General features: G+C 36.1%; 2 protein-coding genes across 2 annotated transcripts in view; one reads left to right on the top strand and one right to left on the bottom strand.

The window, feature by feature from the left end:
* Nucleotides 1–6,645, top strand: part of LOC148947645 (anillin-like) — a 39,030-nt gene extending 32,385 nt beyond the window's left edge. The window contains exon 7 of the mRNA XM_089095342.1: nt 4,077–6,645. Coding sequence (XP_088951468.1) covers nt 4,077–4,203 — 127 coding nt within the window. The 3' untranslated portion in view covers nt 4,204–6,645. The remainder of the gene's footprint in view (nt 1–4,076) is intronic.
* Nucleotides 6,646–17,377: 10,732 nt separating this feature from the next.
* Nucleotides 17,378–58,270, bottom strand: LOC148947644 (vitelline membrane outer layer protein 1 homolog). Its single transcript, XM_089095341.1, has 4 exons — nt 58,250–58,270; nt 48,696–48,896; nt 29,072–29,231; nt 17,378–17,782 (listed from the first exon to the last, which is right to left on the bottom strand). Exons 2-4 carry the CDS (start codon nt 48,876–48,878, stop codon nt 17,466–17,468), a joined length of 660 nt encoding a protein of 219 aa, XP_088951467.1. The 5' UTR covers nt 48,879–48,896; nt 58,250–58,270; the 3' UTR covers nt 17,378–17,465.
* Between the last annotated feature and the right edge of the window lie 13,819 nt (nt 58,271–72,089).

Genomic DNA, 72,089 nt, shown 5'->3' with positions numbered 1-72,089 from the left:
TGCTCAAATTTATAATTTCCTGAACTTTGAACTGCGTGGAACAAAATGGCTATCTCGACATCTTTATTGGATGTTTTTGGGGAAATGGTGGGCGTGGAAGGGGTGTTAGTTGCTTACCAATCACTTTCGACTATTAAAAAGGGCACTAGCCATTTCAATTTCCAATCGAATGAGCCCTTATTGAAGTTTCTACGACAACGCGTTGTATAAAAACCTTATATGCCCCCTGGGCATAATTGACAGCCCTTTCCCTGAGGGCTGTGGGGGGGGAGGTTGTCATCCTCAAATACCTAATTCCCAGAATTTAAAACTACGTTGAATAAAATGTTTATCTCAAAGTTTTGATTAGATGTGTTTGGGGAAAAGGTGGGCATGAGAGACGGGTTAGTTGCCCTCTAATCACTTTCGACTTTTAAAAAGGGCACTAGCCCTTTGAATTTCCAATCGAATGAGCCTTTTTTGAAGTTTCTACGACATCGCCTTCTATAAAAAAAAACCTTTTATGCCCCCATGGCATAACTTACAACCCTTGCCCTAAGGACTGTGGGGGACTGTCCTCAAAAACATAATTTCTATGTGGAAATCAACTACGCTGAACAAAATGGCTATCTCAAAATTTTGATTTGATGTGTTTCGGGAAATGGTGGGCGTGGAAGTCGCCTTCCAATCTCTTTCGACTATTAAAAACGGCACAAGCCACTCCAATTTCCAATTGAATTAGCCGTTTTCGAAGTTTCTACGACAACTTCTTCGATACGAAGTGCCCTGCTCTAAAGGAAAAAATTAATAAATAATACATTGTTCCAACATCGTTCTTATATTCGCCCAGGGCATAACTTAAAACCCTTTCCCTGGGGGTTTTGAGGGAGTGTCCTCCTCTTTACTTAGTCCCCGTTTCTTGTCTCGTTCTCTAGTGTCCCCGTTCTTTACTTAGGCAGCGCGATCGCGCTGCCTATGAATTATACAACAACTTTCTATATAAACCTTATATGGCATAACTTACAGCCCTTGCAGTGAGGGCGCTGAGTGGGTTATCTTCCTAAAAGACCTAATTTCCAGGACGTTCAACTACGTTGAACAAAATGATTATCTCAAAATTTTGATTGGATGTGTTTGGGAAAATGGTGGGCGTGAGAGGGGTGTTAGTTGCTATCCAATCACTTTGAACTATTAAAAAAGACACTAGCCCTTTCAATTTCCAATTGAATGAGCGCTTTTGAAGTGTTTACGACAACGCGTTCAGGAAAAACTTTAGATGTCCCAAAGGCATAACTAACAAACCTTGTCCCGAGGGATGTGTGGGAGAGGGGTTGTCATCCTTAAAGACCTAATTTCCAAAACTTTCGACTACGTTTAATAAAATGCCTATCTAAAAATTTTGATTTGATGTGTTTAGGGAAAAGATGGACGTGAGATGGGGGTTAGTTGCCCTCAATTCACTTTCGACTATTAAAAAGGGTAATAGCCCATTGAATTTCAAATCGAATGAGCCCTTTTTCCAGTTTCTACGACAAAGATTTCAATAAAAAACCTTATAAGCCCTCAGGGCATAACTTATAATCCTTGCCCTGACGGTTGTGGGGGAGTGTCCTCCTCAAAAATATATTTTCTATCGGGAAATCAACTACGCTGAACAAAATGGCTATCTCAAAATTTTGATTGGATGTGTTTTGGGAAATGATGGGCGTGGGGGGGCTAGTTGCCCTCCAATCACTTTCGACTATGAAAAACGGCACTCGAACTCTCAATTTCCAATCGAATGAGCCCCTTTTGAAGTTTCTTCGACGACCCCTTCCATATGAAGTGCCCTACTCTAAAGGAAAAAAATAATAAGTAGTACATTGTGCCAACATCGTTCTTATATGCCTTCAGGGCATAACTTAAAACCCTTGCCCTGACGGTTGTGGGGGAGTGTCCTCCTCAAGAACATATTTTCTATCTGGAAATCAACTATGCTGAACAAAATGGATATCTCAAAATTTTGATTGGATGTGTTTGGGGGAGGGATGGGCGTGGGTGGTGGGCGGGACGCTAGTTACCTTATAGTCACTTTCGACTATTAAAAAGAGCACGAGCCACTCTAATTTTAACTCAAATGAACTGTTTTCGAACTTTTTACGACAAGTCCTTCGTTACGAAGTACTCTATTGTGCAGAAAAAAAACACATTGTACCCATATCGTTGTTTACTTAGGCAGCACTATTGCGCTGCCTATGATAACTGATTCACCTCTTCAGCGCTATAAGAAAAAAAATTCAAAGTAACATTTTCGTATTTTCTGAGCGAACGAAACAAATCGGATAAAGAAAAAACACCGCGGAAAGCAAAAAGAGATAAAAACCCTATTCGAAGAATTCAATAACCTAACAACGTGGAAAAAAAACGACATCGAAAACCGCGCCTCTTGAAAATTTCCACGACGAACAAAAAAAACAAGAGAAGCGACTGGAAAGGTGAAGAATCTTTCAAAGGAACGTAATCATATGCTTAGGGAGAAAATTTTGTTACATTTGCCTAATCTTAATTAACGCTTCCTTTTGCTCTAGATCTATCGGATCTGAGTGGTTGGGCCCAAATTTAATTTTGTGAATATGAAAGTGACATGGGATTTATCTTAGCGATGGATAAATAGTCAGCTTCTCGATTAAAAAAAAAACAAAATAAGAATCACTGAATTAAAAATCACCCTATCCCTTTTTAGAGCCAAACGCATATTTTGTATTTTTCTATTTCAAAAGTCTCTCTATATCTAGGGAGGATATTAAGTGGGTAATTTCATGTAGAGGTAATTTTATGCAACTTGGGGGAAGAAGAAGATATCTGGGAAGGGTTGGAATGAAGAGTGGTCATTACAGTTTTTGGATATATGGAGAGTGGGAGGAAAATTTATTGCATTTTCCAGGGAAGTATGAAGGGTTGAGGTTCCTGAGAAAGGAAATCTTTGGAGTGGAGGAGGGGGATCAGCCTTGGGTGAAAAACTTGCTTAGAAATGGATATTTTATTAGTATTAAGAATCTGGCACGGTTTATTCGTGTTGGTATAACCCAATGTGAGAGTGTTATGTGGTGTCATTGTTCGTTGTTTGTATTAGTGTTTTTGAATGGTTTTCTGTACTTTAATTGTTTTGATAAAATGTTTAAATTGAATGCTTTAATTGAATTTGTATGTTTTGTGGCCATGGCCCTGCGGGTTTGTCTGTGTCAAATATACTATTACTACTATACTATTATTGCTGGACCACATCCTTGTCATGTCAAATCAAACTGGGCTGGTCAAATAAAATGTTATTGGGCGGGTGATCATAAATTTGTTCTGCAAGGGCTGATTCAAAATTTTCAAGCTTTTTCCTCTTTTCGAGGGCATTATACAACGTTGAAATATTCAATCCGTAAAATGTTGTTCCGTCCTTCTAATGTACAAAATCCTGCAGGAGTAAGGGATTCCGTAGACGCCGGAATTATTGAACTTGAGGATGGGATCTTTACCCTGATAAATTTATGGTCTAATAGTTTTTACCATGTTTATAATAAACAAATATTATTTTCTCCATTCTTATAAATTCCATTCTCGACCTTCATTTATTTTTATTTTTTATTCTTCGTTACTCTATTCTTGGTTGCTACTCCATGCTTAATTACCTTTTCATATTTTACCTGGTGTCATTGCTCTGATTGTACCTGACTTTGTCCTTTTTGCAAAGTATCGGGGAGTGAGAATATTCTTTCTGCGTCTTTGAAAAGGTGGCATTAGCGATTGTGGAAAACGATACTTATATCACTAAAAAATCCAGGGTTTTGATATTAACCTGAAAATAGACGAACTCTTGTTAAGATTCCCAAAGCGTCGAGAACGTATCGTTGATTTTCCTCTGAATTCTACCTTTGTTTAAATAGTATTTAAATGGATATTGTGTTTAAATAGGTACTCAGCAGTAGCGTTTTTTGCTTTCTAATTTCCTAGTTGGAGTTTTGTTTTAATGTTATGTAAATTCATTTTTGCTGCTCCTTAATTCTTATTTTGTATTTCTGGTTGCGCATTTTCTTTCTGCCGTTATTTACTTACTTGTATTTTTTCAGTCACAAACTAAGCGCTGATTCAAAAGAAGAACGCTCTCTTTGGTGTGAAAAAGTCAACGCTGCCCTCAAGGAAATTCGAGCTTGGGACATGGATGCATTGGAGCCGAGTGATAACTGTGAATTCTAGTGTCGTATTTTATTTTTATTTTTTGTCTAACCGATGGTCCATTTTTAACAAGTTTTTCTGTTCGTTTTTTTTTTTTATAAAATGTCCTTAAAAATAGGAGAGAAAACTGAGAGAGAAGACGTTTCCCCGGTTTCGACTGTTTCGGTGGGGGGTTATTCTATAATGGAGGATGTGTCGTAATGTATGTTTGAAGATAGGGCTAGTCAAAGACAATGAAAAAGGGGCACTTTTTCTGGGGAGAGAGGGATATTAATCCTCGTATTTTAAAAAATGTTTTTGTGATGGTACAAAGATTGTGAGTCAGGCAAGCTTTTTGACGCTAAAATCTGGGAAAAAATGAAGCTAAACAATTTTGCCTATAAAGGGCTTCCGGTTAGAATTCGACGCAGAATATGAGTTTAAATAGGGAAACTTTAAATATGACGTCAAAATGGTACTTTTTCCAAGGCCAACATGTTGTATAGCACTTTATTCAAGTTAAATGAACATTTACTGTATAATAATAATTATTAACATAAATGCCAATTTGGGGGGAGGATCAAAGGACTTATGCCCTCTTAGATTTTTTTTTGTCTCCCATCCCGCCCCTCGATTTTGATAAATACTTTTTTTCGGAGTATTTTTCTTGGAAAAACGACAAATTTGGCCCCCTCTAAGATATTGAGAAACATACCCCCCCCCCCCCCGGAAATTTTCTGGAATTGACGTCACTGTTTGCAAAGTGACTTCGAAGTTTGAAATTTGACTTCGGCATACAAATTGTACATAAGTGGATTTTTTTTTCTACTGTCCTTAACTAGTTAGTTTTTCTAGGTATCTCTGAGGAATGTTTTTTCATGTTTCCTTTTTATTTTTGCTTATGATTTTGTGTCTATGGAAACTTGATTTAAATTTATATGCATATCTTCCATAAGTATTTTCAGGTCTAGTAGTTAAGACACTGATTTTAAACGTTTTTTCGTAACATTTGTCTTCAATTATAGGTAATAACCTAACCTCCCTGTTTTCCTGCAAGTTTCCTGATGTGGCAAATTAGTGTCCTGGTGCACAAAGTCAAAGGGGGTGAAACTCATTTAAATAAGTATTTTGTCTATTATAGCACTTTTCCTGGTCTTCATCCAGTCACCACATTAGCATAGGTGTATTCATTTCAAAACATGTAGGGAAATTGGCTTTGATTGAAGAATGAAAATTTTTTTTTACCTATTTAGTAGTGTTCTTCTTTTTTCTACCAGAATATTGCTTGACTGTTGAGCAATCCACTATCATTCTTCCTTTTTTACTCTCAAAACAAAGTTTCCAGCAAAGACACTAGAGTTTTTGATATCTTGTAAATTGTGGAAATGTCAAGCATTTTATAATTAAAGATTAAAGCTGAATTTTTGGCATGGTTGGGACTTTCCATATTTAGTTTTGGCTGATTTATATTTTAGCTGAATTTTTGGCATGGTTGAGACTTTCCATATTTAGTTTTGGCTGATTTATATTTTAGTTGAATTTTTGGCATGGTTGAGACTTTCCATATTTAGTTTTGGCTGATTTATATTTTAGCTGAATTTTTGGCATGGTTGGGACTTTCCATATTTAGTTTTGGCTGATTTATATTTTAGAACCCTTGCTAGTATTTTAAGTTGGGGACTTGAAGCTCTATGGAGCGTTTTGGTGGTGTCTTTTTCCATAGAGCTCCTGCAAAGTTTCGTTTTGCCACAAGGCTCCTCATTCCCTTCCCCTCCCTCGCTAGGATTCTGGAAAGTAATGCCACTAAAAAAAGTATAAATAGCGAACAACACTTTTAGGAGCCAGATTGAATCAATGTAGCTGTCCTTCATCCCCTTCCATTGCCAAGCCCACCTTAAGTTAATATTTGAGGTAAAATATACCTTTTAGTAATTTCCTTCTGCAAAGAAATAGAAATATGGAAGACTATAAATAGTATAATAAAAATGTTTATAAAAACGTAAATATACAAGGGTGACTCAAACATTTGGATCAGCTTTTATTGCACCAAAACTCTCTCGCTAACCCCTCAATATCCCTGTCTCTCTTCCTTCCCTCTTTTTATAGCTAATATTTTAATACTTAATGCTTTGACTAAAAATTTTTCTCTACCAATTTAGTTTTTTAAGTTAAGAAATTCACTACGTTTTTAAATTCTTGTCAGAAAATCCATGTTCTACTACATTCAATTTTTTATATACATTTTTTGGGACGTTGCTAATATCATTGTATATATGCATTATTTCTTCTGGAAGCTTAATGATTGGACTGTATGTGTGTCAAAGTTTTATGATATATTATATAATTTCTATTTAACCAAGGTACATTTGTGATGTCGCTAGTGTGTAGGCCTATGATTATATGTGAGGTATTGTAGTAGCTTTATGTCTTTATTCTGGAATGTTTCAAACTACCAACTTTTCATTAATAGATTATTTAATCGTTTCTTTGTTTCCGTTGTTTAGAATTGAGGTGTAGCGTATTCCTTTTCGAAAAAATTTTAATTTTACAACTTAATTAGTTAATTAATTAATTAAATTAGGACACATGGTGTTAAACCCTGTCTTAATTGGTCTAATGATGGTTATATTATACGCTTTAGGGAACTAAAGAAACTTTAAGAAACGCATCCAAAATTTGTTCATATGCATTTTTATCACGTTTTTAATGGTCGGGCAAAACTTCGGTGGGGGGGGGGTGGTCAAATTCCCCAACCACCCCCTTGATATGAGTTTGTAGATAGGCCATGACTTTGAGAAAATACGTGTAGGTCGTTAGTCAATTTGATAAAAATATTTTTCATATGGATGACGTCACAAAAAAAAAACAAGACGTTAAATGGTTTCATTTTCTACATCACATCAAGTAAAATGAAGTTAAAATTGTTTCTTGAAAGAAATTTTTTATTGTCCTTTTTTCACCAAACGAAGGCACTATACTAGTAATCTTGTATATCTAGTAACTTAGTAACACTAATAACCTAGTAACATTCATAATCTAGTACACTTATAATACTAATAATCTACTCAATGCTAGCAAAACTAATCTATTACCATTATCTAGCAACATACTTAGTAATATACTAATTTCTAGTTCCAGCGATCGGTTAATACAGGTCCAGTAAATGTAAAAAGAGTATCGCAAAAGAAATGTTTCCCCCTCTTGGACCCATAATAGGTTTATTAATACTTCAAAACCCCCTACTTTCTATGGTTTTTCTTTTGGCTGTTTAAAAATAATTAAATTTCTAGGGAAGTTTCACGATTTAGTCAGCGTTGCGACTTCGAACAATGTAAAGAATTAAAAAAATTGATTGGTTAAATTGATAACACTTTTTGTCCATAAAAATACATGCATCAACAATCTATTCTAGATTAAACATTCTCATTTTCAAAGAAAAGCTACAAGTTCTTAAGCTGTTTCGTGCAGAATATTTTTAGCTTATTTTCATCCACATTTTTTATTATTGTTATCCGGCGCTCGCTGCTGCCTAAAACCATCTAACTGCATAATGTATATATATATATATATATATATATATATATATATATATATATATATACATATATGTATATATATAGAACTGGGAGCCGTCCCAGACATTTACAAATCCTAAAGTTTTTTTTTTGGGGGGGGGGGGGATAGACTATACTTGGGCAACAGAGTAAGACAAATTCTAAAAATGAAATTTCGAAATGAATAAACATATTCAAAGGAATTTGGTTTAACGATGATTTCAAATACGGAATATTTTTAAAGTTTTATATCGCGTTGGTGGTACAAGGAAGTGTGAAATTTTTTTTGAAAAGATGCAAGGAGGGATATGTCACTAAAAATGGGTAATTTTATAAATTTTGCCCAGTGTCAGACAAAAGTTTAAAAGCCATTCAAGTTCGAGCAGCAGAAACTCTGAAATTTTTTTTCCTAGTTTTCAAGTAAAGATAATAATACGATTGCCCGTGTTCTTCCCAAAACTATCTTTCAGTTAACATAAAAAGGACAATGTCAATAATTAAAAATTTCCTTTTAATGGCACTGGGCCTGTTTAGGCTGCACTAATGCAAAGGTCCAGTAAATATCTCCCCTGTTCCTCATCCTTATTGTGATGGTGGAGAGTTAAAGTGCTGTCAGTATTCACAAAAGGAATTTCAGGCTGTTCTTCGTTTTTATTGTCTCCCTTGATCACGTCAAAAAAAATTGGATACGTTTTGAGTTTAGTTCTACCGGTGGGTAATTGTGCCGTCTTCAATTAAGAAACAGGAATAGTAAGGCATCGACTTAGTCGTAACAGGCAGTTTCACGCATTCTGGTCTCTCATCTAGAGACCCGAAGCTAAAAGCTCAAGACCATCAGAAGGTTCCTAGTCAGCTTTATAGGTGAAATCAAAGTTTCTTCCTACGATGGTCGAGTACCCGATTAGGAAACCTTTTTTTCGCGTGAAAACTGCTTTTTGGCGACTGGCCTTTTTTTCTCCAATACTTGCGAACCCAAATAATATCCTACGGGACCCAGCTGTGGCAACACTGTAGGGCCAGCGCAAGGACCTCAGTAAAGAAGCGTCGTTAATCCGATTCAATACAAATAATATCCAGGCCAATGAAGGAGCCGTCATTTCTCAGATCGATCTCTGAAGATTCGTTTATTTAAATATTTCTAGCGCAATTCAATTACCGTAATTTTGCTAAATTTATTAACTAAATTATATACAAGATTAATTTCTTTCCATAAAAGAAAAGCAAATTTAAGACTGAACGAGCATAAAATAAACCTATAAGCAAGCAGAACTTTCTTTGAATGAAAAAAAAAAAACAATAGAAATTATAATGATCCAAAATAAAAATTCCACAATTTCTAAATTCTATAATAACTAAGAATTTAATTCATATTCGTGCCAAAATCAAATTGGGAATACCACAATTTCAATGCACCGTGCGCCAGAATGAAGTCATATTTCTAAGCTATACAGTGACTTTTATATGTATAATCGTAAGCCAAATCTTAATAGTAAAAGAAAAACTATTCCTGGAATCAACTAAAAAAAAACTTTTTTCATGCTCCATGAAAAGGATGATAATATCAGAAGCTTCCTTTCGTTCAGGCTCCATTAAAAAGATGCGAATCTCAGATACGCCCATTGAATTTTGGCATACTGAAATACGGAATAGATTGATGTAAGACATCCTTAAAGCTACTACAATTTGTAGCTATAGATTCAACAAAATAAGTAGCTAATAACATAATTAAATAAAAGAAAAAAAATGAATGGAAAGAAACGCTGGAAAAGATAGTAAACTCACGCTTCACAGATGATTTTTTATTTTTTGTTTGTCAAACAAATTGTGCCATTTATGTTGAATTTCCACCTATGTATGGGGACACGAGTCTGATGACCTCCATGAGGAATTTTAGGATATGCTTTTTCAATATCATCCTCGAGGATCTTGTCTTGAACTGCACTAAACGTAATCTTTCAGTGATTAATTCATGCAAAGTTTGACTGTTCGAAACACAAAGCATTAGAAAAAAAAATAATAACCGAAGTTTTAGCCAAACAAGATTCTTGACTAAATAAGGGTTAAAAGGAAAAACAATTCCAAATTTATAGTCTCCGTGCAAGGTAATGTCCAAGAGGGTTGGATCCCCTCCCCTCTGAAGTTTTTGTCTGTCTCGTAAAAACGTAACAAAAATGTATATACACAAAATTTTGAGGCGTTATTTAACTTTTTGTACCCCCTTCCCTTCACGAACAAAAATCCTGGATACAGCCCTGTCTCCGTTTATTTTCCCCTTTCTTCTTGGTTCAATATCGTAACATTAAGTTTGATTGAACTAGACTTGAGAGAGGTGTGTCTTGTAGCGGCTTAAAACTTGAAAAATTTTCTAAAAATCATTTGCCAATTCAGGCTCTTTTTCGATACTTGAAAATTATTTTCGTCAACGCTGAATCAAAATATATATCCTCTATTAGTTTTGGGCTTTCTGGTGGCTCTTCTGAGGGATGAGTGGCCTAAAAAAGAGAAAAATCAATAAGAAACAAACAATGGAGCAAAAGACAAGGAGACACACGGAATTGTAAACGAGACATAGAAATTAGAAAGTTGCAACATGTATTCCCCCGCGGAAAATTCTCACATGCAAAATTGAGCAGCCAAAGAGGAAGTATGACAAAAAAATTATGAAGAAAAGGAAGAAATTTGGAATATTCTACCTCTATTCCAAAATATTGGTAGCATGTGTGGTGTAGAAATTATATAATATTTGCGATATTTGGGTGATACTGCTATTAAATTTACTTTGTTTTTTTTTTGTTTTTTTTTCTTTCTTTACCGGCTGAGACTGATCTTCTTTCATTGATTTTCCTTAAATTGTTTACTTGACCAGCCCCCCCCCCCCATTCGTGACGTTCCTGCTGACAACTGTAGTTCAAGATACCAGTTCACCCCTTGCGATCGATAACGTGTTCAGTGAGACAGTATTCCCGTCTGAAGTACCATTAAGGGCATTTTTTCCTAATTTAATTCAAATAAGTCAGAGCCAAGCAGATTTAAACTTAACAGAGCTCCTTACAAGGGCGGATTCAGGATTTTTTTCGGGGGGGGGGGTACTAATTTTTGACTCAGTTTTCGACTAATTATACTGATTTTTACGTAGGTTTTACTAATTTTCGACTCGGTCAAAAAATTTAGGCGGGGGGATTCAAACCGGGTAATCCCCCCTGGATACGGCCTTGGCTCCTTATTACGAATAAGGAAGTAATAGTTTAAGCAAGGCTAGTTTTCAAAAATTCACCAAGCCCTTTTTACAACAAAATATTGAGTATCGTCTACTAGGCGCTCACCAGATGGTATTCTCGCCTGAAGCATCTTTACCTGTATGGACTATGTGACTTTTCAGGAGCGAATGGGCAGCCGTGCGGCATTTTTTCCTATGCAAATGGAAAACTGTATATGTTACCGTGACTGTCTGAAATTCGTGAATATCGACGTTCACCGGTGAATGGCCGAACTACCTTTTTTCTCCTTGGATTTAGTCAGCGTTGTCAGTCAACCTTTGCAGTCTTATGTAAGGTTTGATGGCGACAGGTAATATTAGGTTTTTAACCCATTTTTGATATTTATGACCAAATTTAACCTATTCTAACGTAAACTAACATAATCTAACCTACCTTTTACCATCATAACTTGCATAAGACTGAAAAAGCTGACTCGCAAAGCTAATTGAATCAAAGCAGAGAAGAAGGAAATTTGGATATTCACCGGAGAAAACGTTTCGGGAGGACGGGTCAGATCCCATTTGCCCCAATGTATATTTGGGAAATATCTTTTGCCCCCCCCCCCTAAATATTTTCGTGAATGACACCACTGGGAATCTTTATGAGTAAAAAAAAATAACCACCTGTCCATCTATGAGAAAATTTTTTTTGTCAGGTCCACTTTGGTGAACAGTAGAAATGTTTCTCATTCTTATCAACTTGACATTTGAAGCTTTTCCCGTTGCATCAGAAAAATTTAATTGCATCAGAAAAGCATAATTCTCTTAGTCTGTGAACATATTCTACTGAAATATAATATACGACCAAAGTCGTTTAACTAGAATAAAGCTTAGATTTTTTTTTTTACAAACCTTAGCAATATCAGGGGCGATAACGGGGATACATCCCCTTCGGGAAATTTGTCCTGTAGGGTCGACATTTTGATTGATCTTGACTAATACGAAAGGATAATGTACGCCACAAATCATACTGTGACGAAGATAAGAAAATGAATGATTTATCTATTTTATATAAAAAAAAATAAGCAAAACTGTCTTAAAATTTAACCCAATTCATTATTGGTTTTAATCTAATTGATATAGAGTAATGTATGCACAACAAGTAGGTAATGTATGATGATCTCCACACGATAATTTTTGTTTTGTGAAACTGCAGATGAAAACAATGCCAGGCTGCCGCCAAGTAAGCCACGTGTTGTTATAATTTCGGGCTCCTAAGATCGTTAAACTTTATTTACATCACGCGTGTGTTTTTTTCAGTGTCTATATAGAAGTCTACGCCCCTATTTGTTAATTAGCTCATCATTTCAAAACTGAAGTCAAAAATTGTAGACTTTTTCAAAAAGAAACAGTTGGTTGATAGCAGACCTTGGTTGGTTGATACAAACCTTAGGTAAAATGGGAATCAATTTGAAATACTTAAGTGGGCAAGGCTATAATGGAGCTTCATCTATGAGCGGCTAGTTTCAAGGTTGTACTGCTATAGTCCGTGAAAGTTTCTCCCATGCAGCCTATGTTCACTGTGCAAGTCATTCCTTAAACTTAGCCCTGTGGCATTCGTACAGCATACCTGTTATTAGAAATTGTCTAGGAACTTTGAAAGAAGTCATTAATTTCTTTAGAATTTCACCTAAACACTCTGGAACTTTCTAACAAATTGTTCAAGAAAGTAATGCCCGTGCCACATTATAGTCACACTTGTCGATAAAATCAAAATTACGCACGACTGCAGCGCCAATTACGTTCGCCGTTCGTAGTTTCTGGAATTGACCATTGTTCAACTTTCTAACATAAATTTCTTGACTGACCAATCAGAGTCAAGGTTTAAGGCATAATTTTTAAAATTAGAATTAATGAAAATTTAGAACAATGGTGTTTCTATCTGGGAGAGGAATCTGACAAAAGTTATGAAGACTTGGTATTAATAGGGAATAGTTGGACACAAATTACTGTTGGTGCAAACTCTTTAAACTAATTTCTTGCAATTTTAATTTTTTGCTTTTTAAATATAAGTGTGACGCTAAAATTAAGAAAATTGCCATGTCATTAATAATATTTGGCTTTCTTTAGCGATAGATGTGACTATGATGTGGCACGGGCATGCTCCTATCACAGGGACAAAAAGAACAAGATTGAACAAATTTTGCGTGAATAGATGGGTGGAGCAGTTAAAAGCAACCATTTTGTTTAAAGAGATGTTCATTATTATCTGTAAGGCTATGAGGATGCAGTTTTGTTTTGTTTCAGCTATAGTTACTGTAAGTAAAGTTTTTAGTCTGTCACACAATTTGTTAACATCTTTGCAATCAGAAACTATAGATCTCGTATACTTTCTCAAGCATGCTGCCAATCTTAAGAGCGAAGTTAGAGGCATGAGAGAAAAGAGTGAAGCTATGTTTCATTCACTTTTTACTGAAGTAAATGAACTGTGTCAAGATGCTTAAATTAGCATTAGAGTCATGGGCGCCCATAGGCTGAAATCCAGGGGGGGGGGGGTAAACCTGGTCTAATTGGCACTTTTAATGCTACATAATATAAATCTCGGAATAAAAATATAAAATTAAAGCAGCATCATTCAGCCAGGGGGGGGGGGGGTTGCGGGAGCCCCCCCCCCGTATGGGCCCCCCTGATTAGTGTGCAGAGGGGGTCCAAAACAATCGTATAGGGTTAATTACACAACAGCGTAAAAGGATCCTGAAGGTATTAACGGCTTTCTGTGTTTATTCTATTGATGGACTACTTCCTGCAGTAACTGCATAAGCAATTCCTTAGTCACAGAAAAGTGCAGGAGTCACTTCACTACCTTCGTCCTCATCACTGTAGGTCCGTCGAATACGAACAAACAAATTAGGTGTCGTAGACTCTGACTTATTTTTGGTATCTCAATGTAGAGGGGAAGGTTGCAAGCTCAGTTAGATCTGTGGAGGAGAATTTGGATAGAGTCGGGAAACGTGGCACCAAAATGACTCATAACGTGCTTAAAAGAAGGTGATAAGAACATTTTCCCCACTCTACATCGATTCTTGATTATTGACGCAACGATTCCCGTCACTACGGCTACATGCAAGCGTTCTGTTTCTACCCTGAGAAGAGTGAAATCTTATACTAGGAGTGCCTCAGGTCAGGAACGGATTAATTGATCCATTCAATGCAGAAGACATTTTGGATAAACTAGCCCACAAACAAAAAAGGCGGCTTGATTTTATTTTATAATCACAGATTTACAATTTTGTCTCAATGAAGAATACACCTTATATTCTAAAAAATTTATTTATCCTTTTTAACCAGTATCAATATCCCTCAGTATTTATTTATCTTTTTTTACCAGCATTAATATCCCTCAATCAATTTATTCCCCCTGCCCCTCGAAATTTATCGCTGGTTTCGCCCCTGAGCAATATACGACATATTTCGTTTAAGAAGACCATATCTTAGAACTTTTTACACCATGAGGGGGGGGAAGTAAAAACATCTTCCATGGACTTACTTTAGACGTAAAATTTTCATCAGTCTATGTCACTGACAGCCAATGGAAAGAAAGCAAACACATTGCATCAAAAACCGGATTATTATCCATAACAAATAGGCTATAATGAGTTTCCTTAGCATTCAAATTTTGAAATGCGGGAAATCAAGAAGTTAAATAGTAAATATCGATTTTAAAACAAATTTGGAATTAAAAAACAGAAATATTTTAAGAGAATCGCAGATTGGTATTTTTTAAAACGAATATAGGGACAGAAGATCAGTTCTTTTCTTTGTCACCTTGTGAAAATGATTCCCCTTTAAAATAATTATGCTCTATTCGTTTAAGCCTACCGCTCAAAAGAAATTTACACAAGAAAGATTTGTAGGTGAATCCCCATTTTAATGCCAATATTTTCTAATGCTAAGGATCTCCCATTAGTGGGTCGAAAACTAATAAGCATCATATATTCAGAATCAGCATGGAACAACGGGATCATTTTACACCAATTAAAACAAATATATATATATATATATATATATATATATATATATATATATATATATATATATATATATATATATATATATATATATATATATATATATATATATATATATATATATAGTTTCTAGCGAAAATTCATAATCTCGAAGTCATAGCAAGAAATTGCAATCCTATATCCTTAGGCACAGGGACTCAAATCTTGATGTCGTCAACGATGTCACTTGTTCCAGGGATCATCGGTGTGACTTTGCAATTGCAGTCACCGTAAGCCTAAGGAGCTAACAGGTTAACAAACCAGGGGCGTCCCAAGGGGGGGGTGGAGGTGGGGAGTGCCCCCCCCCCCAAAGTTTTTGGTATTCGGTAAAATTTTCGCCGAAGGCGATAATTTCGGCAGAAATTTTGCAAAATCGGCCGAAATTTCGCAAAATTCTTGACTTCTGCAGAAAATTCGGCAAAAAAATCAGGTAGCAATTCGGTAGAATAAAAGAAATCACCCCCCCCCCCTCAATGAAATGAGCCTCAGGACACCCCTGAAACAAACTCCCACGTAACATCTGAAAATAAGGCGTCAGGTGAGGCGAGAAAACTGCTTCTAAAAGCAGAAGCAAAATACTTTGCAAGAAAACCTACCTTCACAAGAAAGTCCTGAAAAGAGGATGGATATGGGGGAAAAGTTTTTTGAAGCAGTTTTTTTTTGAAATATTATCAGCAGTCGGAAAATTTTTTCTGTCATTCTATCATGGTGACTTGTTCCTTTTCGTAATTATTTGAAAAAAACTACGTTTTCTAAAGAGTTAAAGAGGCTGAGTTACAAGGTCGAACCTTAAAACGTACAGGGATTAGGATGCACAGTTGGGGGGCTGCCGCCCCCAAACCCGCCGCTTTCGCAGCCTTTAAATAAAAATAAAAAAAAATTAAACTGAAAGTAAGGAGCGACATTAAATTTTAAAACGAACAGAAATTATTCCGTATATGAAAGGGGCTGTGCCCTCCTCAACGCCTCGCTCTTTACGCTAAAGTTTGACTTTCTCACAACTCTTTTTTTAAACAATAAACTCTAAATCAGACAACGTTAAAGGGGGGCTGTGGTGGGAAAAATTAACATGGGCTAATATAGGAAAACGAGGTTTTTCGTAAATGTAAATTCGGGGGATAATTTTTTCGGTCTGAAAATATCAAAAGGCCCTAACAGGTCGAATTCCGCTTCGAATGAGTCCTCATTCAACCGGATCCGTTGCCAACTGTGGCCTGTAGGCGTGGCTAAGAAAAAAAAAGAAATGATGAATTTTAAGTGGCTATATTTGGTTTTTTGAAAACAGGGAAGGAGTGATCGGATTGAGCTGAAATTTCGAGGATAAGCTCCCGGGCCCTAGGAAAGCTCAACTTCTAAATTTCAGACCAATCGGACAACGTTAAAGGGGGGCTGTCGTGGAAGGGTCCAAACTTCCGGCCCAGTTTACCCCATGAAGATAAAGTCGGAGGAGGATGAAATTTTGCAAGTTTCTTAGTTTGAGCTTGGGCTACAAAATGCGATTACCGACGTCTCTCTGCGACCTCTAGGACCTGAAATCGCTTAACATTGTGGTGGGTCGCCTCTTTATAGAGGCACAAGTGTGCCTCCTTGATTCAAGGGTTTATCTTTGCGTCGGTTATATGTTTAGGTGGGAGTGCCCTTATGGCAGCAACAATAGCCAAATCACTGCATAAAATATACCACAGTATATACCACAGTAAGTGCGAGTAAACAATCAATTTTTTTAGGCTGTGGTTCCCGAATTGAACTTTAAAAAATTCTAGGAGTAGGTACAGCGCTTATCACTTATCTGATACTAAATGCCCGATTTTAAGCAGTTTTTCCACACAATTTTCATGCTTCATAAAAATTGGTCTCCATTTTTTTTTTTTTTTCATATTTTAAATGTGATTATGCTATAGAGGCTGCAGTGTTTGACTGGCCTTACGTAACTATAAGACAAGAATAAAGATAGTAATATAACCTCTCCACCATCATTCATCAGCACCATCTCTTATGGTTAAGATATATCTGTCGAGAGCCATCAGGTACCTTTGTCTTCAAAGCACCTTGATTCAAGCCCATCCCTGGATGGAGAAACGTTGTGTCAGATAGATCAACTACCCAAAATTTTAAAAAATTGGAAGCGTAAAATAATGTTTACCAGCTTTTTGGTTTCAATGGCGTAGAATGAAATATCTTCAACACGAAATATCTTCCGGCACGAAGGCAATATTCATAAAAGAAAAAACTAGCCCCTGATCTTCGGTTCTTTAAAAAATATGTTTTTGCTAAAGACTCATCAATGACATAAAAATGCATATTTTGTCAGATCGTTTTGTCCAGCATCTCGTGAAACGAAACATTTTTTTCTGTGAGAATCTAGCTGTGTGAAATCTATTAGTATTGAAATATAGTTTAACTATAGAATAAGTATATTAAAAATGAATTTCCATAAAAATTATAAATATGAACAGCAAACGATGGTTACGAGAAAATGAAATGTAATTAAAACTTGCAGCACGAAAAATCCACATCTGTTAAGCCGGCGTCATCACGGAACGGCCCTCTGAATTTCTCAACTCTGGTCTGAAGTCCACAAATTGCGGATCCGTTTGGACAAGTTGCACTAAAGTCACCATATCTGCCATAGTTGTTGCCTTCTCCTTCTATTTCCTTGGCAGTGCTATTTGACGACTGGCCAGTGATGTCATTCAGATGATGACAGCCAAATTTGATATTGTTTACGCCTGTATCATCCTCAAAAACACCACGTGCTGGCTCAACTCGTAAGATGAAATTTACCAAGAAAGTCTCGACTGGCCCTGAAATAAAACTGAATTGTAGCATGATCTAATGAAAAATCTAAAGTGACTATTAACACCAAATGATATAAGAAACATAGATAAGAACTGGCAAAAAAAACGAGACTGATCAGTGTTGTTTGGATTATTTTGGGAAAAAGCAAGGAATATACTACAATAATAATAATAAAAAAACCGTGGTTTACAATAATTTTCTACTAGAACTAGTCGAAGAAGACATTCTTTATTTGTTCTACTCCTTTATTATTTATTTATTTTGTTTTGCTTAGCCTTTCCCATCATTTTGTCAGTATGATGGGCACTGCAAAAAAAAAAAAAAAAAAAAAAAAAAATAAAAAGGTAAAAATACGCACACAAAAAAGCAAACATACACACATAAATAAAATTACATTCGGCATATACATAATGTATAATCTTAAGCTTGATATAGAAACAAAATTTTCTTATTATATTTGGGTCCATTCATTAAATGGGTTTAAAATCAGCATATAGTCGTATGCTACTAGCACTACTAACTAGCTGCAGCAGCTAGCTGCCTGTGATCAACACAGCTGTGTACGCTCCTCTCCGCCCTGATATATTCAAAGCTTTACTTTTTGCCCCCTCCCATGGAGTCCTTGTTATCTTTAAATTCTTTCTTACAAATTCTTCCCACCCTACTCGGGGGCAATCATATGTGGTTAGCTAAATTCTTTATCAAGTTTATTGAATCTTCGTGATTTGGAAACAAAACAATTACATACAATTAATTTTAGATAAATACGATAAAACTTTTACAATGAATATCATTCATGTTTTATCTTCTTCTTTTTTTAAATAAATGGTGCTGCCCCAGCCCCCCTACAGGCAATTGTGATAGCTAGATGCACACCCATTGACGGCCGCAGAGTATTTTCTGGCTGTGCTCAGGAGCAGTATTGAAACTTTTTTCCCTGGCAAACCCTAACATTTAAGGGAGAATTCTATTCTTGGGACCTTGCAAATCTTTTACTTGAAGTTTGGATTTTTTTTTTTTTTTTAATAAAATTAAATTGATTATTTGGAGGGATGCCATGTCAAGCACCGAAGTACGAATTTTAACTCTGCTATGCTCATTATAATAGAAAAGGAATAGGGCCAGATTCTGTAAATTTCGTAGTTCAATTTTGCTTATAACATGAAGTCGGTTTAAATTCTAGAATGGAATTTTTGCAATGTTTGACCTACTTATAAAATTCTCTCATCGTGATGAAAGAGATGTGCGGCTACGTCTTAATATTTATTACACCGAACTAACCCATGCTCTTCTGTTTGCCGAATCTCAGGGAGTGCCCAAGTCTCGTGTCAAACAAGGAACTCAAGAAAAGGGTGGGTCTTCTAACCCTTTGTTATAATTAGCATGCGACCGAGCTATCTTCTGGCACGGGATATGGAAAGAATGTGGTAGATCACGCTCAGGAGTAGTTAAAGAGATCAGAGTTGCATCTAAGCGTAGGTTTGGGAAGGAACTTGCTCGTCACCGCGCGCAGTTGAAATCTGAGCTTTCTGAAAAAGTAATTAAAAATCCTAATATGTTATGAAAAACTTTTGATAAGAAGGAGTCAGCAGGTCCCGTCAGCAGTCAGATATCCCATCTTTAACATGGATAGACTATTACCTTGATGAGTTTCCAGCCCCAAAACAGGATCTTTACATTTCTGCTCAAGAAAAGCTTTCACCCCTCCTCTCATCAATTCCAGATACAGATTTCCTAGTTACCCAATCACAGGTGGTATCCACGATCCGACGGTTGAAAAGGAAGAAGTCGGCTGGCATTGACCGCGTATCCACCCTTCACCTTAGCCATTGCAGCCCGACTTTCATGGGACACCTAACCCTTCTCTTTCAGATGATCTTCACCACTTGACTCGTACCATCGGCATTCAGTACTGGGTCGCTTAGACCAGTCCCGAAGAAAGGCAAAAGTAATTTGGAATGTCCTTCGTTCAGACCGATCACAGTGGCACCAACGCTTTGCAAAGTCTTCGAACTTTTGGTCATTGATGAAATCCAGGAAAAATGCTGGACTACCTTCCCAAATTGGTTTCCAGAAGGGTTTTGGTTGCGGCCCCGCCATTTCTGTTTTTGCTTCAGTCTTGATTGACGCTGATGAATCGAAGGAGTCCATTGTTATAGGTCTACATGACCTCCGAAATGCCTACGAATCACTTCTCCATGACCAACTCATTCTGGATATGGGAAAGAGAGGTGTACAGAAGGACATCCTACTACCCATTAAAGACATGTACGACCACCTACAGGCTGAACTCCTACTTCCTGACCATGGTCGAGCCCTCACTGAATATACACCAGACATGATGCTGTCCTACCGAGGGAGTCCTGTAGTCCCAGTAACAAAGGGTGCTCGACAAGGATCAGTCCATCTCCTTGTGCCTTTAATAAAAAATCTCCTTGTGTCTTACTGTATTAGTGTATTGTATAACTTTATTATTGAGGCACAGTCTACTATCGAGACAAAATGCATAGCTCGTGGCATAGAAGTTACAATGATAGACAACGCCGATGACATTCTGAGCCCCAGCCGCACAGTCGCAGGTACCACCTTCTCCACACTACAATCAAATTACAGTCGCATTGGCCTTGATTCTTCTGTTCAACTCGCGCCAAGAAGAGGTCTCGTCGGTGAGGCTGGGAGAGTTGTCTGTAGCCTCTTTCCCGAAAAGTATTTACTTTGGTTTACCAATTGGAAAAGATCTAAAACTACCCACTCCCTTCTTATTGATCATCTCCGTAAACGCCTGGCTTTTGCTTACAGTAGAGTAGTTTCATCTGAAATCCGTTTTAACCGTCTATTTCTGGCTCGACTTTATAACGCAGTATCCCTTCCCCATTTCCTGTATCCAAGTCCATTTCGGAGAATTTTTCCCGAGCCAGAGAAAAGAAAGCTCAGATCCACGTTTTTCAAGTATGCGAAGTTCTTGCTGCGGCTCCCGTCGTGGAAAAGAAATTTGCACCTTGTTAAAAATTTTAAAATTGCGGACCCGACAGCAGCTATAATTGAACAAATTATGCGGTACAACGAGAAAGTTTCTTCCCAACCTTGGTACCGTTTGCTACGGCAGTGAATCGCTGTCCATTTAATTTTGTTCGCCCTAGTGCCTCGTCCTTTCTTTTTTCTTTCGTTTATACTCCGTCTGTGTTCCTTTTGTTGTAGACTGGTTACACATAAATAGACTTAAGACTTAATTAAAAATGGGGAAAGCCTTTCCTGCTTCAAATCTAGGAAGTGGGAGTTTATAATCTTATCGGTGGTTGCTTATTTAATTAATTCAGCTGTAATTGCGTTAACATTTTAATTCTTCCAATTTTATATTGAATGATGATATAGTCTCTTTTATCTGAGTTCAAGACCAGCGGACGAAAGTGTCGTTGAATTGCTTTGCAGTTTCTTGTAATATCTAGACCAGTGAATATGATTTTCTATTGTATATTTTTAGTTCCGTGATTATGTGCTTGGTTTCATTTTTTACCAATTTTGGAAAGATGCAACGATACTCACAATGCTAACGTTTGTTTAGTATTTGAGAGTTTAAAAGTAATATATGTCACGTACCTACGGTGCAGTGTATAATTGAGCTTTTGTTTCTTGTCTTTGTAATTTGTTCGATGTGTTTTTTTTTCTTTTTTTTTTGTGTTTTTTCTTTTTTAGTGATACTCCGTCTTTTGTACCTTTTTTTGACGGGTAATAAATAAATAATAACAATAATGGAATAAAGAGATACAAGTTAATATGCAATTTGATATGTTTTACTTTTTTAATCTCTAAAAATAGCCAATATAAAAAATAGTCTGTCGCCAAGTAACTTTCATTCATTACTATATCTTGGTATATCTTTTAAGGCTCACTATAGAGCCAGGAAAACTGCTATTCTAAGCCTCCATCTTCTCATGTTTCATGGAAATCGCCTTAATTATTCATGGATCATCAATGATAGAAAATGCGCTTGAAAGCTGAACATAGCCCGAACATGAAATTAAGGCTAGGATAAATTATTGGGAGGATAGGTAAATGTGATTCTGTTTGAATGGATAAGTGTGACTCCGATTTCAGGAAGAGCTAGCACTTTCAGAAGTACAAATATTGCACTTTCTAAAATGTGACAATTGACTATAAGAGGTCAAAGTTTTTCATAAGCTAATTTTGCAATTTTTTCAGAAACTCGTGCTTTCACGTGTTTTTTTATAATTGCCACTGCTAATTGGCACGTTTAAAAAGTTTCTAGTTTCACGTTTCGAAGTTAGCAAAATAGGCTTGGCTAAGTAAATAGTGATGAATCTCCAATGTGTGATTTTTTTTGGCCTGATAATGTAATATAGATGCTCGTAGAAACTAAGGGTAGGGATTGTTCAATCACAAAAATTATTAATGTCCAGTCAAAGGGCTGAAAAAGATGAGGAGGCAGCCAAACACTGTGAATTTTAGGCAACCCGCAGCTCCACATGGGATCGCATTAAAAGAAACAAAGTAGCTATTTTATTCAAAATGGTCTTTTGGTCCTCAAAGGTCCAAGAATACCTCCAGAGTACACATTACTCATGAGATCTCAAGGGTAGACATAGACATAGACATAGACATTTTTACTTTACCAAAAAAAAACATACAACAAACATCAGAAATAACTAGACAACCACATTAAGATTAAAAAAAAATCCTGTTGGTGGCTGTATCTTATAACCGCCCTTTAATCAAAAATAAATAAAAACAATAATAATATAAATTCTTATTTTTTCAAAAAAAAAGTAAGGAAAAAAAAAATCAAGAAAACAATTTACACTGTCAAACTCTAACCATCCTCCCCCTTCCCCTCTTCCTCCCCCCAATCTCCAAAAATGATCCTACTTTTTCAACAAAAAAATTCTTAAACTTTTTCTTAAATGAAACTAAGTTATCGGCCGCTCTAATACTATCCGGGAGACCATTCTATACCGAAACACCTACGTTCCGTAAAGCAAAGCTTGACCTTGTTGAATGTTGGATCTCACTGACCAAATGGTCAACATTTCGTCTAGAATATCCATGGTAGAGAAAATTGCAGGAAAATACATTCCAAAAGTACTCAGGAGATAACATATTCAGACACTGATAGACAAACACTGATAACTGATAATCACGCTGCTGCCCAACATTCAGAATGCCAAATTTTTTGTAAGATTGAGCAGTGCTTTCACAATAGCACATCTCTCCGAGTACTCTGATTGCTTTATTCTGAACAATTTGTATCGTTTTATAGTTGCCGATGAAATTACTGGCCCATACCGAGCCTCCGTGCCCAATATAAGGGTCTACAATAGCGCTGTAAATGAGCTTGAGGGTTGACAGAGGAAAGGTATGCTTCAGTTTCCTCAGTATCCCGAGTCCTCTGGCAGCTTTAGCTGATACTATCTCACTGTGTTTTTTCCAGCTGAGATTGCAGTCGATATGAAAACCCAAGTAACGGAGGTCATATACTTGTTGAATAACCTCAGAGGCATATATAACTACCGAATCCAGTGGGGAAAGAGTCCCAGTTCTGCTAAAAATCATGTAACTGGTTTTCATTGCATTAGCAGCGAGGCAATTCACACTCACAAATACGCAGAGACACTGAAGTGCATGGTTTACTTTTTCAACAGCTTCTTGAACAGACTTTGCAAAAACAGTTATAGCTGTATCATCAGCAAATGAAGTAACAACACCTTCACTTATATAATACCGCAATGTATCTACGTAAACTAGGAACAGGAGAGGTCCCAGAACGGAACCCTGCGGCAAACCACAAGTAACAGGCATCAATTCACTGACAATATCTTTGTGCACAACACTTATAGACCGACCGAAAAGATAAGATTCAAACCAACTTAGAGCACTATTTTTAATTCCAACACTTTTTAACCGCTTCAAAAGTATATTAAATTAACTGTATCGAATGCTTTCTTCAAATCAATAAATACAGTTAAAGGAATTAAATTTTTTTCATATCCATTATTCAAATTATCTAATAGATCATGTATTGCGTGCAACGTTAAGTGAAGCTTCCTGAAACCGAATTGACTTATCACGAACAAATCCAACAGAATCTAAATAAGAATAAACTTGGGAATACATAACTTTTTCAAAAATCTTAGTAACTAAAGGTAAAATTGACACAGGTCTACAGTTTGACAACTCATTCTTGTCACCTTCTTTGTGAAGTACACTCACTTTAGCTTGTCTTAACGCACGTGGAAAGTCACTTTTTCTCATTGCTAGGTTTACTAGTTATAGGAGAACGGGTAGGAGGTAAGCACTTAAAACTTTAAACGCCTAAAGGTTAAGACCATCCATTCCAGCAGAGTTTGACTTTATCGACTTGACAGCCTTACTTACGTCATTCAGATTACACTCAACAAAACTAAAGGACTGGGATTCGCCTCGGTTGTCAAGAAATTCCTGTTCCGAAAACTGGTCACTATTCTTTCCTGCCTCGCTAGAAATATCACTACCAATTCTAGAGAAATATTTGCAAAATTCATTTGTAATATCCTTCTCATTATCGACACTATGACCGTTAATTTCCACTTTTTCTGGGAAAGCTGAAGATTTGCCAGTAACGAGCACATTCTTTATAGTTTGCCACATACCTTGCATATCACCTTTGTGTTGTTCAAACTTATCAGAATAAAACTGTTTCATTGCAGTTCTGCGAAGGGAATTTACTTTATTACGAACCTTCCGAAATGCTTCCCAACTACTATCAGACTCACAATTCAGGTATGCCTTAAACAGGTCATCCCTCACTTACATTAGGTCAGTAATTTCATCGGTAATCCATGGCTTACGGGGGGTTCTCTTTCTTTTCTGGATCTGAAGAACAGGACAGCTCCTATCATAGATTGGACCAAGAATATTCATAAATTTATCAAATGCTCGAGATGGATCACCATTAATATCCGTCACTTCTTGCCAAGACAGCACACTCACTTCATCCTTGAACTTCTTCAGATTCTCGGCCTTCATCTCCCGTGAGAGATATTTCTCTTTGGCTATTTTAGGCTTCGAGATTGATCTGATCGTACAAACTGATGGGAGATGATCCGAACCTAGAATAACTGACACGTCTGAATGGCATTGCGCAATGAGGTCAGACGAAACAAATATATTATCAATTAAAGTTGCCGAATGTTCTGTAATCCTTGTCAGAATAGTAACAGTTGGGTAGTAGCCATGACAAAGCATCAAGTTCAAAAAATCTAAATTAGGGCCGGTCAGTTTCAGCAGATCGAAGTTGAAATCACCAATAAAAACACACTCGCAATTTCTTCGAAGCTCATTAGTCACAAACTGCTCAAAATCCCCAACAAAATCATCCGGAGTAGCACTAGGCGGCCGATAAACCGAAGATATCAAAATCTTTCTTTTATCAATCTGGGCTTCAATAGATAATATTTCCAGCTTACCTTCATTCCAATAACAAAAATCATTCAGAACTGTGAAATTAATAGCATTCTTCACAAGAAACGCCAAACCTCCTCCCCTCATTACTGTCCTTGATTTGCGAACAATTTGATACCCCGGAAAAAAATGTGACGAGAGAAAATTCTCCTGAGTAAAAAAATATTCACAAATCCCAAGAATATCAATATTACCATTAAACATTTCAAGAAAATTATTAACATCATATTTAGAAGATACATGACAGTTCCACTGAGCCACTTTAAGCCCTGACATACTACGAATATCAAAATCACTAGCAGCTGAATACAGGTATTTACTTTGGCGAAGCGGACCAAAAACATGGCCAGTTAGATCACTGGCTATAGGTACCGAAAGAAGATTCTCAATGCGAAACGGTTTACTCTGTAGAAGTTCCAGTCGGGAGCTGGAATAATTTTTATTCATATTTTTGCATGTCGTGTTACCGTGGAAAACCCCTCCGATCACAGAAAAAAAAAAAAGAAGAACAGAAAAAACAAAGTAATAAACATAAAAAAAATAAATAAAAAGAAATAAAAATATAAAATACAAAAGAACACGCACTATATAAGATCTCCAGTCGACCAGATACGCCGGATCGGGGCAGTATCAGTTTCACGCACAAAAATGCGGCCTTGATCGGACCAGACACTACGATTTCCATACTTATCTCTCGAACCGCTCAGAAGATCACGCTTTCGTTTTGTTAGATTCTCGGCTACAAATAGCCCTGTGCCACTAAGCTTTTTTTTCGCTTTAAAAACATGACGGGCTATCTCTTTAGATTGAAACTGCACAAGAACAGGGGCAACTTTATCTGATCTTTGATCATTATTTGATCAATAATGGTCTGGTCTTTGATTTTTGGACGCAAACGGTCCATACACATGAGTGGCTTCACAAATACACTTAATAGAAAGATGAATATGTTACACCTTCTTGAAATTAGGCCTATACAAGGTATTTTCCCCTACCCCGTGTTAGATAAATCTCCAAGCCTCGTACGCCAATGGCAGGTACACTCCATTTCTAGTCCCTATTAGCAAAGAGGTCAAATGCTCCATATCCAACCCCTTTTGGTCAACTGTGCGTGAACTCTGTCTCCAGGCCCCGTTTGGTCTTGTTCAACAATGCACACCTTCTGTTTTTAATTCCCCTTTGGTGACTGAGCCCAAAATGTGTTCTCCCCCTCATCTCCCTTTGTCCATCTGTGCCTACATATTTTCTTTGAACCTCATTAATCAACGGGTACACATGTTCAAAGTTCTATCTTTGACCCTTTCGGTCGGCAGTGTGTATCTTCCACATCCAACTCCGACCACTATTGCGCATTTTTTTGCGCAAATAATTGAGGCATAGCAGACGTATTTATCCTTGTTCGATCCTGAGGAATCTTTACTGTTTTTTTTATTCTATCCCATGTCTCATATCGGCCATGTATACAGACGTCAACTTTTCCTTCTTTTCTGGGGCCACATTTCAAGTTTATGATAAAGCAAGAAATCTTACTATGGAAACAAAACTACCGGTAATTAAAACACAACTTGATTTTAGAGCACTTTTGGGATGGAGGAGGGGTGTGCGCAGCTGTGTTGGCCTCAGGTGACTCGGTGCTCCAGCGAGTTGTTAGTAGCAGTAATAGTTGTAATGGTTGCCATCCCTAGTGATTTATCAGTATTTATAGTATTTTTTTCTTGCCATGATTTATAAAAATTAGTGATTTTCTGCTTTTTTAGTGATTTTTTTTAGAAGCAGATGGTTACTGTAAGTTCCAATCGAAAAAGAACATAAACGCTGAATTCAGAGTAAAATTAGTGTTGGTATTCTAGTTTTGAGGAGACAGTCTACAAGCAAGAACGCTTACATTGACATAAAAAGAATAATGTACTTCTGTTTTCATTAACTGCGAATATGGTTTCCGTACCTTCCTTCGTTTCCCAGTCTGATGGCAATGCTCTTTTCCCATAATGCCATCATCATCATCATCATCAGCAGCAAACACGTGTTCTGTTAGTCTTTATGCAGAATGCCTCCTATTTCTTAGACTACCACGAACTTTTTCTAAAGGCATAGATAACCGAAAACTTCAACTTGTCTACCACTTTCAAGAAGAAAAAATCAAATTTCAAATTCAGAGTGATTTTATTAGTAATAAATCACCTGGGCTTTGATGAATGTTCTGTTCTTTTTCCTTTATGGTGTTCTGTCTATTTATTGATTAGAGACATTTATTGGCTACAAAGGTCCTGGAATCGGCCATAAGAAGCTAGGTTCAAATCCAATTTTTTTTAAAGCATCAACGAAGCGAAAGTAGATGCTGGACTTGTTCCTCGTTCACTGTTGGGTTACGAGGCCATGGAACCTTGCAGGGATGATAAAGGAGGCCATGGAGCTTTGTTTGGTAATTTTTTCATTTCATTAAATCTGATTCGATTGAACATTGGACAGAGAAAAAAGAAGTTTCAGCTATACTTGGTGCTAGCAGCTTTTAAATGATGGAAACTTTGAATTGGTTCAGTTTGATGTTGAACCTATTAAATAAGTTTTCCATGTAGTCTTCCAACAGCGTCCTTTTATAAGCTTTATGGTCACGTGCCAGTTAAGTGAACTACATGTCTAAAAAGTGACAAGGCTTTTTAAGATTCACAATAACGTCAATAGCTGTAGCCTAGTAAAAAGAAAACCATAGCCTACAGAAACGAACATTAAAAAACTTGCTTTGAAAGAAATTGTTTAATGAAAAGGATCCCTGATTTGATGTTGACGAGGAACGGTCACTATTATCTAGGTTATATTTAGTCTTAAAAATGAATTATTAGACAATTTTTCGGGAGTTTTGGAAATGAACTTGAAACTTGTTAAAAGTGGCATCGGATCAAAATAAACGATATATTCTTAGAATCACTATTGTCAAAAATCCCTAAAGCTTTGGGTCAGTGGCGCGTATGCTCCGTCTCCGGCTCCCATTGCCAAATCTTTGTATGCAAACCTTTGAGATTTAAGACTACTTCGCATGTTTCAATTATTTCAATTAGAACGTTTTTCTTTTTTTTTTACTTAATCTCCGAACATAGTTCATTTGTCAGGAAGCAGTGTGGTCTTTTTCAGAATTTTGTAAAAGTCAATGTGCTCAAACCCTTAATCGGAGATTTTCAGTCCCAAATCTTGAAAACCCAAGAAAATAATAAGCCTGGAATAGCTAAACAAGAAACAAAAGACTAAAAGTGGTAAATATAAAAAAAACACGTCAGTTAGCAGTCAAAAGGTAAGGTTCATTTAATGGTAAACAAACTTAGCCCAACAATCAGATTCTATGTTCAAATTTGTGTATCAGTCTTTTAAAACTAAAATTCTACCATAAGTTAAAAAGTCATCTAGACAAGAAAATCTTCAAGAAAAAAAGATCCACTGTACAATTTCCGTTAATAGAGATGCCGCCTTTTGATACATTACCAGTGGTGCACACAGAAAATAATTATAGGGGGGGTTGACCGGGAGTCCCTGGGCCAAACAACGGAAAACTTTAAAAATTCCTTAGAAAAAACTGTATTTCAAGGCATTAGTTTAAGTTTATTTTAACTCTTTGAATGCAAGTTTTGAATAGGGACTAAGGAATGAATGATAAAACCGAGCAGATTATATAAGAATTAAAAACGTAATGTAATTTTTTCTTGAGGGGGGATTATAGCCCCTTTAGCCTGGGTGCCGGCCTGTAAATTACTGAAGGTATGCAGGAAAAAAGAATACGCACAGATACAAAAAAACACACACAAAAACAGTAAACAAAGAGAAAAAGGTTTATAGAAACAAAACAATACCTTCTGATGAAATGTGACAAGTTTGATAGTTGGTATATTTTCCAAACAGACCTTGTCCGGAGCAAACATGTCCTGTTGAATTACCAGTCAAGGAATCATAGCATAGGAGACATATGGCGTTGACAGATGTGTCATCACCCAAGCCTTGCGGTTTTTCCACCTTTGAAAAACAAAACACAATTTGAATAAATAACTTGAGGACAACAAGAATACTGGGGAGAGGTCAACTTAAAATAGTTTGACTAGGCATACTTAACATAGGTTATTGACGGTAACGCAGGCCATTTCTCAAAGATATTCTATTCAACATGTAGCCTATAGCGTGAAGACTGTCAAACTGAAGAGATCAATACGAATAAGGCCATGGGTCTCCCAAGAGCTTCTTCAACTACTTCAGAACAGAAATGAGTTGCGCAGGATTTATTTGAAATCAGAGTCAGAAAAAGTCTTCACTGAATTTCAAAAAGCTTGGAATGAAAGTTATCACCTTCGAAGAGGTTGCATTCAAGAATATTATTGTAAGACATATAAAGACTAGCCTGAAAGTCAATGATTGTGTAGTCGTTGGAAGTGAGAATATTCCAGATTTTTATGAAAGTAATAAAATTGCTCAGATCTGTAAGCCTAAATGTGGTTTAGAAGCGACGATGAACGTTAATGAAACTAATCTAGAGGAGACAAAACATATAATAAGATTGATTATGTTGAATTCATTTGAGATTGATGGTCTTAATCTGCAATCATTTAAATAAGTGATGGTGTATTTATTCCCTTGTCTTGTTTATTTGATAAACTTATCATTAAAAAAGGGTATGTTCCCTTAACGATTTAAAGAAGACAAGGTACCCTTTACATAAAGGAGGTTTGGAAACTGAGTCTTTAAACTGCAGACCGACCTTTATGTTTTCCAACCTTTATTTTAAAAATTATTTGAAAAGATTATCCGTGGAAGAATCACCTGAACCTAAATGGATTTCACGCAGAACCACATTCGGATTCAAGAAATACCATTCTGCTACACGCGCTGTCCATCATATCATAGATTGTATTAACTCAGCACCTAAGCGTGGTAAATTAGCGCTATCAGGTTTTAATTTGATTTTAGTAGTCTTTGACAAAAATGTTTTTAAGATTTTATTGAATGGGCTAAGTTGCTAATACTGATAAAGCTGTCCCCACCAGGCCACTCCATCAAACAATCATTAATTTCTTTAAATGATTGTTTATAAAGCATAAGTTAATTAGAAGTGTGGCTAAGTGAAAGGTTAGTGGCATATTAGGCCTTTTATCTGAGCTCGGGGATCCAATTATATTATGTAAAAGGAAGACAAACAAAACCAGGATTCCCCAACCAGGATTCGCTTGATCCTTGTCTATGAGCTGTATAATTGTATAAATTGTCGTATAAAATTGCCTGCCTTTTGCTGTTTTGACGAATCTCTCCAACGGCCAACCTAGCCCAGCTTTTTAACTATTAATTAATAGCCATCGACAATAACATGTAATAAAGCATGTATCTGATATATTTGTATGGGCCTCTAAAGTACATGGGCCTCTAGAAAATTATTTAAGGGAAGATATTTCGGGGGTGACCAGCATTGAAAACCACCGAAATAGGATATTTGTTCGGGAAAAAAAGGGCTCGAAAAGTAGTGGAAATCTTGAGATTTTAGTGGGGTACTCTGCTACAATGTACCGAGACCAATTAAAAAGTGACATATAGCCTATATACCATATTTCAATATATACAATATAATATTTGGTATATATTTTAATGTTACATCAAGATAGGATTTCTTAAAGGCATTCGAAAGAGTAGAAATTTGAAGACATACAAGAACTACTGAGATTATTCTATATTTACATAAATATAAATAAATTTGATTTAATATTGTAAAATGACTTTAAAATTTTGTCGTGCATCTGATAATCTGATAAAAAACAACATTTTTTTTTTTTTTTTTTTTTTTTTTTTTTTTTTTTTTTTTTTAGCCATATCAAATACCGTTTCGGGCAGTAGTCTTCAATTTTGTTTGTCAGATTCAAGAATTTGGCAGCATTATTGTAGCTGCAGCTGAAAATGTGCTGTCGTCATTTCGTGAGTTTTTCGAGGAATAATTTTTTCGTATTAAAATTTCTTAAAGAAAGTATTTTGGAAAACATGTGGTGCTCACATTTCTTTAATTTTTTTTAGACCTTGAATTGTTATTATTGTTCCACTGGTACTTATTAATTATTCAGAACACACTAAAGAATTTTAATCTGAATGTAAGATCTGAGAAATCCAGTTTCGTAGCACAAAGACAAGTGACGGATAACAGAATGTATTGTACTTACATAATTTGGGCTATATATTTGCACATTAGGGGGGGGGGAAGTATAGCGGGTCTGCATGCAAAATCTGTTAGCTTCAATTATTTCGCGTATTATGAAGTAAGAATTGTTGGTACTGGTGCATTATGCGGGCACCGCTATATACTGTATTTGGAATGTCAAACGGGAAATACTACAGTCAAACGGGAGAGACAGAAACCCGGTTATAATGGTATATGAACAAAATAATAAGAATTACAAGTTACAATTATGGGCCCAGATGAGATGAGATGACTTTTATTTTCAACTAATAATTACATCATACTTAACTGGCACTTACCACATTTTTTTTAATAACATTATCAACAAACGTAGAAATGATAAGAACGTATGACGTATGAGAACGTACACAACACCTCCAATATTGTCCAATATGCTTCTCATACACGTATAAAGTCATGGTGTGTCCATTTTCGCACTCTTTTGTCTTGGGCAATAACCCCTTATCATAGGCAGCGCAATAGCGCTGCCTAAGTAAAGAACGATGTTGGCACAATGTATTATTTATTTTTTTGTTTTAGGTTTTTGGTTTTTCCATACTAGGGCATTTCGTAACGAAGGAGTTGTCTTAGAAACTTCGAAAAGGGCTCAATCGATTGGAAATTGGAGTGGCTAGTGCCCTTTTTAATAGTCGAAAGTGATTGGAGGGCAACTAGCCCCCCACGCCCATCATCCCCCAAACACATCCAATCAAAATTTTGAGATAGCAATTTTGGTCAGCGTAGTTGATTTCCAGATAGAAAGTATATTTTTGAGGAGGACACTCCCCCACAACCCTTAGGGCAAGGAATTTAAGTTATACCCTGGAGGTATATAAGAACGATGTAGGCACAATGTATTATTTATTATTTTTTCCTTTAGAGCAGGGCACTTCGTATCGAAGAAATTGTCGTAGAAACTTCGAAAAGGGCTAAAAAAATCGGTAATTGGAGTGGCTTGTGCCCTTTTTAATAGTCGAAAGTGATTGGAAGGCGACTAACACCCCTTCCACACCCACCATTTCCCGAAACACATCCAATCAACATTTTGAGATAGCCATTTTGTATAAAAAATGAGATTTTTGAGGAGGACACTACCCCCACAGCCCTCAGGGCAATTTTTGTAATTTATACCCTGGAGGTATATAAGGTTTTAGAGAAACTGCTGTTGAAGACACTTGAAAATAGACTTACTCAATTTGATATTGAAAGGGTTACTGACCTTTGTAATAGTTAGAATTAATTGGATGGCAATTAGCTCCAATCTCAGGCCCATTATTTTCTCGAGCATGTCAACTCAAAATTTTTAGAGAGGCATGTTATTCAAATTAGTTTTAGGTTCCGGAAATTAGGTCTTTGAGGATCAGAACCCCCCACAGCCCTCAGGGCAAGGGTTGTAAGTTTTGCCCTGGGGGCATATAAGGTTTTTATAGAACTCGTTGTCGTAGAAACTTCAAAAAGGGCTCATTCGATTGGAAATTGGAAATTCAAAGGGCTAGTGCCCTTTTTAATAGTCAAAAGTGATTGGAAGGCAACTAACGCCCCTTCCACGCCCACCATTTCCCCAAACACATCCAATAAAAATTTTGAGACAGCCATTTTGTAGCAGGTATTTCAAAGTTCAGGAAATTATACCTTTGAGCAGGACGCTCTCCCCACAGTCTTTAGGGCAAGGGTTATAAGTTTTGCCCTGAGGGCATATAAGGTTTTTATTGAAATCTTTGTCGAAGAAACTTGAAAAAGGGCTCATTCGATTGGAAATTCAAAGAGCTAGTGCCCTTTTTAATAGTCGAAAAATTTGAGGGCAACTAGCCCCCCTCTCACGTCCACCTTTTCCCCTAACACATCCATTCAAAATTTTTAGATAGCCATTTTATTCAACGTAGTTGAAAGTTTTGGAAATTAGGTCTTTAAGGATGACAACCCCTCCTCCCCACAGCCCTCAGGGCAAGGGTTGTAAGTTATTCCCTGGGGGCATAACACATCCAATCAAAATTTTGAAATATCCATTTTGTTCAAAGTAGTTTTGCTCTTTTTAATAGTCGAAAATGAGTGGAGAGTACTTAAACCCCCTCTCACGCCCACCATTTCCCTAAAAACACTCAATCAAAGTTTAGAGATAGCCATTTTGTTCAACGTAGCTAAAAGTTCTGGAAATTATGTATTTAAGGATGACAAACCCCACCGAGCCCCCAGGGCAAAGGTTTTAAGTTATGCCCTGGGGGCAAATAAGGTTTTTATAGACAGAGTTGTCGCAAAATTTCAAAAGGGACTCATTCAACTGGAAATTGAGATATCTAGTGCCCTTTTTAATAGTCGGAAGTTATTGGAGGGTAACAAACCCCCCTCTCACGCCCACCATTCCTCCAAACACATCCAATCGAAGTTTTCAGACAACCATTTTGTTCAATGTAGTAGAAAGTTCTGGAAATTAGGTCTTTGAGAATGACACCCCCCCCAGCCCACAGGGCAAGGGTTGTAAGTTATACCCTGGGGGCATATAAGGTTTTTATTGAAAGCGTTGTTGTAGAAACTTCAGAAGGGCTCATTTGATCGGAAATTGAAAGGGCTAGTGCCATTTTTAATAGTTAACAGTGTTTGGAGAGTAACTAGCCCCCCTCTCACGCCCACCACTCCTCCAAACACATCCAATCAAAGTTTTCAGATAGCCATTTTTTTCAACGTAGTAGAAAGTTCTGGAAATTAGGTCTTTGAGAATGACACCCCCCGCAGCCCACAGGGCAAGGGTTGTAAGTTATGCCCTGGGGGCATATAAGCTTTTTATTGAAAGCGTTGTCGTAGAAACTTCAGAAGGGCTCGTTTGATCGGAAATTGAAAGGTAGTGCCATTTTTAATAGTTGAAAGTGATTGGAGAGCGACTAACGCCCCTCTCACGCCCACCATTTCCCCAAACACGTCCAATCAAAATTTTGAGATAGCCATTTTGTTTAACGTAGTTGAAAGTTCTGGAAATTAGGTCTTAGATGATGACAACCACCCTAACAGCCCTTAGGTTAAGGGTTGAAATTTATGCCCTGGGGGCATATAAGATGTTAAAGGAAAGAGTTGTTATTGCAAAAAGGGCTCATTCGATTGGAAATCGAAAGGCCTAGTGCCCTTTTTAATAGTCATTAGTGATTGGAAGGCTTGACATTTTTATAGTAAAGATCGGTGTATTATTTTTTTGTTGTTGTTGTTGTTTAGACCAGGGCACTTCGTATCGACGGAGTTGTCGTGGGAACTTCGAAAAAGGCTCATTCGATTGAAAATAGAAAGGGCTGATGCCCTTTTTAATCGTCGAAAGTTATTGGAGGGCAACTAATCCCCCTCCCAGGCCCACCCTCCCATTTGCCCAATATGTTAAAAAACTAAATGTTGCCTTAAGATTAGATCAAAATGCACTGCGTTAATGCTATTTCTCGATAAGGAATCTTAGCAGTATCCCAAGAACGACTGAGGGTAATATGTTCAAACCTTTGGGGCTACTTCTATTATTTAACCAAATCAAAATAGCGTAAGTGAATCCAAGCTATCAAAGAAAGTAAACATATTTTTTTTTGCGTATGGTATCAAGTTTTCCATTTCAGGTCAACTAGAGGAGGTATGAAACTACATTTAACACTACTATTTGTGTCCAAATTTTTAAAAGGGTGTATGTTGTTAAAAATTGCTGAAAATTTTTCTCCAGCATACAAATAGCAGGCCAAATTATAAAGTCTTAAAGAACGAAAACATTTAAAGTATTATTTTCTTTTTCTCTGAAAAGACTATGTCAATATAAAACGAACAGAAATTAATTAAAAAAACTTTTTCCATAAAATAAGTTTTTCAAAGAAAAGTAAAGAACTCCATAAAACAAAAACTGAGCAAAGATGCTCAGTTTTGGAAACTACCACAAATCAGCATCGATAAATAAATTAAACCCAAAAACAATCAGAAATTACAATAAATAACCGAGTCAAACTCAAAAGGAGCAGAAATTAACATAAGTTGGGCTTAAAACCCCAGAACAGAAATTAATTAAAAAAACTTTTTCCACAAAATAAGTTTTTCAAAGAAAAGTAAAGAACTCCGTTAAACAAAAACTGAGCAAAGATGCTCAGTTTTGGAAACTACCACAAATGAGCATCGATAAATAAATTAAACCCAAAAACAATCAGAAATTACAATAAATAACCGAGTCAAACTCAAAAGGAGCAGAAGTTAACATAAGTTGGGCTTAAAACCCCTATGCCTTTCCAAGGCCAGAACAGAATTTGCACTTAACTGTAAAAAATACAAATGAATGTGCACTGTCAGTTTAATATACATATACGGATATTTAGTAATCAAAATGTTAATATTATTTGATTTATTAAAGTTATAAAAGTAAAAACATTTATATTTTTTCAGTAAAGTACTATAAAAATACAATCAGGATATTTTACCGCTGGTACGTGGCGTATATTTTCCTGCTTTTTAGGTACCTAATGTGAAATGAAATCGAACATAATGATCACGTAGACGAAATCGAACAGTACCGTCAATTGAGAGGGGGAGACATATAGCATTAGTTTTCCAAGCCCCTCCCCCCGAGATATTGAAAGACACCTTTTTTAATATTTCGTTGAAAAATTCTTCTTTTTTTTACTTTCATTAGAAAACAACAAAGTTGCCTCCATAGAGTCAAAAAAATAACTGATTCTCTCCCCCCCTCAGTTTTTGCGACTTGACACTGATGAAATCAAGCAAAATAAAAAATCAGTAGAAGGAATAAGACCACATTTTCTGCCGGAAGAATTGCGATTAAAGCTCTGGTAGGTACGACTCAAGCCACATTTGCATCATGTCTCAAGGTTGTATCATCTGCTTATAACTCGAATGCAACCTCTAACTGGGATTTTTCAAGGATTGATTTGTTCTTATCAATCATATCGTTCTGTGTAAGTAGAAACTTACGCAACCATTTATCAAGGATGTCAAATCACGAAAATTTAGATAGTGGGTGCAAATCTTCCAATGAAAAACCATAAATAGTATTTTCAAAAATCCAGGAGGGAGAGAGGTAGAAATCTAGTCCCCTCCCATTGGCATACATGTCGTATACATCTTCAAAAATTAGGAAGAAATCAGGAATTCAATTTTTAATGAAAATTACCTCCATGTGCAGTTATATAGTTTTTCGTAGTAGTAGACGCCAAGTTTAAAAAAGGAAATGTGGGTGAAAATCAGAAAAAATAGGCTAAAAGCATATGAAACTAAACAGCTGAAGAAGATGTATCTCTCTTCGAAGATGTAGTCGTCTATGGGAATCTACATATTGTTAACTAACTAGTTTTCCTTATTTATTTACGCAGTTCAACGTGGTGACAACAAGGCCGTATCCGGGGGGGGGTGGGGGTTTGAACCCCCCTTGAAATGTTTTTTCGACTCGTAAAAAACGTAACAAAAAAAACTAAAATTTGATGCGTTTTTAAAGATTTTCTTACCCCCCCCCCAGAAAAAACTCATCTGTACCCCCCCCCCCCCCCCGATAAAAATCTTGGATATACGGACTTGGGTGACAATGACAAAAATTTGTTATTTATTTTGTAAGAAATATCCTAAAAGAAATTACGCGTAAAAAAAATTATAAATTATTCACAGGAAACATGACACACAGCCCGAAACTAAATTAATATACAAAATTAAACTAACGATAGGGAAAATCTAACTTTTCTTTCATTCTCAATAAAAATTCGCATTAAGAACATTTTTCAAAGACGGAAATCGTAAATAAAACTATTCAGAAAAACTGTGGATGACTGAAAATGTCAGATCATATATTTAGAATCAGAACAGAAAAAAAAGACATACAAACGCTGAAGGCACCAAGTTCTTTTTGAATAGTATTCTTATTATATTATACTACAGTCAGGTTTGCCATCCCTAGTGATTTATCACTATTTCTAGTGATCTTTTATATCGTCTAAACACAAAAATCACTAAATAAGCACATAAATTACTAGATTTATTGAAGGAAATCACTAAATCAACCCGAAAATCCATTAAATCTAGTGATTTTTGTTTATTTCCCGGAGGCAACCCTGACTACAGTGCTTACGTCAAAATAGCATAATTGAGTGCCTCTTGCGGCTAGTGGGAGTGACAAATAAGGAAAAAATGCTGTTGGTTGAATGTTCAAGATTATTATGCGACACTATGGTTGCGACATACCAGACACCAAGGTTGCGGCAACATCTTAAACCTAGTAAAAAGCGAACGATAATCAATAGTACGAGGAAAGTTAAAACTATATTAAAAAAAAGAACAAAAAACTGTCAAGTGATTAAAATTATTTGATTTGAAGATGATTCGGATAATATAAATATTATATATATTTATTAGAATTCTGAAAAAGAGCTTGGAGCCCTTAAAAAATAGTGGCGGGTGGAAAAGAAAGTTGCACCATTTGGCATAAATCGATGGCTTTGAGCCCCCATCTTGAAAAACAAGCAAAATGATTTTAAGCATGGCAGCGATGTGCATTTTTTCTCATCAGAGCTAGTAAACTACCGCAAGATCTTAGAGAGATGTTTAATGACTAAGTTGAAAGCTATTGCGTATACCTACGTGCATTTATAAACGCCATTGGAAAGTGCCAGTGCCAACTGATGTAAATTCCTCTTTTTGTCGCCAGTCCTAGAGTGGGAAGTTCTGGGAGCATAAGAAAGGCACCATTAAAATCTCAATGGTCAAAAACACTTAACTGAAGATTTACAACCGCACTTCTTGTACACTTGCCCTCCAGCCCTCTTAGTAAGTACCTCAAAAGAAAACGTGCTTAAAAACTTTAGCGTGAAGAGCGGGGTATTGAGGACGCGGCAATCCCCGTCATATACGGAGTAATTTCTGTTAGTTTTCAGTTTTAATGTTGCTCCTTACTTTCAGTTGAAAAAACTTCTTTTTTAATTTAATTATATACTAGCATGGATTTTCGCATTTCTGTTATGTTCATTTAATTATAATTAACATGAGCAGCAGTTTGATGGTTTGAGCAGCAGTTTGATGGTTTGAGCAGCAGTTTGAGCAGCAGGATACTGCCAGTTTGTGTTTATGTAATCGGGACAATTACGGGTGCTAGTAAAAATATTATTTCATTTTTAGCATGTTTAACTAGCATGGAAAAGTCTCGCGAACTTGACAGCTACCAAACTCACTGGAATACAAAAATTTTGGCAATTCTTGTTAAAATTTCCTTATTGTTGCCTCACACAAGACAATATTCCAGCGTATTTCTCTGTGTCTAGTACCAGCACTATACAAGACGCGGCAATATAGGTAAAGATAACATATATGCATATGCCACCTATGTTTGAGAAGCGCATAACATCATAAAGGTATGGAAAATACAAGAAGATTCGCAATTTCGTACTGGGACTGAGCTGAGTTTTTGCTAGAAAAGCTGATATTTTGGAAAGACTGAAAGGGCTGATATTTTAGTAAAAGTTGAGAACAATAAAATGAATTCAGGTTGGTTGGAATAAGTGTTATTTAGAAAGTCAGATAGTGTAGAAGACGTAACAACTTCGGAAATATTTTACTAATGTTGCCGATTGAAATGTGTTGGGTTTGAGCGATGTTGGCCTATCGTTGCTTTATAGGTATAAAAACAATGGAAGGGGTTCACCCCTTCACTGGACTCTCCAAATATGAAACTATTGTAACAATATGTCGTAATTACTATCGTAAGAAATTACTATAAGTAAGAAATTACTATCGGCAAATATGCGGAAATATATCAAACTTACCAAATCTATCAGAACAATGAACAAATCAAAATCTATCAGAACAAAATATCAATTTATATTTTAACTTTACAGGAGAAACAAATTGGCTCGGACCCATATAGTTCGTATAAGGAAAGAGTGGATGGGCGTTTCCCTTGGAATATATTATTGCACAATAATCATTTTAGTAAATGTACTAAATGTTCCATAATAATTGCGACGCCACAGATTAAGGAGGGATACAAGAACGCTTATAAAGGAGGATAGGGCTTCAGCACTCCTGGAAGACCGAGCAAAAGGTGCAATATTTGGAGAATGACGCTTTTCTGAAAAAGAAATCTTTTCAAACCCCACCCCTACCCCTGGAAAACTCTAAAAAAAAACCTTTAGATGGAAAGTAATTGCCTCCTAAAGACAGTTTTCGACTGCGGAGTATACGGTTCACTTCCCAGTGATTGCCCCCCCCCCCCGAAGTGACGAAAATAAAAGCTTTTCCTAACTCAACATGCCACACCTTCTCTATCTAGAAGATGAAAGAAGTTCATACACGAGTTACCTTAGCCAAAACAATGCCAAAATAAGAAATCTTAATTTTTATGAACTTTATCTCATCTATTAATTATCATAGATAATTGAAATAAATTTTAATTTTAATTTGATAAGAAGTCTTTCATATCCCTTTTCGCGTTATTCGATTTTGGTTCATTTTCAAAGTACCATCTGCTTACTATATTCCACAAGTGTCATGAGGTTTGTCACCTTGCAGTGAATTGCCAATCAAGTGCTATTTGTGTCAGATGTCGTTCTGCCAATCACGTATACACTTCTCTAACGCGTGGACAGCTAGTAAGTTTTGTGTTTTATGCAAGACTGCTGACCACACCTGTTACAGTATGAAATGTCCATATAATCGTCCAACCAAGATTCAGCGTAATCCGAGTAGTCAAAGTGCCCATGGTTGGCCATAATGTCAGTATGAGGTGCTTTCCTCTAAAAACTAACAGTTGACTCCTTCAAAAGTTTTCAGTTCTTGACGAGCTCGTGCCAAAACATGACGTGATTTGCTTACACGAGACGGTCTAAGTGAATTGACCTTTAGTCTTTTGGGTACCAGAGAAGAGTTAACTTGCTATGCAACTCCTGCTAAGCAAAATGCAGGAGAAAACTCCTACTAACAAACTTACTAGTAGTAGACCTCAGGAGGCCTTACAACTTACGTGAATTCCGCTATACGTTCGGTGCTTGTAGAATCCTGTGATTTCTTTCTTGCTGTCAAAGTTGACAATGTGTTTATCTATAATGTTTAGTGGCCGACCAATTACCAAAATGATGCGTCTGAGCGCCTTTTTCCTCTTGCCTCTGAAACCTTATGTAGAAGCACTTCGAGCATTTTTTCTAGTATTTCTATAGTTGGATATTTTAACTCTAACCTGACTGCTCCATCTGCCCGCTGCTCTGGTTGGTGAAATACTTGATAATCATTTGAATGTTATTGATAAAGACAAAGATTTCACATAAATTTACAATTCCTCGTCCACATCCAACCTTAGTAGTCTCTCAACCTAAGATTCTTGTGACTATTTAATATCTGATCATCTGCCGTGGCGCCGATTTTCTCACCAAATAAAACTTTTAAGGTACCTACTAATCACCCAAAAACGCAAAATCCTTCAAGTGAGCGTCAATCCACACTGAAATTTGTCGGGATAGTGTTTCTACAATCCTTTCCAAGATTAAAGTTTCCATGGTCCTGCCAATCATGCGCTCGTCGCTGCCTACTGAGGAAAAACATATTCGCCTTGACATTTATTGTGGAGAGACATGCCACGCTTTAAAATATACAGAGTCTCATGCTGTTCCGTTGAAGTGTCACCCACCTAGGAACTATTCCTAAGTGGCAGGAAAATCAAAGTCTCTCTCAGTCACGTGATTCAGCAAAATTTTGGCTACATTTATGGATTGAATGCGACAAACCACGGTCCGATTAACTCTATCTGCATCGCAACAAAGAAGAAGTTCGCCAAGGAACTTCAGAATTACTGCTAACAAATCACAGAATAGACAGAAAAAAAAAGAAAAAAAAATTCAAAGACAACCCTCATTTCCTTTGGTCGTTGCTTTGTCCAAGGATCTCCAACACTTCCCTTTCCCCTGTCAATGTTCCTTATTCTGGTTGGCATTCCTTCTGTGAGGCTGAATTCTCTCCATCAAACCCTCAACTTGAACACAAATAAGTTGAAGAGCTTGACCAATTTTTGCATGCACTCCCGATTCTGATTATATAGCATCTGTAACGTCCGTGGCTGATTCTATTATGTGCCTTAAACCAAAGCAGTCATGGGCACCCATAGACTGAATTTTAGGGGGGAGCTTACCTGGTCTAATCAGCACTTCCGGAGCTGTATAATTGAAATCTTAAGACAAAATATCTAAGGCAGCGCGAGAGCGCTGCCTAAGTCAAGAGCGATGTGGACACAATATACTGTTGTTTTTTTTTACCAGGGCACTTATTATAGAAATAAATTTCATAAGAAGTTCAAAAGATTTTTCGGAGGATAACCAGCTCTCCTTCTCCCCTGGAGTCACTTCCATAACCACCACCCATGAAAATTTTGGAGATAACCATTTCTTTCAGTGTAGTTTTAATGGCCGGAAATTACTACTTTGAGAATGACACCCTCCCCACAGCCCTCAGAGCAAGGGTTTAGTTCTACTGGCCTTTTTAACATTGAATAGTGATTGTAGGTCATGCAGCCTCCCCCCATACACCTATTATTTTCTCAAACATATTCAATAATAATTTTTAATATAGCTATTTTGTTGAGTGTAGTTGAAAGTTCCAGAAATTATTTCTTTGAAGATACCTCCCCCCATGTATCCCCCAGGTCAAGGGTTGTAAGTTACGCCCTGGGGGCATATAAGTTTTTTTATAGAAATGGTCGTCGTATAAACTTCAAAGAGGGCTCATTGGATTGATAATCAGAAGTTATGGTGCCCTTTTTAAGAGTCAAAGTGATCGGAAGGCAAATAGCCCCCCGCCCCACACACACACGTCGTATTTTCCAGAAACATATCTGATAGAAATTTTAAGATGGCCATTTGTTGTCGTAGAAACTTCGAAAAGGGCTCAGTCGGTTGGTAATTGAAAGGGCTAGTACCTTCTTTAATTGTCAAAAGTGATTGGAGGGCAACCTCCCCCTACGCTCATCATTTCCCAAAACACTTCCAGTCAAAATCTCGAGATAGTTATTTTGTTTGACGTAGTTTAAAAGTCCAGAAATTATGTCTTTGAGGATGAGAACCCCCTCATGGTCCACAGGCCAAGGGTTGTAAGGTATGCCCCGAGGGCATTTAAGGTTTATATGGAAACGGGAGTCGTATACACTTCGGAGGGGGCTCATTGCATTGGAAATCGGAAGTATTTTTAAGAGTCAAATTTATCGGAGGGCAGCTACACCCCTCCCTACGTCATATTTTCCCCCAATGCATCCAATAGAAATTCTAAGATAACCATTTGTTCAAAAATAGTCCAAAGATCTCATAACACTGCCTTTGGGGTTGACACCTCCCCCCCCCCAAAGTATGGGGATAAGGGTTTTATGTTATGCCCTGGGGGGTGTAAGGTTTTTATGAAGAGGTGGTCTTGTGAACTTTAGAGGAGGCTCATTTGATTGAAAATGAATACTTCTAGTTTCATTTTAAGAGTCAAGCGTGATGGAGCGAAAATAGCCCCCCCCCTCTCCCTGCTATCCTCTTTTCCCCAAACACATTTGATCGAAATTGTGAGACAGCCATTTTGTGAGACAGTTCAAAGAGAAAATAACAATATCTTCATTTGGTAATCAAATATAAGAAATATTTAGGCGGACGTTAAACTAAGTCAAAACAAACTATTAACATGTGAACTTTCAAAAAAGTGACAACTAAAAAAACTTTTTCCACAAAACAAACTTTTCAAATAAAAGTAATGAGCTCCATTAAGCCAAAAATGGGCAGAAATGAAGTCAAGTAGGCTAATCATTCAAGCGTAAAACTGCTACGAATCACTACCAATAAATAAATGAAACTCAAAATGAACAGAAATTATAGAATAAATAGCCGAATCAAACTCGAAACGAGCAAAAATTAACATTAGTAGGGCAGATAACCCCCATGCCTTATCAAGACCAGAACTTAATTTGCGCTTTAATGAAAACAAAATATGCTTAAATGTTTTCACCTTTTTTACTTAAATAAGTAAAAAAATTTTTTTCCTCACTTTTTTTACCCATTTTTTATTTTAAGGAATAAATATCAGTATAGGTAAATTAAACTGACAATCCACGGTCATTTATTTTTTTTTTCAGTAAAGCCTAAGTTATGATCTGGTCTTAAGAAGGCATGGGGGCTGTCAGCCCTAGTAATGTTAATTTTTGCTCGTTTTGAGTTTCATTTAATTGTTGATAGTGGTTTGTGGCAGTTTTACGCTTGGAAGATTATTTGACTTTATTTCTGCCAATTTTTTGCTTAATAGAGCTCTTTACTTTTCTTTGAAAACTTATTCTGTGGAAAGTTTTTTAAATTAATACAAATATATGACACCTTCATTCAGCCAGGGGAGGGCAGGCGCCCCCTTGCCCCCCCCTTATGGGCACCCATGAAATCAGTCACGGGGCATAGATGGAAATTGCGCTCTTCATATCAAATATAGTGGTTCTTCACTTTTAGAGCATCTCACGTTAGTACTGCAGATAATTTTTTTTACAAGGTTTGGTTCCGTAAACATTCTGTGTGGGAGAATAACATAACTTTTATTTTAATAATAATATCCTCGAAGCACAAGACCAGTGTCAGTGTCTCGCCTTCTTTCTGGCTTCAGTATCTCCTTAGTCACTTATACATATGAAATGTAAATATTTATATATATTACATATTTTTTTTCGTATTGGTCCGATATTTTCTTTTTGTGTCAAAACAGGTTTTCCATAAATAATGAAAACAACAATAATACCTATTAACCCAACCAAAGCCCCAGAAAGGATTGGGGTTTGTTATTTAATTAATAAAACGATGAATTCAAGTCAATAGAAGAATTATTAAATGAATTTAAAGAATTAGAAAAAAAAATCCTCAAAGCATATGCTTTCGTTACAGCAAGAAAGATGACCGCGTAAGAGGCCTTACAAGTAGACAATCTATTGAAATTTCTAACCCCTTATGAGAATTGATAGGATTTTAAAATCAAATATGGAAAATTAGTCCAATTAATCCAGGTTTTGCAAAGTTTTGACTTCTCTTGAACATATCTGTTAATCTGCTCAAATTTAGTTCAGCACAGCCAAGTGGGAAATATTACACAAGGTTTGGTTCCGTCAACATTCTGTGTGGGAGATCTTTCTGATATTCCGAAATAACGAGAAACGTCTAGTCAATTCACATCTTTTAGACGCATAACTGTATCAGACAGTTTATGCAAGCTTTATGAACTAATGTTCACAAAAGAGCTTGAAGAAAAATGTTACACGCCTCCACATCAATTTGGTTTTCAACATGGCACTAGATGTGCAGTTGTTGTTAATGCACTGCTTGATGCTTCTTTTACAGGTATTTCATTCGCCTTTGTGAGTCATGATGTTCAACCGCGCCTTTCACTCCCTGGTCCCCCCCCCTTATACTCTTATGGGTGGCTAAAAGTGGAGTAAATCCAGCTATCATTAGATCTCTAAAGGTATTCTGAGCTACGACTTCAACTTAAAGAAAGATGAAATTACAAGGTCCCTGTGCCAGTTAAGAAAGGAGTTAGGCAAGATAAAATTGCTTCACCTTGTTATTTTAATAATTATATCCTAGAAGCACAAGACCAGTGTCATTGTCTTGAGTTCTTTCTGGCTTCAGTGTCTCCTTAGTCACTTATACATATGAAATTTTTAACCTCACTCGTACTTTAAACATAAATTTCTGAAAGAGTCGAAAAGCTGCAAACAGAATACTTAAAATTTGGTCTTGAATTCAATCCTGAAAAATGCGACAAAGTCCTTTTTATTTGGATAAGCAAAATTACTGATAAAATTATGCTTGGAAAAACAAAGATCCACCCGTCTGATCAAATTGTCTATTTCGGCATTCCCAATGGTAATCAAATTTCTCACATTCGTCATCTCCTAGCAGAACAAACCAAACGCCACATATCAGCTTCATATGCTTCCATGGTCTCTGCTAAGCTTCGTTACAATCATTGTTATCTGTCGACGCTATACAACACTGTTGCTCTCCCGCAAATCCTCTACATTGCATCCGTCTGGAACATTCTTAAACAGGCTGATAAATCGAAAATCCGCTCCAGTTTCTTCGATTTCGCAAAATACCTACTGATTACTGAGACATTCAATTTAGACACACTGTTCCAAGTTCATCAAGTCTTTATATAGCAGATCCTACCATAGCTGTCGCTAAACTTATAGAAAACCACAACCAAAAGATTTCAAACCATGCTTGGAAACAACTCCTTCTACACTAACTACACTATCATAGCTCTTCTTCTTCACTTTTATTGCAAGTGTCTGTGTTCTTCTTTATTTATTATAATTATTTTCTCTGAATTGGCTTTCGTCCTCCTAAGTATCTAAGTGCTCTTTTCCTTCTTTTTTTTCGCAGTGCTCCGTTATTTTCTTTTTGTGTCAAAACAGGTTTTCCATAAATAATGAAAAATACAATAATACCTATTAATCCAACCAAAGCCCCTGAAAGGATTGGGGTTTATTATTTAATTTACAAAACGATGAATTTCAAGTCAATAGAAGAATTATTAAATGAATTTAAAGAATTAGAAAAAAATCATCCAAGCATACGCTTTCATTAAAGCAAGAAAGATGACCGAATAAGAGGCCTTATAAGTAGATAATCTATTAAAACTTCTAACCCCTTATGAGAATTGCTAGGATTTGAAAATCAAATATGGAAAATTGGTTCAAATAATCCAGGTTTTGCAAAGTTTTGACTTCTGTTGAACATCTCTAATTATTTGTTCAAATTTAGTTCAGCACAGCCATGCGGGAAATATTACAGCACCCGTTTGGAAATTATACCACGAAAATTAGTCAAAACCTTAGTTGTTCATTGCACTTTTCGAAATCTCTTCCATGAATTTACAATAAAAGACGCTAAACTGGCTGAATTTAGATATAGGAATGAAAAAGGAGGATTGGTACTCTTGCATTATGCGGGCCTGGAACTAAATAGACAATGGAAATCAGTCACGAAATAGACAGAGACGCTTGATGAAAAACATGTTTACGCTGCCTTGTGGGATATAAACAAACTGTTTCTCACTCCAGGAACTATATTTAAACTCTTGTTTTTTTGGGGTTTAGGAGGGGGGAGAGAAATGTACCTAGGTTAGGTTAGGTTACGTATTTAATATATGGTATGCTTTGCCCCTCACCCCCCCCCTAATGTGCAAATATATAGCCCAAATTTGTTTCTAAACTATTATAGCCTATATTCATCCTGTTTTATTTTATTTTATTAGCATTAACCAAACTTGACTTTTTAGAAAAGGCCCATATAATGCAAGAGTAGCGGAGGATTAATCAATATTAATAGGGGAACTATCTCAATAGCGCTTCAATTCAAAAAAACAAAGGCAATGAGGAAGCCTTGTCATTTTCGTAGTGTACACTGTTTTAGAGGACCATTAAGGAATATAGGAGAGGGCATTATGTTATGCGGGCAGAATTAGCAATATAAATCTCTTCTAAATCTACTTGATCAAAAATCTCCTCATTCAACTCGATTTGAAACTCTCTAAATAAGATCGTCTTTTGATCTTCTAATAAGATCCTAAATAAGATCGTCTTTTGTACTCATGCTTCCATCTTAATTGGACATTAGAGAGAAATCATCTGTTTAGCAAAAAAATATAGATTTTAAGCGTTCATAATTTCGTTAAGAACTGAAAATAACTTCTGAGTTCTATTGAATTAGAGTGTTTTAGTGCCAGCTGTATTATCGCTCCTGCATGGACGCAGAGAAGTGATAGATTCGTTTAGCTGATGACCTTAGGATCAACCCCTACCTATAACCCATATTCTCCGAAGTGACAGAATTTGTAGCATTGTGTCGTATATAGTGACCAAAATGTAGCATATACCAGGAGGTGACCATCATTTCTATATTTTATAAAAAAAAGCGAACCTCAGCTCATAGTAACCAAAAGTGTAAAAGCACATTTAAAAAATCGTCTAGGGAGAAACATTTTTCAATGGATGTGGATTCAGAAACAGTAATTACTATTAGGATTCAAAAGAACAATAATTTTTAATTATTGAAACACATTCTTCGAATTTCAGAAGACCTTGAAACCTCTCTCTCTACCTTACCTTAGTCCCACAAAATCGGTTGCCCTCCCCTAGAGTGGATGCTGCCTACGCCCTTGCTTCCCAAGTTTAGTCCAAAGTTTCTTGACTTAATCGACATAGTACTGGATTTGACCCTTAAAAAAGAATAGGGTCTATCGCCCAAAAACCACATCTCTAATAATCGTACTTCTGTAGCAAGCTCTATTTGGGTTAGAAAAACAATTAGATGCCCAAAATTTCTTTTTGTTTTTAGCAAAACAAAATATTAAAAAATCGAAGTAAATCCATGTAAGACAGAATTCATACAGCTATGTTTTCACGTAAAAAAAGCCTGACTGGATTGTACGAAAAATAATGTGTTTCAAATTCACAAAATTCACTCTTCTTAGATAATGGAAGTAAAAAAAAAACATTTACTTTTGAGAATTTATTCTATTCAGAATGACATTATTAAGACCACTCCAGTTCTGCACCTTTGCAGTAGGCGTTACGATGATTTATTTTTTTTGCCAGAAAAATTAATCTGAATATACCTCGGGCCCCGGGTAACAAATTCAGACCCGGAATTCATACAGCTATGTTTTCACGTAAAAAAAAAGCCTGACTGGATTGTACAAAAACTGGAACTTTCCCATTATATGAGCACTTCTAAAAAGCAAGTTTGGTTAATGCTAATTAAATAAAATAAAATAGGATGTATATATAATAGTTTATAAACAAATTTGGGCTATATATTTGCACATTAGGGGATGAGGGGGGGGCGTGGGGGTTAAAGCATTGCATATATTAAATACGTAACCTAACCTAACCAAGGCACCTTTTTCTCCCCCTAAACCCCAAAAAAACAACAGTTTAAATATTGTAAATTCAATGAGAAACCACGCTCTTCGATCAATTTAGATAACAATTACCCACTTTACGGGTCTCCATCACTGCATTCATTCGACTGTCCATAGCCGAAGTGCCAATATAATGGGAAAGTACCCAAAAACTAATGTGTTTCAAATTCACAAAATTCACTCTTCTTAGCTAATGAAGGTAAAAAAAACATTTACTTTTAAGAATTTATTCTATTCAGAATGACATTATTAAGACCGCACCAGTTCTGCACCTCTGCAACAGGCGTTACGATGATCTATTTTTTGCCAGAAAAATACATCTGAATATACCCCGGGTAACAAATTCTTACCTTTAGGAAAAACCCAGCGGCATAAGAACCATCTTGACAGAATTCATTTGAAAACCAATCTCCCCATTTCAATCCATTGTCAACTTGAATCTTCTCAACCACCCTGTGGGCTGTGTCACTGATAGTTGAACACGCAACAAGACTAACCAATTTGACCACAAAATAGAGTAGAATAGCTTCCATCTTTATTTCAATATGAGCCTAAAAATTAAATCCCTCTAGAGAATACCTATTGTGTCGCAGCTAAATGACAGTGACGGATTTAAGCCAGTAACTGTTCGCTCGGCCGTAGTCAGTCCAACGTAGTTCTGGACCCTCTTGAAAGACGAGAGTGTAACCTCCCTCCGCTTGAGATATAAAAAAAAATTGCTTAAATCTGATAAATCTTTTAAAGGAAGGAAAAATGGAGGTTTTTTTAGTCTTTTCTTTACATGAAACATCTTGTCCTTAACTCCCCCTAAATAACATTATTCCTTTTTTAATACCTCCGAAGATGATTGCTTGTTAACAGAGCACTGCTTTCCAGCATTTGCCCCTAACACAAGGCCGTGTCCAGGGGGGGGGGGGGGGGGGAAAATCCCGACTGACTCGTAATTACCGTACTAACAGAAATACATACAAACAAATTTTTGATGCGTTTATCTGATGTAATTGGCAATCATAGTTTCAGGATCAGCAGCAGCCTAGTAAAGCGCAAACCATGGCTAATAGTAGCCGGAAGTTCAAAAACGTACCCTGAACAACAATAAAAAAATAAAAGCAATCCAGTGATAAAAATTGCCTTCTAAAGCTGATTCAAGAAAGGTAAATATTATTTTGGTTTGTTTTAATATTAAAAGTTTATTGCAAAAAAAAGAAATTTTCAGGGAAACTCCTCGAAAATGGCAGCAGATAGAAATGAAAAGTATATAATTGGAAAAACTCTTGTTGAAATCCTTGGTCAAAATTTCTTGGTCTTCCCCTACCCCCCCCCCCCGCACCCCCAAAAAATCCATATTTTATCCAAAGCGTCGTTGATGTGTCTCTTTTCCTGCCACTATAGTGGGACATCACAAATAGCTTTTAAAGGGCCTGTTTGAAAGCCAATGCTTTTATCTGTGTGCATTTTATAATTTCTTCTAAGAACTCTACAAAAACGCCAAAAGTGCTGTCATTGTAAACAGTCAGACCTCCTCAAAGCACGTTTCGAAATCATCACTGGTGATGGACAGACTGTGTTGCTATATTCATACTCTTCAACTGGGTCATAAACTTTTTTTTTCAACGAAATACTGCAGGCGCAGCAGCTTGTTATCGATTTTAAATTGGCACTTCTCCCGGACTTTGACTTTGCTGACGATTGGCACTAGAATGAGAAGGTTTTGGTGAGCTCAAAACTTAACTAGAAACACTGGTGTCTACTACAGAAAAGCTCTATTTGAAAATTAACTGATCTACGCTCAGAATTATTCCCATGGACATTGCTCTTTCTCGCCCCTGAACATCTCTAGAAGTGTGTAGTCAGAATATTGAGACAATCAAGCAGTTCACCTACTTTGGTTCCGCTGAAATGGAACAACTGGACACATAAATATCAGCAAGGGAGAATCCCGCCTTCGGGCAACTTCTGAGAACAGTATTTTGCTAATTTCAGATCCGCCGTCTACCAAGGCACGAATCTACTCTGCCTCGGTAGCTCGGTTCTGCATGTGCGCCGCCGCCAAAACATCTTCCCATTGGGGTTGTATCATCGTGTAAATGTTGGACAGGTCCTGTCTATATCTGCTTCGCAAGGTGTTTTTTGGTCGACCTCTCCTGCGGTTTCCCTGAGGTTGCCATCTTAAGATCTGCCTTGAGATCCTGTCTTCCTTCATACGGATCACATGTCCAAGGTATCGCCACCTTCGTTGCCAAATGATGTCCGTAACCATGGGCTTTCCTTAGATAAATCGGACTTTCTAGTTTGTGACGCGATCTCTCCAGTCGATATTCAGAATCCTCCGAAGGCAATTGTTTTCGAAGGCAAGAATCCGTCTCTCTTGTTGTTGACTTAAATTCAAGCACTCACTGCTGTAGAGGAGTGTAGAAAGGACATGGCTATTAAATACCCTCATTTTCAATTTCTTAAAATATTTTTTTCGATCGCCATAATGGTTTTAGTCGGTTAAAAGCTCCACTGGCTTGCCCTATCCTCAACTGCACTTCCCGCTAGCTCAACCCTGAATTTTCTACCGTGTCGCCGAGGTACCTGAACTCTACAACCTGCTCACAGTTGAATCTCCACACTTTATGTTTAGGGGGGAATTAGTTGTTGCCATGCTCTTTGTCTTCTCTGTATTGATCTTGAGGCTAAGTCGGCCAGCATTTTGACGGATAGTATTGAGGAGATCCTTGAGCTTGGTCTTGTTACTTTCTATAAAGGCAATATCATCAGCAAAATCCAGATCGGCTAGCTGTTTACCTTCTCCAATTTGCATGCCGAACCCTGTACAATCAAAGAGTATGTAGACGACAACGAGGACAAAGAGGAAGGGAGAAAGAATATAGACCTGTTTTACCCTGTTTTACGCCGGACACGATACGGAAGTACATAGTATTTCCTTCTTGGGTCCGAACACAGCATTCTGTGCTTTCATATAATGCAACAATTAGGGCCACTATTTTATCAAGAATTCTATAGTATCGCAAGATTTTCCATAGCGAGATTTTTCCATGACAAGCTGCTGCTGGCGCAGCAGCTTGTTATCGATTTTAAATTGGCACTTCTGCCGGACTTGGACTTTAATGACGATTGGCACTAGAATGTGAAGGTTTTGGTGAGCTCAAAACTGAACTAGAAACGATGGTTTCTACTACAGAAAAGCTCTATTTGAAAATGTACTGATGTACGCTCAGAATTATTCCCATGGACAGTGCTCTTTCTCGCCCCTGAACATCTCTAGAAGTGTGTACCCAGAATGTTGAGACTATCAAGCAGTTCACCTACCTTGGTTCCACTGAAATGGAACAACTGGACACATAAATATCAGCAAGGGAGAATCCCGCCTTCGGGCAACTTCTGAGAACAGTATTTTGCGAAATTCAGATCAGCCGTCTACCAAGGCACGAATCTACTCTGCCTCGGTAGCTAACGTTCAGCTGATTTCAGCAGCGACTTAACCCATGACCCAGACGCAGTTGATGAAGATAATAGAACATATTAGATAGAGGATAGGACATGAAGCTCTTACCTCCTCCGGTTCTTTGAATTTCCACCTCTGTCTAATCACTCAAGTTTCTCTTACTGTGGTAACAAAGTCACCTAAATCACCAGCCCGCTCAAGCACCTGTCCTACTTCAAACGACTGGAGACGCGCTAGATGAAGACCTAGAACAAGATGAGTGGACATCATCCAAGTTCGACTCACTAACCAAAGCATCGACCATATTGAAGCACACACCCCCCTCACCAGCAAAGACCATTCTGGAGAAGACTAACGGTACTTATATCTGGTTTCTTCCACGATGGCAATCCTGCCGAGTGAGAGCTCCAAGTCAGAGTCAAGTTGTGGTAAATTTTACTATGTAAAGCAAACATGGCTAAAACAGCGCATTCATTCTTGGAGCACTGTGACTTTAAAGAAGTCAAGTTTCAGAGTAAACAGCTTGGAGATGGTGCAGGTTCTCGTATTCAGCGTAATTTCTGTTTTTTGCATATAATTTCCTATTTCATTTTTACTTGGAAACACTTGGTTATAATTCGGTTTTATTTTATTTTCGAAGCAGAATTAAACGACAAGAGTTCAGAATAGTCTAAAAAAAGGCTAAAAGGATGAATAAAACACGGTAAATAAAATGATAGAATAAACCAAAATAGATTAAGAGTCATGGTAATTCAAACGCACTTTTTTAAAGCAACAATCATATATGAACTGTCGAAATGTCATTGACATGGCGGAATATATTACAACTTTATAGCAAATATATTAGAACTCTTGAGCCATCCTAGCCGAGTGGCTAGCGCTCTAGACTTGAAATTCTTTGTCCGTGAGGACTTGGGTTCGACTCCTCATGTCGCTGATTATTCAGCTGAGAGCGGGAGTAAGCGGTGTGACTCTGTACGCTCAGCTGAACTCAACCCAGCTTTAAAATGGTATCTGGAGAAATCTAGGGGAAAAACAAGGGAACCGTCGAATGATTTGCCCCCAACCACGCATTGCTCTCCCTGCAAAAGGTGAGGAATCAGGAAATCGTTGCCTGGGCTACGTAGACCATTGGTCATGCAAAAAAGTTTTTTTTATAGCAAGGTTGGCCTCGGTTTCGGAAATTTGAAAAAAATGTGCGAAGAACTTGAAAATGGAATTGGAAAATGAAGCAATTGAAAATCACAGGGGGATTAAAGTCCCCATGGAGATAATAAAAATACTGGGAAACCAGCAAACACTCTTTCTGTGGTGCGGGTAGTGGTTAATATGGCAGAATTTTTTGCAGGTCAATGAGAACGAAAACTTCACTCGACTGAATTGATTCGTTTACGATACCTTAGACCTTAGATCCTCCTGTGCCACTGGAGACACCCAGGGCATCCACGAAGAGCCGCCAGTCGTTCCGCATGTGCGCCGCCGCCAAAACATCTTACCATTGGGGTTGTATCGTTGTGTTAATGTTGAACAGGTCCTGTCTTTATCTGCGACACAAGGTGTTTTTTGGTCGACCTCTCTTGCGGTTTCCCTGAGGTTTCCATCTTAAGATCTGTCTTGAGATCCTGTCGTCCTTCATACGGATCACATGTCCAAGGTATCGCCACCTTCGTTGCCAAAGGATGTCCGCAACCATGGGCTTTCCTGAGATAAATCGGACTTTCTAGTTTGTGACGTGATCTCTCCAGTCTATATTCAGAATCCTCCGAAGGCAATTGTTTTCGAAGGCAAGAATCCGTTTCTCTTGTTGTTTACTTAAATTCAAGCACTCACTGCTGTAGAGGAGTGTAGAAAGGACATTGCTATTAAATAGCCACATTTTCAATTTCTTAGAATATTTTTTTTCGATCGCCATACTGATTTTAGTCAGTTAAAAGCTCCACTGGCTTGCCCTATCCTCAACTGCACTTCCCGCTCGCTCAACCCTGAATTTTCTATCGTGTTGTCGAGGTACCTGAACTCTAAAACCTGCTCACAGTTGAATCTCCACACTTTATGTTTAGGGGGAATTAGTTGTTGTCATGCTCTTTGTCTTCTCTGTATTGATCTTGAGGCTAAGTCGGCCAGCATTTTGACGGATGGTATTGAGGAGATCCTTGAGTTTGGTCTTGTTACTTTCTATAAAGGCAATATCATCAGAAAAATCCAGATCGGCTAGCTGTTTACCTTCTGCAATTTGCATGCCGAACCCTGTACAATCAATGAGTATGTAGACGACAACGAGGACAAAGAGGAAGGGAGAAAGAATATAGACCTGTTTTACCCTGTTTTACGTAGGACACGATACGGAAGTACATAGTATTTCCTTCTTGGGTCCGAACACAGCATTCTGTGCTTTCATATAATGCAACAATTAGGGCCACTATTTTATCAAGAATTCTATAGTATCGCAAGATTTTCCATAGCGAGTCTAGGCCGATGCAGTCAAAGGCTTTCTCAAAGTCCGAGAAAATCGGGTACATTTTTTCTCGCCATTCATTGCACTCCTCAATCATCATCCGTAGTGTGTAAATAAGATCTGTGCAAGAACGGGACTGCCGGAACCTATACTGTTCGTCCCGTAGGTTTTTATTGAGGACTGTCTGGATACACTGAAAAATAATTTGTGAGAAGAGTTTACCCGGAATAGACAGGAGACTGATGCCCCTCAAGTTTTCACAATTTGTCGCGTCTCCTTTCTTGAAAATTTTGATGAGCGTACTTTTTGTCCAATCGTTGGGTACCTTTTCAGACTTCCAGATAATAGCAAAAAGCCTAAGCCACAAATTCATACAGGTATTCAGTGGTGTTTTTATCATCTCAGCTGTTATTCTGTTAGTTCCGGCTTTTCTGCCTTTCATAAGCCTGCGGGCTGCCTGTCGAACTCCTACATCACAAGGTTCTTCTGTGTTGATTTGGAGGTTCAAAAAGACGGTTGTAAGGATATCTGGCGGATCCACTGGGCGGGGTCTGTTCAGAATATTCTCGAAATGCAAGGCCTATACTACGGGTATTTCTGCTGGGTCTGAGACAATTTTTCCATTTGCATCTTTAACTGGTCCGTTTATGATTCAGCATATCCCCACAATTTCATTGGTAATCTTATATACGGCTCTGGAGTCACTACGTTTCGCCACTTCCCCCGCCATGTCAGCTTTTTTATCCAAAAGGCTGCGTTTATCCCCCTTGCGCTCCTTTTGACTTTTTTTTTATCTAGGTCTTTGTACATTTGGTTCTTCAGAACTGTGTCACTGTTTTCACCACCTTTTAGGTTTAAGTTACGAGGCTCACCAATCAGGTTTCAGGTTTTCCCTGATAACCATTGGTCTGTTGGTCTCCTGGTGTACCCAAGCGTAGCGGCAACCAACTGATTGTAAGCCTCTTTGATGATGTTTCAGGTTGACTCACTGTCAACGTCTAAGAGAAGGGCTTCAAATTTGTTAGAGAGTGTAACGATGAACTCATTTCGAACTGCCTCAGTGGAAAGCTTCGAGGAGTCAAAGGTTGGGTCTTCTTTGGACCTGATCTTCTGTATGGCCTTTAACTTCTGGGGTAAAGCTTTCTAATTAAGTCAATTTGGAATTTAGTAAAAATATTAAGACGCAGTAAAAGTTTCGAAATACCACTTTTTATTAAGATAAAGATACATATCCTGGAATGCGTAAGTTTGGAGGTAACTTGCTCAATAGCCAATTTCCTCACAAATTGCGTCGATGAACCGGATGGGCGCGGCTGGTTTTTCATATATATATACTCAGATTTTTGAGACTGAGGTCAGAACTCTTTGACTTGCAGGGCGAACCTCTGCCCGTTTATTATCTTATTAGGAATACTTTGGAATATTGCCGAATTATTGTACGTGTCTTAGTATCTTATTATATCTTATAATAGGTTCAGAGACTTGCGGTCTACTTGGGACAGCCAGTCCCAGTAGAATAAATATGTTTTATCAAACCTTGTATCAGTATATGTTAACTGAATAAAAGTATTTTGTTATAACCAGCCTCTCTTCAATCTACATTTAGTCCCTCGAAAATACCCAGCTGGTACCCCTCTTTAGTTCTGTCCTAGCCTAAGGCACGCCAACAAAGTTTAATTACCTTAGGGCCATATTTTATCTCCCCTATAAAGGGAGAATAAAGGCATCTACAACTACATCACCTCAACAACCATAATACCACGTTGCCACAACTGGTGGCCGTTGGAAAAACTGGGTCGAGAGGGCTAAATAAAAATTGTAGATTGAAACAAAATGGCTTTACCAGATGAAAATATGACTGCCCTATCAACGGCACTTGAAATTGCCAAAATTATACCAGAATACGTGGGAATTTCAGATGTCGATGAGTTTATCGAAAAATTGAAAATTTTCGACGAACTAACTCAATCTCTTGACGATAAGGTCAAAGAGCAATGCTTTGCATCCATACTTAATGAAAGCACCCTTAAACATTTTGAGGCAATTGAGGAAAGAGATCCCAAATAAATTGGTACTCTAATTGAATCTTTTAAAACAAGATTCATTAAGACAAGCATCTCCGAGAGGCTAAGAACAGAGGTAGTGACATTCAATACCTCAACTAGTATCAGGGAATATGCAGACAAAATTTGTAGATCTGTATGCCTACAGTTAGAGAATATATATATATATATATATATATATATATATATATATATATATATATATATATATATATATATATATATATATATATATATATATATATATATATATATATATATATATATAGTATATATATATTGATATCAAACATTTTTTAGAGTTTAGGTTACTACTGAGCCGCGTCGCTCCTTACTTACGGTTCGTTACCACAAACTGTTTGATAAGAGCAAGAAGGGACCCATGACTTCCTTAACATTCATATTTCACGCTTAGTTGAGACATATTTTTCTAGATGGGGAAAGATCCTGGGTTAGATCTCCGCTTACTGGAAGAATTTCTGTTGCACAAGAGATCCTTGCAATAAATACGGAGACAAAATTTGAAAAGACTCGCGGCCCAATTAGTCAATATTGTATCACCACTTTATCTAAAATTAAATTTAACAAAAATAAGTTTTTTCAAGTGAAAGTAAGGAGCAACATTAAAAAATGAAACAAACAGAAATTATTACGTATATGAGGGAGTTCTCCCCCTCGTCAATACCTCGCTCTTTACTCTAAAGTTCGAATTTTGTTCCAATTCTTTAAGAATGACCACTGAATCACGAAGGCCGTTTAATTAAAACAACTAGCTCTTTTGAAAGTACTAAAAAAAAAAAAAAAAAAAAAATAGTGTTGTTTTGAAATGGGAATGGTTTTGAAAATACAATTCCCATGATTTCAGCCGGATTTTAAGCCACATAAAGCCTCCCCGCCTAAATTTAAGAAAGACGTAGGAACCTTAAAAACCTTGAGGGCTAAATCAGGCTTGAACAAAGGTAGGCTATAGTCTCCAAACACTTTCATTGTCCATCATTTGAGCAGTAGCCTTGATAAATTTCTCAAGTCTTCTATAACACAAAGATTGTAGAAGATTATGAAAGCAAGTGTCAGGAGCGGATCCAGGATTTTTTTTTTTGGGGGGGGCGCAAAATAGGTTGATCCGTTAAACTTGCGTTAGGAGTAAGTTTAATTAACGCAAACTTGCGTTAATCGAGTAAATTACACTACTTTAGACGACGTTAGGGGGGCGCCCCTCTGGATCCGCCACTGGCCAGTGTCTATTGGAGGGGGAGGGGTAAGTGGGTATTTCAAAATAACTTCGCGGGGTATTTTTGAAGCTCTCGATCCATTCATGAGTTTCATTCATCTGACTCAATTACTTTCCAAAAATAAAAGAAAGCTCTTCATTTAGAATTTCAAAAAACTTCAGGCGTAGCCCAATTACCTTTCAATGTAATCAGCTTATATATATATATTATATTATATATATGGTACTGTTCTATTAACCGGACTCTTTTTATATCTCAAACTCGAGACGCGTTGAAAAACCCGTTTTTACGGGATGATACAAGACACCGCTGTAGAGAAATACAATGTATAGCGTAGTTTTAATTGCGTATAGATATTTATAGTGGTGTTTTTTAGGATTTGGGGGGGGGAATGGTACCTAGGTGAGGTTACGTATTTAATGTATGATGTGTTTTGCCCCCACCCCCCTAATGTGCAAATATATAGCCGAAATTTATTTCTAAACTATTATATATTCATCCTATTTTATTTCATTAGCATTAACCAAACTAGCAGTATATAAAAGAGTCCGGTTAATAGAAGAGTAGATATACATCAGCAGATATATATATTGTTATCTATCAACTGAAACTAGGGTAGACATGAATATTTAGATATATCGTTGCAACATGGACAAGCTCACCAAATTATGCACAGCCTAATATCCTATACAGTTGTCTATACCTCTTTCCTCTGTCTATGAAGTCAAACTGATTGGAATTCAAACCTTGAGTGACGCAAAAGTATTTTGTTGGTAAAACTTGGCTTTCAGGTACAGCTTTTTCAAGGGACTTTTAACTTAAACCCGTTATGTATATTGGCTACATTGAAAATAATCATCGCTACATCGATCGCTGCAACTTAGTAAAGAGCGAACCACGACCCATAGTAACCGAAAGTTTAAAAACTCGCTGTGGAAAAAGCTGTCTAGTGAAAAAAATTGTAATGAGTTGCTGATACAGGGATGGTAAATACTACTTCGATTCATTTTAGAATCAAAATTTATAGAAAAAAACCACGTTATACGAATTTCGAAAAAGAGCGAACTCTCTTGCAGAGGCATTAGTAGTCAAAATATTTGGGGCGGGGGTGTAGGGGGACAATGGATTTTATTGACCGTCTGGTCACAATCACCGGCTAGTTTGGGTTGAATTGCTATTCAAATTACTTTATTTTTTTTAACGACTAAGACCGATCTTCTTTCATTGATTTTACATAATTTATTTCTACCTCCTAATAGCCTTTCCTAATAAAAAAATTATAGGCTGTTTTACATCTAAAATTATAGGCTGCCTTTTCTAAAAAAAAAGAAGAAGAGCCAGTAAAGTAGTTGTGCTCCGTGCCACTATTTCTTCGGCTCATTTTTTTTGTTTTACCGACTGTCTAAAAACATGCAGGGGCGTTCCCCTTCCCTCTCTTATGTGACGCCCCTGGTCTCTAGTGGGGCAGTGGAACAATGCAAAAAGCTGTGTAACTATTTTTATATGCAAGTTTTTTTCTTATAAATTCGACTAGATAACGCCATCATAAAGTGCCATATGACACCCAAATATAGCACTTTGGGGAGTCATTTCTAGAGTGGAAAAGTAGAGAAACATGAGAAGGGTACCATCATAATTTCCATGCCCGGAAACCATAAATCCTAGATTTACAATCCCTTATCCTGTACAACCCCCCTCCCAGTCTCCTTAATAAAGTTCATACATTGTTTGCTGACTATCAGAGCTAGTGGGCTACACCAGCATTGTCGAGACAGGGCTTCCAAAGGGACACTTTTAATGCTTTTTGACACTTTTCCCCTCGGGGTTGACACTGGGAAATTTCAGGGTGTGAATAGGGCACTTTTTGAAATAAGGACACTTGGCATTTTGTCAAATCAAAGATTTAAAATAAAAGCCATTATTGATGTTACGGTCTCAAAAACTGGCTTTTCATGCTAATTCCAAGTTTAGTGTTACCTATCAAAAGCTATCAAGAAAACTTGCTTTATTTTCGAAAAGGGGCGAATACACCTCCAAAAATTCAAGGAATCTTATTGAAAATCACACCATCAGATTCAGCGTATCAGAGAACCCTATCTCCAAGCTCCCATCCGCAAAAATGTGGAATTTTGTTTGTTTGTTTTTTTTTGGCAGAAGAAAGATCACGGATGCGTTTTTGTTTGCTGTTTTTTTTTTCAACCAGAGGGATCGCGTCGAACCAATGGTCCTAGAAGGTCGGAAGAGGGCTCATTCGGGCGGAAATTGAAAGTACTAGTTCTCTTTTTAAGTGATCAAAATTATTGGAGGTCAACTAGCCATTTTGTTGACCATAGTTGAAAGGTGCTATTACTATGCCTCTGGGGATGACATGATCCCAACCAGCCCCCGGGGAAAGGACTGTAAGCCATGAAATTTGTCCATTGTTTACACATTGTATTTATTATTTGGAAGCGTACAGATATTTTTCTTGGGGGGGGGGGGTGATTTTCTGCTTCTTAAAAAAATTTCGGATTTCCGGCATAATTTGAGAAACGATCAGAAATGAAAAAAACGAGCTTTTTTTCAATGAAAATAAGCTAAGGAGAATTTTCCAGGCAGAACCGTCCACAGGAAATTTTTTGAGTGGACTTTTCAGCGAGAATGGAATTGTCGAGGGGGGGGGGATTTTACGCGGGAGGAACTTTCCAACAAGGAAATTTTCATGGGGGGATTTTAAACGGAGGGGGGAGGCGGACTTCCCGGTATTTTTGCAAAGCTACCAGAAATTAAATAAATAAGAAAACTTTCAACTGAAAATATAAGGATCAATATTAGAAGTTAAAACGATTAGAAATAAGGGGGGCTGCGCCTCCTCAATGCCTCGCTCTTTAAGTTTTACTAAAGTTTGACTTCTAGTTAAAATCCTTTAAGAACGCCTCATGAAACACGGGTCGTTTAATAAAATAAGAAAAAAAATTGCCTGATTTTCAAAACGAGGGGGTAGACGCCCCCAAAAGGTCAAGCGGATATTAATGAAAAACACACCATCGAATTCAGCATATTAGAGAAAACTACTATAGTGATTTCAAACTCCTACCTATAATAATGGGGAACTTTGTATTTCTTACCGGAAGAAAGATTGCGGATGCATGATTATTTTTTTATTGTTTTTTTTTTTTATTTCCTGAGGTAATCCCATCGAACCAATGATTCTAGAAGATCGGGAGAGGGTTCATTCAGACGGAAATCAAAAGCTCTAGTGCCTTTTTAAGTGACCGAAAGGATTTAGACGGCAAATAGCAGTAGTATGCTAAATATGGATTTGCTTGATGCCCTAGGAATTCCCATACTATTTGCTTGATGCTCTACACCTTTTCAAAGAGAGTCAGAGCTCCCTCACACAGTTTGACGTGGACATTTTTTAATTGTTTGATTGACGTGTTTGGGGAGATTACGTTCCTTGGCACCTTTTCAGAGCGTGTACTTATGGATACCTTTCCAAGCAACGTGATTAAACATGCTTTTACAATCGGAATCGTTTGATTGACATTTGCAAAAAAGGATAAGGAATTCGCAAATTGGACACTATGAACGATATTAATTAATGTTTGAATAATAGGAGTGTGATTGATTCTAATTAGTGATTGGATAATTTTTTAACAAGAAATCTCTGAATAAAATATTTTTGGAGAGATGGGAGAGAGTTTTGCTTGCCTTTCATTGGTACCTTTCCAAGCGAGCGGGGATTCCCGTCCGGTTCCTAAACATTGCAAAAAAAGATAACAGTATGAGCGGGGATTCCCCACACAAGTTTGTTTCAACTACAAGTTTTTCAACCAGACTGTTTTTTTTAGCTAACATCCGTTTTTTAGGAGCCAATCAGAGACATCAGAGCTTGGAAGATGGAGAAGAAAAAGGGTTAAAGTGATTAGCAGTTAAGGTAACCCTGAAGAGCATGTTAATTCATACTTTATTTATTATAAATTTGGAACAATATCAATCTATGAAAATGGTTAACGATGATAAAATGGTCTTATGACTTGACCTAGCTTTACTTCTTTGATGTGTTCTGTATAATACACAAGTGGCGTTTGAACAGTGTTGTCAGTTTAAAATAGGGTCTAACGTTATAGTATACTAAAAAGTTGATACTAAGAGAGATGTAGATGGCAAGAAAATAATTTTAATCAAGAAATTCAGAACAAACCATAGAAATCCTTGCAAATCAAGTAGTAAGGTGTATGTGAGTACGAGCCATCAAGGATCATAAGCACCAATGACCCTAACCAGCATAGACATCAACCCTCCATAGGTCCCTTATCCCCAAACTCGAAGGCCGCCCCCTCCCTCCCACTTTTTGGGGCCCCGCCCTCCCCCCCCCATTTTTTTTATTTTTTTTTATTTTTTTTTGGGAATTGACATTTTTTCTGATAACAAGTATCATTCATTACGATCGTAGCTTTCAAATGTGAAACTTAAGTCCATTTTGGGATCGAAAAATAAACTATTTCTGTAAAATCTGAGTTAATAAGAGTTTTTGATTGTAAACTCTTGTTTTTTGTAAGAAAATTATGGAAAATACAATTCTCTGATTCACATATGAAACTTAAGTCAATTTTATGATCTATAAATAAAACTATTTCTGTAGAATCTGAGCTAATAAGGGTTTTTGACCGTAAACTATAGTTTTTTAATAAAATTATGGAAAATATGATTCGCTGGTTCAAATGTGAAGCTTAAGTCTATTTTTGGATCGAAAAAATAAATTATTTCTTTAAAATCTGAGCTAATAAGGGTTTTTGACCGTAAACTCTAGTTTTTTGTAAGAAACTTATGGAAAATACAATTCTCTCCTTCAAATGCGAAACTTAAGTCCATTTTTGGATCTAAAAATAAAACTATTTCCGTAAAATCTGAGCTAATTAGAGTTTTTGACCTTAAACTCTAGTTTTTTGTAAGAAAATTATGGAAAATACAATTCTCTGGTTCAAATGTGAAACTTGAGTCCCTTTTTGGATCAAAAAAATAAACTATTTCTGTAAAATCTGAGATAATAAGGGTTTTTGACCGTAAACTTAAGTTTTTTTGTAAGAAAATTACGGAAAATACAATTCTCTGGTTCAAATGTGAAACTTAAGTCCTTTTTAAGATCTAAAAATAAAACTATTTCTGTAAAATCTGAGTTAATAAGGGTTTTTGACCGTAAACTCTAGTTTTTTTTAAGACAATTATGGAAAATACAATTCTCTGATTCAAGTGTGAATCTTAAGTCCATTTTTGAATGGAAAAAATAAATTATTTCTTTAAAATCTGAGCTAATAAGGGTTTTTGACCGTAAACTCTAGTTTTTTGTAAGAAAATTATGGAAGACACAATTATCTGGTTAAAATGTGAAACTTCAGTCCATTTTTGGATCGAAAAAATAAACTATTTCTGTAAAATCTGAGCTAATAAGGGTTTTTGACCGTAAACTCTAGTTTTTTGTAAGAAAATTATTGAAAATACAAATCTCTGGTTCAAATGTGAAACTTAAGTCCTTTTTAGGATCGAAAAATAAAACTATTTCTGTAAAATCTGAGTTAATAAGGGTTTTTGACCGTAAACTCTAGTTTTTTGTAAGAAAATTATGGAAAATACAATTCTCTGATTCAAATGTGAGTCTTAAGTCCATTTTTGGATCGAAAAAATAAATTATTTCTTTAAAATCTGAGGTTATAAGGGTTTTTGACCGTAAACTCTAGTTTTTTGTAATAAAATTATGGAAAATACAATAAAAAGCAAACTCTTTCTTGAATTCACCTCTTGGATACACAATACAGAAATTTAATTCAGGAAATTATGAAAAAAAAATTAGGTGGGGTTACTCTTGAGGGGGGAATTTTTCATGGAAAAGGGGAAGGGTATTTTTACATGAAAACAAATTCAACCGTGGCCCCGCCCTCCGCGATCAGAAATTGAATTATAAAAAGTTTCTTCAACTGAAAGTAAGGAGCAACATCAAAACTTAAACGGGCAGAAATAGAGGCTGTTTCCAAAGATTTAGGTTCATTATAAAAAATTTTAAAAAGAAATCTCTGAATAAAATATTTTTGGAGGGATGGGAGCGGAGTGTCATAGAGTACTTATAGTGCTGTACTGTGGGCCGAGTTGCTAGCGAAAAACCCCGTGTGAATGACTTGAAATAAAAATTTTTAATAAGAAATGGCTGAAGTGTTTTGGGGGAGATGGGTATTAGTCTCTCATAGGCGTGTGTTGTCTGAAACCTATAAAAATAAACTATTTCCGTAAAATCTGAGCTAATAAGGGTTTTGACCGTAAACTCTAGTTTTTTTTGTAAGAAAATTATGTAAAATACAATTCTCTGGTACAGGTGTGAAACTTAAGTCTATTTTTGGGTTGAAAAATAAAACTATTCGTAAAATCTGAACTAATAATTCAATATTTTTTCATAAAAACAAACTATTTTTTTAAAACTTTAAAATTTTTCAACTTTATTTATTTTTTTTATTTTTTTACATAGCTTAAAATGTCAAAATATGCTTACGATTCTAACAATTGTGCTCTATGATTGGTCAGAGACACGATTTGGCTTTCTCATTGATATTCTATGTTCATTTATCAACACTATTTAGCCTATTGCATGTATTAAATCAGTAGTTTTACGCAGTGGAACGATAAACACATAAGTCAAATCTTTAAAAAAAAGAACTGAAGATGGAACATTTTAATAGAGTGCGTTCAAATAACAAGGTTATTGTAGCATTGAATGCCGACAAGGAGAAGTATTTAAACTATGAAACAAGTACAACTGGTAGCACTATTGGAAATGTATGCATGCATTGTCATGACAGTATGGAATTAAATTTCTTTGGAATACCGAAAAGTTCAACTCTTATGAGGGTGGTTATGCGAGATTGAGATCTCCAGAGATGATTGCACTCAAAGAGAATGCTATCATAAAAATAATTATTGATGATAGAGGACATATCCTTGCTACTGCTGCAGGTAACACATTGCCTACGGATACATCCAATCATCAGCTTTCGGGTATTAGCATTCAACGGAAGGCTAATAAAAGAAAGGCCTACTCTGCTACTAATATCGTAAACCATATCTTGTTTAAATGCCGAAACTGTTACCTGTGTAAAAATAATGTGTTAATAGACAGTGAAATTGCCAGAAAAATAAAAATGGTATTGTCAGAAAATATCACCACGGAATATAAAGAAGAAACGATGAAAAACAAAGCACCAGCAAACGTTACTGGCATTGATCAAACAGTCAATGAATCAAATATTACCAAAGATGAAAAGCATATTGAGCCTGTTCATGAGACACCAGTAAAAATTGTGTATGATTCAAAACGGAATAATGATTATTCTACTGATTACGAACTAAGAGAAGACAATAACTACAATATCAAGAGAGAACATGGTGAACTGTTTTATGGAACAGATTCAAAATGTCCAAAGTTAATCATTGATATTAATAATGTATCATAATATATTTTTGCATTAATATTCTACATTGCATTATTTCATTAAAAATATTACATTGTTATGTGTTCATTATTTTTTGATGCAAGCTAGCATATCAAGCGTCTACAATGTCCATTAAAACATCAGAGATGTAAGAAAATGAATTTGCTTACATCTATTGTCAGACACACAATTTCCGTAAAATCTGAGCTATTAAGGATTTTTGACCGTAAAGTCTAGTTTTTTGTAAGAAAATTATGGAAAATACAATTTTCTGGTTCAAATGTGAAACTTAAGTCTATTTTGGATCGAAAAATAAAACTATTACCGTAAAATCTGAGCTAAATGGGTTTCTGACCAAAAACTCTAGTGTTTTGTAAGAAAATAATGGCAAATACAATTCTCTAGTTCAAATGTGAAACTTAAGTCCTGTTTTGGATACTCATAATTATGAGGACTTATGGTTCTAATTCAATATTTTTTTTTTCATAAAACAAACTATTTTTTTTAACTTCGAAATTATTCAACTATATTTATTTTTTATCTTTTTTTTGTACGTATCTTAAAATGACAAAATATCTTTCTTGAATTCACCTCTTGGATACACAATATAGAAATTATAAAAAAAAAATTTCATTTCCAGACTTCATTTGCATGCAATAGATACCGAGAGTTCTATGACTCCTCCCCGCAATGAATTCTAAGGGTTTTATGATTCCTCCCCACAATGAATTTAGAGGGTTTTAGGAGTCATCCCCCTAGCCATAATTCCATTTAACCTTGAGAAAAGGTTTTAAAGTTTGATGATGTATTTTTCTTCTTAACAACTACATTAATAGATTCCAAGATGATAGGACTATATGATATCGAATTTATCGCTTTGAAAAAATCCTCTTTTGGTGTTATTGTTGAATGTGTATTTTTATTATTGTCGGTAGAACTCGATGAAATTGACTGCTATTATTGGATACTGAATTATAGCATGATTGAGCATGATAAAAGCTTGTGGAGTAATACATTACATTTTATAAAAAGACTGGGATTCTACGATAGAGTGATTACATCACTTAATAATAGTGGTCAGGAACTGAGAAATGTCCAGGAGGAAGTCAGTGAAATTTGCAGCTTTTTCGGGGTTGAAGCACTCTATGTAAAAGGTAATGTACCTACAGATAAAGTTTTAATTCAAAAGTGTGACCCTAGGATTCCACTTTTCAATCTAGAAGAATTTAAGTGTCCTAAATTTGAAGGGGTTTATCATCGTCCTGAAGACGAGGTCAGGTTCTTCGCGCACTGGATACCTAAGAACATACCTGATCGTGATAAATGCATTAGACATGGTAAAAACTGTTCTACATGATTGGACCATCGTTTCTGGATGTTTAAGAGTGAACATCTGTATGACTATGTGTCATAATATGATTTTGTATTAATATTCTACATAGCTTTATTTTACTAAAAATATAATATGCATTACATTGTTATGTATTCAATATTTTTAGAGTAAGTTAGTATTTCAAAAGCATCTAATGTCAATTAAAATATCGGATATAAGAGAAAAATTTGAATTCATGTTTTGTCCCACGAATATGGTGACAGTAACAAAATCTATGCGTGAGAGTGAACAAATTCTTAATCAACATCCGTTGTTGGATAAGTCATAGTTTCATTAGGAAAAAATTGTAAGTAAGTAGGAATTAGGTAAATAAGTAAGTAAGTAAGTAACAAACTCTTTCTTGAATTCACCTCTTGGATACACAAAAAAGACATTTCATTCAAGAAAATATGAAAATATTTGTAAGTAAGTAACACACTCTTTCTTGAAGTCACCTTTTGGATACACAATACAGATACTTCATTCAAGAAATTTTGAAAAAATCGCAAGTAAGTAACAAACTCTTTCTTGAATTCGCCATTTGGATGCACAATACAGAAATTTAATTCAAGAAACTATGAAAAAAAATGTAAGTAAGTAAGTAACAAACTCTATGCTTTTTCAGCATCAATTGTCGGATATGTTGAATAAAATATGCAAAGTCGACATGGCTTTATTTCATTTTTTAAGGTTAATTTAAACGAGGTTACGTGCGGGCACACTCTTTCTTGAAGTCACCTCTTGGATACACAATACAGATACTTCATTCAAGAAATTATGAAAACATCGCAAGTAAGTAACAAACTCTTTCTTGAATTCGCCATTTGGATGCACAATACAGAAATTTAATTCAAGAAATTATGAAAAAAATGTAAGTAAGTAAGTAACAAACTTTATACTTTTTCAACATCAATTTTCGGATATGTTGAATAAAATATGCAAAGTCAACATGGCTTTATTTAATTTTTTAAGGTTAATTTAGACGAGGTTGCATGCGTGCACGTAATCACTCTATCGTAGAATCCCAGTCTGTTTATACGATGTAATATAGTACTCCACAAGCTTTTATCATACTCAAACATGTTATAGTTCACTATCCAATGATAACAGTCAATTTCTTCGAGTTCTATTGACAATAATAAAAATGCACATTCAAATATAACACCACAAGAGGATTTTTTCAAACCAATAAATTCTGTGTCATAGAGTCCTATCATCTTGGAAGCTATTAATGTAGTTGTTAAGAAGATAAATACATCATCAAACTTTTATACCTTTGCTCAAGGTTGAATGGGGTTATGGCTAGGGGGATGACTCCTAAACCATCTGAATCCATTGTGGGGAGGAGTCATAAAACCCTTAGAATTCATTGCAGGGAGGAGTCATAGAACTCTCGGTATCTATTGCATGCAAATGAAGTCTGGAAATTACAATTTTTTTTTAATTTCTGTATTGTGTATCCACGAGGTGAATTGAAGAAAGATATTTTGTCATTTTAAGATACGTACAAAAGAAATAGATAAAAAATAAATAAACTTGAATAATTTTGAAGTTTAAAAAAAAAAGTTTGTTTTATGAAAAAAAAATATTGAATTAGAACCATCAGTCCTCATCATTATGAGTATCCAAAACTGGACTTAAGTTTCGCATTTGAACTAGAGAATTGTATTTTCCATAATTTTCTTACAAAAAACTAGAGTTTTTGGTCAGAAACCCATTTAACTCAGATTTTACAGTAATACGTTCTTTTTTCAATTCAAAAATAGACTTAAGTTTCACATTTGAACCAGAAAATTGTATTTTTTATAATTTTCTTACAAAAAACTAGAGTTTACGGTCAAAAACTCTTAATAGCTCAGATTTTACGGAAATAGTGTTTCTGACAATAGATGTACGCAAATTCCTTTTCATACATCTCTGATGTTTTAATGGACATTCTAAACGCTTGATATGCTAGCTTACTCTAAAAAATTATGAACACATAACAATGTAATATTTTTAATGAAATAATGGGATGTAGAATTTTAATGCAAAAATATATTATGATACATTATTATTATCACTGATCATCTTCGAAAATTTTAAATCTGTTCTATCAAACGGTTCACATCGTTATCTCTTGATATTGTAGTTATCGTCTTCTCTTAGTTCGTACTCAGTAGAATAATCATTATTCAATTTTGAATCATACACAATTTTTACTGGTGTCTCATAAACAGGCTCAATATGTTTTTCATCTTTGGTAATATTTGATTCATTGACTGTTTGATCAATACCAGTAACGTTTGTTGGTGTTTTGTTTTTCATCGTTTCTTCTTTATATTCCGTAGTGATATTTTTGACAATGTCAGTTTAATTTTCCTGACAATTTCACTATCTATTAAAGAATTATTTTTACACAGGTAACAGTTTCGGCACGTAAACACGATATGGTTTACGATATTAGTAGCAGAGTAAGCCTTTCTTTTATTATCCTTCCGGTGAATGCTAATACCCAAATGCTGATGATTGGATGTATCCGTAGGCAATGTGTTACCTGCAGCAGTAGCAAGGATATGTCCTCTATCATCAATAATTATTTTTATGATAGCATTCTCTTTGAGTGCAATCATCTCTGGAGATCTCAATCTCGCATAACCACCATCATAAGAGTTGAATTTTTTCGGTATTCCAAAGAAATTTAATTCCTTACTGTCATGACAATGCATGCATACATTTCCAATAGGGCTACCACTTGTACTTGTATCATAGTTTAAATACTACTCCTTGTCGGCATTCAATGCTACAATAACCTTGTTATGTGATCTCACTCTATTAAAATGTTCCATCTTCACTTTTTTTTAAAGATATGACTTATGTGTTTATCGTTCCACTGCGTAAAAAATACTGATTTAATACATGCAATAGGCTAGGTAGTGTTAATAACTGATCATAGAACATTAGTGGGAAAGCTAAATCGTATCGCTAACGAATAATAGATCACAATTGTTATAACAATAAGCATATTTTTAAATTTTAAGATGCGTAGAAAAAGAAAAAAAAATAAAGTTGAAAAATTTCGAAGTTTTAAAAAAAAGGTTTGTTTTTATGAAAAAAAATATTGAATTATTAGTTCAGATTTTAAGGATATAGTTTAATTTTTCAAACCAAAACTATACTGAATTTTCACACCTGTACAAGAGAATTGTATTCTCCATACTTTTCTTAAAAAAAAACTATAGTTTACTGTCAACACCCCTAGTAGCTCAGACGTTATGGAGTTAATTTATTTTTATAGGTTTCTTACAACATACACTTATTAGAGAATAATGCCCATACCGCCCAAAATACTTTTCAGGCGTTTCATGTTAAAATATTTTATTTAAAGTCATTCACAAGGGGTTTTTCGCTAGCAACTCGGCCCACAGTACAGCACTATAAGTACTCTATGACACTCCGCTCCCATTTCTCCAAAAATATTTTATTCAGAGATTTCTTGTTAAAAAATTTTATAATAAATCCCAAATCCTTGGAGATAGCCTCTATTTTTGCCCTTTTAAGTTTTGAAGTTGTTCCTTACTTTCAGTTGAGGAAACTTTTTTATAATTCGATTTCTGATCGCGGGGGGCTGGGCCAAGGTTGAATTTGTTTTCACGTAAAAATACCCTTCCCCTTTTCCATGGAAAATTCCCCCCCTCAAGAGTAACCTCGTCTAAATTTTTTTTTCAGAATTTCCTGAATTAAATTTCTGTATTTTGTATCCAAGAGGTGAATTCAAGAAAGAGTTTGCTTTTTATTGTATTTTCCATAATTTTCTTACAATAAACTAGAGTTTACGGTCAAAAACCCTTTTTAGCTCAGATTTTAAAGAAATGATTTATTTTTTCGATCCAAAAATGGACTTAAGATTCGCATTTAAATCAGAGAATTGTATTTTCCATAATTTTCTTACAAAAACTAGAGTTTACGGTCAAAAACCCTTCTTAGCTCAGATTTTACAGAAATAGTTTATTTTTTCGATCCAAAAATGGACTTAAGTTTCACATTTGAACTAGAGAATTGTATTTTCCATAATTTTCTTACAAAAAACTAGAGTTTACAGTCAAAAACCCTTATAAGCTCAGATTTTAAAGAAATAATTTATTTTTTCGATCCCAAAAATGGACTTAAGATTCACATTTGAATCAGAGAATTATATTTTCCATAATTTTCTTACAAAAAACTAGAGTTTACGGTCAAAAACCCTTATTAGCTCAGATTTTCCATAAACAGTTTATTTTTTCGATCCAAAATGGACTTAGGTTTCGCATTTTAAACCGAGAATTGTATTTTTCGTAATTTTCTTACAAAAAAACTAGAGTTTACGGTCAAAAACCCTTATTAGCTCAAGTTTTAAAGAAATAATTATTTTTTTTGATCCAAAAATGGACTTGACATCCATATTTGAATCAGAGGTTTGTATTTTCCATAATTTTCTTACCAAGAACTAGAGTTTACAGTCAAAAACCCTTATTAACTCAGAATTTACAGAAATAGTTTATTTTTTGATCCTAAATAGGACTTAAGTTTCACATTTGAACCAGAGAATTGTATTTTCCGTAATTTTCTTACAAAAAAACTAGAGATTACGGACAAAAACCCTTACAAGCTCATATTTTATATAGATAGTTTATTTTTTTGATCCAAAAATGGACTTAAGTTTCACATTTGAACCAGAGAATTTTATTTTCCCTAATTTTCTTACGAGTAACTATATTTTACGGTCAAAAGCCCTTATTAGCTCAGATTGTCCATAAATAGTTTTATTTTTTCGATCCATAAATGGACTTAAGTTTCACATTTGAAGCAGAGAATTGTATTTTCCATAATTTTCTTACAACAAACTAGAGTTTACGGTCAGAAACCCTTATTAGCTCAGATTCTACAGAAATAGTTTATTTTTCGATCTAAAAAGGGACTTAAGTTTCACATTTGAACCAGAGAATTGTATTTTCCATAATTTTATTACAAAAACTAGAGTTTACGGTCAAAAACCCTTATTAGCTTAGATTTTACGGAAATAGTTTTATTTTTCGATCCATAAATGGACTTAAGTTTCACATTTGAACCAGAGAATCGTATTTTCCATAATTTTCTTACATAAAACTAGAGTTTACGGTCAAAAACCCTTATTAGCTCAGATTTTAAAGAAATAATGAATTTATTTGATCCAAAAATGGACTTAATATTCACATTTGAATCAGAGAATTGTATTTTCCATAATTTTCTTACAAAAAACTAGAGTTTACCGTCAAAAACCCTTATTAACTCAGATTCTACAGAAACAGTTTTATTTTTCGATCCTAAAAAGGACTTAAGTTTCACATTTTAACAAGAGAATTGTATTTTCCATAATTTTCTTACAAAAAACTAGAGTTTACGGTCAAAAACTCTTATTAACGCAGATTTTACAGAAATAGTTTATTTTTCGATCCAATATTGGACTTAAGTTTCACATTTGAAAGATACGATCGTAATGAATGATACTTTTTATCAGAAAAAATGTCAATTGCAAAAAAAAAGAAAAAAAATATTAAAAAAATGGGGGAGGGGGCCCAAAAAGTTGGAGGGAGGGGGCCCAAAAAGTTGGAGGGAGGGGACGCCCTTCGAGTTTGGGGATAGGGGACCTATGGAGGGTTGATGTCTCTGCTGGTTAGGGTCATTGGTGCTTATGATCCTTGATGGTTCGTACT

The sequence above is a fragment of the Artemia sp. Qi Xiang Cuo genome, chromosome 10 (assembly GCF_049724085.1).
Source record: "Artemia sp. Qi Xiang Cuo chromosome 10, ASM4972408v1, whole genome shotgun sequence".
Taxonomy (NCBI): Eukaryota; Metazoa; Arthropoda; class Branchiopoda; order Anostraca; family Artemiidae; genus Artemia; species Artemia sp. Qi Xiang Cuo.
Note: the sequence above shows the minus strand (reverse complement) of the source record. Positions and strands in the feature narration are given on the sequence as shown.

What these genes read in the sequence shown, in the direction of transcription:
- LOC148947644 (XM_089095341.1), bottom strand. Translation starts at nt 48,878, where the DNA reads ATGGAAGCTATTCTACTCTATTTTGTGGTCAAATTGGTTAGTCTTGTT. An exon ending in CCGCTGGGTTTTTCCTAAAG is followed by an intron (nt 29,232 to 48,695) that starts GTAAGAATTTGT and finishes TGTTTTTCAAAG; the next exon opens with GTGGAAAAACCGCAAGGCTT. An exon ending in TTGTCACATTTCATCAGAAG is followed by an intron (nt 17,783 to 29,071) that starts GTATTGTTTTGT and finishes GTTTTATTTCAG; the next exon opens with GGCCAGTCGAGACTTTCTTG.